Source organism: Mesocricetus auratus, unplaced genomic scaffold (genome assembly GCF_017639785.1).
Source record: "Mesocricetus auratus isolate SY011 unplaced genomic scaffold, BCM_Maur_2.0 Super-Scaffold_4256, whole genome shotgun sequence".
Classification (NCBI taxonomy): domain Eukaryota; kingdom Metazoa; phylum Chordata; class Mammalia; order Rodentia; family Cricetidae; genus Mesocricetus; species Mesocricetus auratus.
The window spans coordinates 117,739,676-117,806,808 of record NW_024429182.1 but is presented as its reverse complement, the minus strand read 5'-3'; the positions used below and the strand labels follow the sequence as shown (position 1 = coordinate 117,806,808).

Genomic DNA, 67,133 nt, shown 5'->3' with positions numbered 1-67,133 from the left:
CACTGCTGGGGCTGGGAGGTTCCGGGTCAAGGTTCTGCCAGGGAAGACCTTGTTGCAGCATTCTGTGGTAGAGGGGGAGGAGCTATGAGAGAGATAAAATAATGCTAGAGACAAGACAGACGTATATACAGAGAGGCAGAAAGGAGGTGCAGAGAAAGGGGAGTGGGGAGGAGAGCGAGAATGAACCTGCAGCCCCGAGCCCTTCCTTAGTCAGCATGAATTTGATCATGAAGATGAAGTCCTAGCGATGTGAGCACACCCACCAGACTCCACCCCCTACGTTTCTGACATGTAATTGGGAGTGACATGTTAAAAATCATAGCAGCATGTAAGCCCCAGTTTCTTTTTTTATGTTATTTTATTATTGTATTTTATGTACGTGAGTGTTTTACATACATGTATAACTGTGCACCACATATGTGTCTGGTACCTGCGAGGCCAGAAGAGGACATCAAGCTACAAATGGTTGTGAGCTACCATGTGGGTTCTGGGACTCAAACCTGGGTCCCCTGGAAAAGCAGTCAGTGCTCTTAACCACTAAGCCATCTTGCCAGCCCCTAAGTCCCAGACTCTAACCACCTGGTATGGTTTAGGAATGGCATGCGTATTTGCCAAGAGGGTAGTACTATTGGAAGGTGGGGCCTTGTGTGAAGTCCTGAGATTCATTTCAGGGTGTGCCCTTGGAAAGGGTGGTATGGGCGTAGATGAACCATCCTAAGGACTAAGTGTATATGATCAAGAGTGACCTTTCTCATTGGGTGTTGGTGGTGCATGCCTTTAATCCCAGCACTGGGGAGGCAGAGGCAGGCGGATCTCAGCGAGTTCCAGGACAGCCTCCAAAGCCACAGAGAAACCCTGTCTCGGAAAAAGAAAGAAAGAGAGAAAGAAAGAAAGAAAGAAAGGAAGGAAGGAAGGAAGGAAGGAAGGAAGGAAGAAAGAAAGAAAGAAAGAAAGAAAGAAAGAAAGAAAGAAAGAAAGAGTGACCTTTCTCTTTTCCTAGATGCAACCCTGCAGTTTCCTGGGAATGTCACAAGACTATAAACTCCATTTATAGTAAAAGGCATATATTAACTCTTTTGTGACCCACAGTTTCACCTTATCAGCTCTAATCTTACCATTTGATGAAAAAAGAGTCCCTTAGAAACCCTTTTAACAACGTGATTTCAAGAGCCATCAAAATCATATAGATATGGCTACCATGAAGACACTTAAACATACCTCCCTTGAGAAGCTTACTCCCACATGTGGGTGTGTAATATCCTCTTCTTTAGAACTTGTGCTGGTTGGTTTTCTGTCAATTTGACGTAAGCTAGAGTCATCTGGGAAGAGAAGCCTACCTGAGGAACTGCCTCCATCCGATTGGCCAGTGGGAAGTCTGTTGGATATTTTCTTGATCAATGATTGATATGAAAAGGCCTAGCTCACTGTGAATCATGGGTGCTGCCACCCCAGGCAGGTGGTCCTGGGTTCTGTAAGAAAGCAGACTGAGCAAGCCATGAGGAGCAAGCCAGTTAGCAGCATTCCTCCATGGCCTCCGCATCAGTTCCTGTCTCCAGATTTCTGCCTTGAGTTCCAACTTGGCTTCCCTCAGTAATGGACGGTGTTGGGAAGGAACGTGTAAGCCAAAGAAACCCTTTCGCCGGGCGTTGGTGGCGCACGCCTTTAATCCCAGCACTCGGGAGGCAGAGGCAGGCGGATCTCTGTGAGTTCGAGACCAGGCTGGACTACCAAGCGAGTTCCAGGACAGCCTCCAAAGCCACAGAGAAACCCTGTCTCGAAAAAACCAAAAAAAAAAAAAAAAAAAAAACCCTTTCTTCCCCTGAAGGGTTAATGACATAAAATGAAGACCCTCAGGTAAGTTAGGCAACTCCTAACAAGGAAGTCAGCATATCTATAAGAACACAGGCCAGCATTTACTGACCAGAAACCTCAGGAAACAGATCTACAGATGCAATGCTCAACACCCCCTCCCAAGTCCCTCATTTACCCTTTAAAACTCTCAAGTCTCCTTTCCCCCAGAGAGACCTCTGTCCTCTACTGTTCTTTTTTTTAATTTAAATTTAAATTTAAATTAGAAACAAGGTTGCTTCACATGTCAATCCCAGGTCCCTCTCCCTTTCCCTCCCCTCCTCCCACGCCCTCCCACCAACACCCCCAATAACCCCTCATTTCCCCAGGGAGGGTGAGGCCCTCCATGGGGGTGTCCATAGTCTGTCATTTCATCCAGGGCAGGGCCTAGACCCTCCCCAAGAGTTCAGGCTGAGAGTGCATCTCTCATTGTTAGATGGCCACCCAAAGTCCATTTGTGTGCCAGGGATAAATACTGATCTACTACCCAAGGCTCAATAGATTACCTAGGTCTCCTCACTGACACACACATTCAGGGAGTCTTGATCAGTCCCATGCTGGATTCCCAGCCATCAGTCTGGGATTCAAGAGCTAACCCTTGTCAGGTCAGCTGTTTCTGGGGGTTAAACCAGTCCAGTCTTAACCCCTTTGCTTATAAGTCCTCCCTCTCTGTCACTGGGTTCCTTGAGTTCAGCTCAGTGTTTAGCTGAGTCTGCCTCTACCTCCATCAGCCACTGGATTAAGGTTCTGTTCCCTAGACTCTCTGGCCATGGGATTGTGGGCTGGCACTCCCCAGATCTATGTCTAAAATCCATATATGAGAGAGTAAATACCATGTTTGTCTTTTTGTGACTGTGTCACCTCACTCAGGATGGTTTCTTCTAGTGCCATCCATTTGCCTGCCAATTTCAGGATTCCATTGTTTTTTTTTCTGCTAAATAGTGCTCCATTGTGTAAATGTACCACATTTTCTCTATTCACTCTTCAGTTGTGGTCTAGGTTGCTTCCAAGTTCTGGCTATTACAAATAATGCTGCTATGAACATAGTGGAACAGACATCCTTGTTGTATGAATGGGCATCTTTTGGATATATGCCTAACAGTGGAATTGCTGGGTCTTGTGGTAGGCTTATTCCCATTTTTCTGAGGAATCTCCATACTGATTTCCAAAGTGGCTGTATGAGTTGGCACTCCCACCAGCAGTGGAGGAATGTTCCCCTTTCTCCACAACCTCTCCAGCATAAACTGTCATTGGTTCCACTGTTCTTATAAAGGACAATCTGCTTCTCTGAGGTCGGTCCCTTCCCTTCTGTTTCTTCCATTTCCATGTCACCTCAGTCAGTCCCAGTCAAACATTTGGTGCTGGAACCCAGGAGAGTTCTTGGGGGTCTTTGAGTTCCCTTTGTTGACTCTCCTCCTCTCTCTGTTTCCACAGAGTCCCATCCAGAGCCCCCAGTCACCTCCTAAACTCGTTGTACAGGCTAAACAGCAGCAAATTGCGACCTGAAAACTTGCGTTTTCCATAGCCTCTGCCTTTGTGAGTGGTACGCATCCCTTTCTGGGATTTTATAGACATACCTCCTCCTCCTTCACCTCCCCTACCTCCTCTGAGACCACTCACGATTCTCCTCAGCAGCACATCCATCCAAGTTAAGGTCCATTTCAGTCGCACCCGAGACAGACACCCGTAGAGCCCCCGCGCTCCGGGATTCTTCAGTTTTCTGCCTTCAGCTTTGCCTGCCGGGTCACTAGCATTGGGGACGCCCATTCCAGTCCCTGGTCTATCACTTCAGGCCAATTTCTAGTTGTAAGTGACAAGTTATCACCAGAAATGAGCCTCACCCTTACATGACCAAAATGGGCTCCCAGATCGCCATTCCTAAAGACACATCTTTGGCTTGCCTTAAAACAAACCTCAAGGAGTTAGCGTGCCGGACACTGAGGGCTGGACCCAGTGAAAATTGGACAACAGTAACACATGTGGTGAACTGGCACTTTTGATTTGCAAAGTCTCACTGACTTGGACAGCTTCCTAAGAGAGGACAGCAAATGGTTCTCCACCATCAAGCTATGCTACCTCCGCTTTGCCTGCCCCTTTATCCCTCCATTCCTGCACACAGGTTTTGTCAGCTCAAACTTCTAAAAACTAGTTCCCTAAATTCTCTTTCAGACACTGATCTGGCTGAGCCCCCACCCCCTTGCCATCAACCCTTTCTCCCATTCCACCCCTCTGCATACAGCTTCCCTTCCTTCCCCCACACCCCATTTCCACAATCTACCCACACTGCCCTCGTTCTCTCCATGGACCCCTGAAAGCTGCCCTCTCTGTGCCTCAAGGATGAACTGATGGCCCCCAGACCTCTTCTTTGACATAAAGGTTCAGTAGTGATCTGGGATGTCTTCCCTCCTGAGGGACCCCCCTCCCTGCCCAGAACAAAAGGACAGATCTGGTCCGTGTACTTGTGGATAGGTTTCACTTACTCCAGATGTGCCACAGTGATATCCTATCTGCTATGGTGCCAAACAGGAGCTTCTAAAGTGAAAGCTGAGGTGGCAGGAATAGAACACCTACTATGTGTAGGGTGTGTTGACCAGTTGTCATTGCAGAACGCCTGCTATGTGTAGGATGTCTTGACCAGTTGTACTTGCTCACAGAGAAGCGGGCTCTGGAGATGGAATTTGGTCCTCCCCCTTCAGACTCAAGCATGTTTGTCTCAAAATGTCCTCCAAACCCCTGTCCAGGGTCAGACTGACCCCCTGACTCTGTGACAGAGAAAAGGAAAAACAGCCCAAGGAGTAAAAACATGTCCTTAAGGACAGGTAATTTGGTAAACTGTTTCCATCACAGGTTACTATTACCTCATAATATAGAGATGTCTGTATTAAAAACAACTACTGGAAGAGGATACAAAGGTGTTACTGTTGAGCTAAGGGCATCCCTCCCACATCCTGGAACAAGGGTAGTAGTTTTATCTTCTTCTTCTCTTTAAAAGAAAGGTCCCCTTAGATACCTTTCCTTCTAACACTAATATACACGTCTGTGTATCGTAGGGAACAAGTTAAACCGTTTGATGACTAGACTTGCAAGCAGATAACTAAACCTGCACTGTTAACCTGAGGACTGGTTAACACAGATGTTACCTCACCCAGGTCAGAGTGAAGACCAGTCCAGGTGCTGGAAGGAGGGACATCCCCTAGGGAGATCTGGCATTCCTTGGGGAGTGACTCTACCTGGAAACAGACAAACTTTGGGATTTTTCAAGGCACTTGTATCTCCCATCCTTCCTTTGTCTCTTTTGCAACCCCAAGAGAAAGAAAGACAGGCCCACTATCGTTTGAACTAAAATTAAAATGATAGTTAAATTCCTTTTCTCTCCCTCAGTATACCCCATCTAAGAGAGATCTCACACAGTTTCTAGCGTCACCATGAGCTGTTTCTTTATTTTTCTATTAGGGCTACCTACCTAAGCCATAGATACCATCTCCTTCTGTATTCTTACTAACCTAATTGAAGTTTCTTTTTAAATAAAAGGGTGTAATGGTGCACATTAAATTAGTGAAATATGTGGATCCCCAGGAATTTGTGCCTGATGGGGGATGGACTCACTTTACAGACTCACCATAAGCAAGAAGCAGTCATGTGATTTAACCGCCATCACTGCTAATGATATTATGAAGAAGGTAAATGCCACGTAACTTTCCCACTGTCTTGGTTAATGCAACCACATGGCATAAACCAAAACGGTGACGCCTATAAAACTTCCTGATCTTACTGAGCCCTCTGGGGATCACCACAGCCCTTTTTATAATAGACTAATAGGGTAACACGGGGTCTCCAAGGTGCTTTTTAAAAAAAAGACTTTCAGCGTTTGTTTAATTTTACCACATTGTTTACATGATATATTTACTGGTTTCTGGAGGGGACCTAAGAGTTTTGCAGCCGGGTTCCTCCAACACTGGCCTCCTGCAAAGGTAACAAACACTGACGTGTGTGGTGACCCAGAGCTGAATATCACTGAAGCACAGATGCCAACAGGGACTCAAAGGAGAAGTGCCAGTTGGTAGACAAGCTTCTGCCAGTGGGCAGCTACTGTGGCCAAGACTGGATCAGCCTGCTGAGCAGGAGAATGGAGACACAGGCTCTGCTGGGACTTAATATCTGATAGTTCTGCCTGGTCCCCCAGGCCCAGTTTCCTACAACTGAGATAGAATGCCGGCCATTAATGGTTGGCCACTCCCATCACTAACCTTTCACCAATTCTCTTTTAAGTAAACTCAATAGGTTCATTGGTTCCCCCAGGGTGAATTCTGATGAAATCAAACTTTAGATTGTCATTGGAACCTAATGAAGAAGGAACAGACACTGTTTAGTCTATCCCTCCATAAACCACACCCAGGAAAAAAGGTTCTCACAACAGATAGTAAATGTGTTTATTACTGATGCTAGTCTTATGGTATTTAAAAATACTAAAAAGATTCATACACGGACTTTCATTTAGTAAAGAAGGATTTATATATAGGAAGATTAAGATGGCTGGGTATTTCCAGAATGGAAAATATGACTACAAAGTTTATGCAAGTTATGAAGTTATGAGTTATTTAAGACATGTAAAGGACAAGACTTTGAGGTGACACATATGGTATTAATGTTTTTAAGGTCAAAGATGAACAATTATAAGAACAGACTAAAATGTACATGTAACCAAAGTTCATTTAAAAGTGTCTGGTTTTTAAAATATTATACTGTGATTAAAAGTGCCAGACTGACTGAGCAGTGGTAATGCACACCTTTAATCCTAGCACTTGAGAGGCAGAGGAAGGCAGATCTCTGAGTTTGAGGTCAGCCTGATCTACAGAGCAAGTTCCAGGACATCCAGGGCTACATAGAGAACCCCTGTCTTGGAAAAAAAAGGCAAACCCAAGAACAACAACATCAAAAAAATCATACTGGTGTTGTAACTAACCTTCTAGGTGTTCAATGAGCATATTTAGAGACCTATGTCATTATGGTCAGAGAGAGTAAAAGAAAGAACATCTTCTCCCTTGCCCTCCAAGATCAACCAGGTCCCAGGGGACTGTGGAATATCCTCTGAAGTATTCTGTAACCATGAGAGTCTCTGTTCTCTTGTTCAGGGAGGCCATGGAGACCCTGTCCCATGGATCCCTGACCAGTATCCAGTGTACAAAGGGAAGGGTCAACACAGGAAACTTTCCTTCCACGTTTCCCAGTTATACAAAGGTCAAGTGAGGCTTTGACTTATCCTTGAGTTGACAGACTGACAAAGAGGAGACAGAGGCTCTTCCCACACCAGATTACCAGTGATATGGAAATGTCAGTCAAATAAACGTTTTCCTCTCCAAGTCACTTTTGGTCATGGTGTTTCATCTCAGCAATAAAAACCTCAACCAAGACAAAGGCCTGTCTTCTTAAATGCCAATATGTCTTTCTTTCTTTCTTTCTTTCTTTCTTTCTTTCTTTCTTTTTTTTTTTTTTTTTTTTTTTTTTTGGTTTTTCGAGACAGGGTTTCTCTGTAGCTTTGGAGGCTGTCCTGGAACTCCTCACTTTGTAGACCAGGCTGGCCTCGAACTCACAGAGATCCGCCTGCCTCTGCCTCCCGAGTGCTGGGATTAAAGGCGTGCGCCACCAGCCAATATGTCTTTCTAGTCAAATTATCCATTTCCCTAATTAAAGGAGACTACCAGATAGCCTGTCATCAAACTCATACATAGGTTTGTGGAAATTATTTGGGATTCCTAAGTGGTGTCCATGGGACATTGCTGGACAATACTATAAAAAGGACCCATTAGGATTCTATTTTTCTTTTAAGTTATCTGTTAGATGCTGAGTTTAGCGGACTTCTCTCACAAAGCTTCTAGCCAATTGTTCCTTATGCAGAAGTCTCATGCAACAAACAGCTGGTTACAGTTACCTTATCCAGCTACACGGCTTTGGTCCATGGCCAGGCAGTTGCACAACTGCGCTTCACCTTACTAAACAAAACATTTTTTCTCATTAACTTAATCTCTTAATGTTCCCTGTCTTAATCAATGTTCTATTACTGTGACGAGACACCATGACCACACAACCCTTATGAAAGAAAGCATTTAACTGGGGCTTGCTTATTGTTTCAGAGGTTTAGTCCATTATCATCATGGCAGGAAGCATGTCAGTACAGGTAGACATGGTGCTGGGGAAGTAACTGTGAATTCTATGAAGTATTTACCTATATTGTTCAGTTATTAATAAAAACTCAGGAGTCAGATATTGGGGTAAAAACCTGATGGAACCAAAGAGTGGGGGGGGGAACAATCAGCTGACTCTAACTCTCCATGCTTCCCAAATTGAAAGGGCTATGAATCTCTCTCAGCATCTCTCTATATCTTCCTGTGCCTCCCTATCTGGGTCCTCCAAAACCTCTATGGCTAATTCCCATCAACCACGTGCTGGCTCCGCCCTCTGATTCAAGGTAAACTTTATTAGCAATCTCTGAGTGTCAGTGAGAACAAATACCCCGCAGCAGTTCTACATCTGGATCCGCAGGCATCAGGAAGAGGAAGACTGGAGCTTGGAATGGACTTTTTGAAACCTCAAAGCCCGCCCCCAGTGACATACTCCCTCCAATAAGGCCACGCCTACTAATCCTTTCAAATAGTACCGCTCCGGGGTGATCAAGTATTCAAATCTATGAGTCTATGGGGGCACCGTTCTCATCCAAACCACCACATTCGCCACGTGGCTGTAATAGGGGAAAACTGATGGCCGATGCTGGACTTACTGGACAGTGAAAAATGTCTGAAGTTCTTTCAACAACGATCTCTTTCCATCTTGTAATGGGCAAGTCTTGCAAACACCTATGGCAAGGCCTGCCTAGAGTTCTTTGGATGTTTTTCCTTGCATGTACTTGTGGGAACACCAGACCTTGAGCAGAGACCCACTTCCCCTTCTGCCTGGGAGTAGGCAGCTGTAAGACAATGTTTACTTAAAAACAATACAATGCCTGGGGGCATTAAGTTCCTGGAAAAGGCCTACCCGCAGAAACCACCCTGAGCTCGACCTTGTCCAGAGACTAACCGCCTCTTCTGCCACACCCAGATCAGTTTCTGGGGTCAGAGAGAGAACCAGCCAGGGTAGGGAAGAGAGCAGAAGCTTCTCTGGTGGGAGCCTTTCTTAGGAAGTTTTCTTGAACCTTTTTGGGGCCTGCTTAAACTTTTCTTTACATCATTGAACAAGTCTCTGTGTTGTCAATCCCCGACACCCTCCGCACGTTCTCGGACACAGGCCGCGCAGCAGACGCGACATGTACTTTTTATCCAGAAAGGGTAAAACAGCCCAGACGATTTTCTTAACTCCATTCCCAGTAAAAATGACAATAGTACTAACAATGTCACTTTTTTTTACAGCTGCTACCTGGCTCACACAATGCTCCCCAAGGATGCGCACCGTCATCACATGGCTGTCGGCCATTGCTTGTTTTATCATAACCCCTTAGACAGACCCTCCTCTGAAGCACCCTGATTTCTGCCCTTTATACGTTGCCTCCATTTGTCAGCTTGAAGCAGTTAAAGCCATCTGCAACCTAAGACCCCTAATAACAGTTCTGTGACCTCTGAGAGAGGGACAGGAGGTAGAGCTCCTGCTAGGCAGACAGATGAGGGAGGGTACAGAAGACTCAGGAATGAGGATGGTAAACTTTCAGAGGCTGGCTTCTTCCTCTCCTGGAACAAAAGCCTTGACAACACCCCACCTCCTACTCCCTGCAGACAGGGCCACCTAATAATGGACTGGCCAGGTGAGTTCAAGGCCAATCAGGATGCAATAGCTGTGCCAACTAATCATCCTGTGCTTGTTCAGGCTAATCAACACGAAATTAAGGGGGAAAGAACCTTAAAAGACTTTTTTTAGGACAGCCTTCACGGAGAGTGGATTTTTCCGGCTCCCAAACTCCCTCTACACTATCTAAAGTCTTTCTCCCCGTGTCTCTGCTGGGCATACCCTCACTTGTCTCAAATTGCTTACCTCACCCCCAGGCTTCCACTTTGTCCAAAGAGACAGTGGGGACCTTTGAGATAGTGGGCAGGACTTTCCCAAAAAGGGTGCACTTTTCCACTTCTGTGAATCCAGCTCCTCCCTGTCTGCCCAGGGGACCTTAGCAGTCCAGAAGAAACCTACTTCACAAGGCCCCCGCCTATGTTCACAGACTCCACTTCCTGTGTGCAACAGGTTCCTACAACCTAACCGCCAACACCTTTGTACCGCAAGATTAGACGGCGCCCTTTTGGCTGTACTCACCTCATTGGCCTTCTCTCTTCCACTTTCCATCTTTTTAATCTTCTAGTTGACAATTTTTCAGGGACCTAACTTCCTTGCTCTAGGTGAATATCTAACCACCCTCCTCATTCAAACCTAAGTCTGCTACCACCTGTTGGTCCCGTTGACACCTGTCTGCTCCGCTGACACCCGTCTGCTCCGGTGACACCTGTGACTTTTGCCTAGAACGTGGGCCATCGAGCTCATCCCTCTTCTTGCCACTCTAAGCTTTCTTTCAGAGCTCAGAACTAGAGCAGCTAGACTGAAGGTTCCTTGGCATCAGTTAACCACTCTGCCCTCCAGCTCTCAGAAAAAGATCTCTCAGGTGAGCCTGATATCCTTCAAGGTCAACTCAACTCTTCGGCTGCCATGGTTCTCCAAAACGAAGAACACTGGATTTCCTGATCGCTGCTAACGGTGGGATCTGAGCCCTCTTCTAGGAATGATACCGCTTCTACACCAACTAATCCAGATTGTTTTGAGATGAGCCCAGGCTAAAAGCTCAATGACCGGCCTCCTCTGGATGGGCTCCTGATTCCCTCCCATCCTCCCCTCCGTCACTTCTTTTCCCCTTATTATTCTTATATTTATGATTTTAACCTGACTTTTAAACTTTTCACAGAAGTTCCTCCTGGACTAGTCACTGCTATTACGAGGTCCACCATACGGGATAAAGACAGTGCTTTGCCTAGAGTCGCTCCAGAAAGAGCCATGCCCGCCTGTAAGGATTCAGGCATTATGCTGGCCTGCCTCTGTCACCTGGCAGAACGCACTCAGGCAGTACCCTGGTCAGCCCAGGGTTCCAGGACCACTAGTCTGCACGCAGGCGCAAAAGAACCCCTTTGAAAGAAAGACCCCTGACCACTTACACGCTCTCTTGCCAGCTCCTCTCTTCTCTGCTGTTTCCCAGGGTCAGAAGGGACTTTTCTGTCTCCCTCTTCTCTTCTATCCTCTCTGTCTGTGCCTCTTTACCTCTTTTCTCTGTCTCTGTTCCCGTCCTGTCCAGTCCCCGTCTGTCATCTTCCCGCCCCCCCCTCACTTAAGATCTGGGTCAACCTCACCCGACGTGGAATCCGCCAAGGTTTGCCACGTGTATTATCATAACACTGCCCACAACACACACACACACACACATACACACACGCCTCTTTATCTATACTCAGGGTCTGGAATAAAAGGATAATGACATAAAACAAAGAGCCTCAGGCAAGTTGAGAAACTGGCAAGAAAGCGAGCCTATCCGTAGGAACAGCTGCCAGGATTTACCATCCTGAAACTGCAGGGAATAAATCTACAGATGGAACTTTCCACCTCCAAAACAAATCCCTTTTCTACCCTTCAAAGCCCTGACTCCCGCTGTGCCTAGCTGCACAGTCTCCCACAGAGAGACCACCGCTCTTCTAATAAAGGACAGCCTGCTCCCATGAGGGCGGCCTCCCCTACCTCACATCACCTCCTGAGCTAAAGCCACAAGGTGCTTTTGGTTGTGTTTTTTTGTTTTTTGTTTTTGTTTTGTTTTTTCGAAACAGGGTGTCTCTGTATTGCCTTGGAGGTTGTCCTGGAACTCGCTCTGTAGACCAGGCTGGCCTTGAACTCACAGAGATCCATCTGCTTCTGCCTCCCAAGTGAGCCACCAATGCCCAGCTTGGTCATGGTACTTTATCACAGCAATAGAAAGCAAACTATACGTCACATATCTATTAATACTAGTCCTTAAGTACATGTTAAAATCATATAATACATTTATCTGGGCTGACGATATAGCTCAGTGGAGAGTGTGTGTCTAGCATTGGTGAAGCCCTAGATTTGATTCTCCAGGAAAGATAAAAAAGAAAAGGGTTGGGGAAGGAAAGTAAAATAAATCTGACTCTGCATCCTGGTGGTGGTGGCACACACCTTTAATCCTAGCACTGGGGAGGCAGAGGCAGGCGGATCTCTGTGAGTTCGAGGCCAGCCTGGTCTACAAAGCAAGTTCAGGACAGCCAGAGCTACACAGAGAAACCCTGTCTCAGAAAAGAAAAAATCTGACGGTGCTTCATACTCACTCATGTTGAAACTCTTGTCTGCAGTGACGTCAGGAACCCTGGCTTTGCATGAGAGGAGGTCTCAGTAAGGAGTCCATGAGGTCACTGTAAGGAGTCCATGAGGTCTCAGTAAGGAGTCCATGAGGATACTGTAGGTGACAGCATGGAGTAGTGTCTTCTTTCCACTCCTGCTGCCACTCAAAACCAGAACCTGAGCTGACTCTGCCACTGTTTAATAAGGCCAGCTGACCACATGTGTGAAAGGAAAATACAAGACTCTTTGTTCAGAAATTATTAAGAATGTCAAGACCACAGCAGAGTATCACACTAGGCAGCTGGTCCTCAGGTGACAGTGACTGACTTGGTGTTGATGGGGCTCGGCACAGGCTGACCCTGGGGCAATCTTTTCCTGTTCCCTCTGACTCACATGTCTCTCACAGAGCAGATACCACAGGAAGTCATAATCTCCGGTCTAGGAACATCAAAAGTGCCAAATCTTATTTTGATCGGTGACCTCTTATTATTCCAGGGGCAATGGCGGCCATTCTCCTCTTGGTGATAACACTGCCTGGCAGACAGTGTGTACTCATGTTTCAGTTCTTGATTAGCCCAGATCAGCCCAAATTAGCTCATTTTAGAGAGTCTGGTTCTTGGTTCATCAAGCCAGGCAAGGCGATGCATGCCTCCCCAGTGCAACCCATCCCCGCACTTGGAAAACTGAGGCAGGGGGACTACTGAAAGTTACAAGTCATCCGGGCTGACTTGGTGAGCCTTTGTATCAAAACAAAGCAAAACTATCCCCAAAAAAGTCCTGTCTAGAAGTCGAATGTCTGCCCCCACTTTTTGGGTCCCTACCTCAAGGAGCATACCATTCACTTCTCTGCTTTGCTTCCAATAACAGATGAGATCTCAGCCATGTGCTTGGCAGCTGAACCTCCTACTCCCAATAGCCAAGAGATATTACATCCTCTCCCCGACTCCTCCCCACTCTTTCCAACTTCTGGAAGCTGTCAGTTAACTTTAAAAAACCAACTGCCTCAAGTCCCATGTGTAAGCAAGAGGACACCGTATCTGTCTTTTGTACCTGAATTTTATATGTGCTCCGTGCTCATTCATATTAGGGCAGTTTGCAGTGTCTCATTGTTTCTAGGGATGAATAGTATTCAATTGTGTATCTGTACCACATTTTCTGTGTCCATTCGTCCATGAATGGACAGACACAGGGCATAGCTGGTAGGAAAATAACTTCTAGTCCTCTACACAATTGAATTCTCATGGCTTCTGACAATTAGTTTAACATTTCAAAATAACTAGAGGAGAGGATTTTGAATGTTCCTAATCCAAAGAATTGAAAAATGTCTGAGGAAATGTTGAACTTTATCAGAGTGGAAATTCCTAAGAGGATGGGGTACTTCTCAAGCCACTGGTGATAATGTTAGGTTCACACACACACACACACACACACACACACACACACACACACACACACACACACACACACGCTCAGTTGGAGGAGCCATGGGGAGGTGTAGGAAGAGAGGGTTACATTAGTTTCAGGGTGTCCATATGTCTAGAAATGAGCTCTAGAGGGATTAGGTGGTTAGACAAGAGTCAGCATTCCTCAGGAACCTGTGAAACTAGCTTCCATCTGCCAAAAAGAGTCATTTCCCTTACCTCTGGCAGAGGGACATTTGGCTACCTAGGACACCCATCCTAGGTGTCCTATCAAAGCCCATGCTGGCCTGTAGGCTCCCTCGGTGCCTGTCATACATTTCAAAAGTCCTTGCTAGCTAGCACCCTGGCCTTCTATTCCCACCCACCCCAGCTACTGGTCCTTATGACCCACCTGATCTGACCCCCACTCTCCTGCTCCCTCTCCTCTTGCTCTCTGTTTTCTATGTCTTGCATCTCTCTATCTCCACCATTCTCTCCGGCTTCTCAAGCCCTGGCCATGTCCAGGCTGCTGTCCTTTCTCTCTGCTCCGGACTCTTCTGGGTGCCTCTGGATATTTCCTCTCTCTTACGCACAATAAAATCCTTCTTCCTAATGATGGAACAGTCATGCCAGCAATCTGTACTGCACCCCCTCACATACAAGTCAGTGTCTCCCTTTCTCTGGGAAGTGGGCCTCCAAACCTGGGAGGCATGGCTGAGACTATCTTAAGTAATGGAACCCTCCTTTGATGGCAGTGCCAAGGAGGAAGCCTCCCTCCAGGGTTCACAACGTGGGGGTCTGAGAATGGAGAGGCATGACGTCAGTCAAACTCATATACACGGACTGTGGATTCATATGGCACCAGTAAGCCAGTGTCACACCCTCCTCAGGACCTGCACAGCGGGTGTGTGTGTGTGTGTGTGTGTGTGTGTGTGTGTGTGTGTGTGTGAGCTGTCAGGGACTGTCCTCCAGGAATGTAGGATTGTGAAGGAGAAGGCTATTAGAGATTCTCACACAGGGTCTTGAGGGGCGGGGGTGGGGGTGTTGTCATTAGCACATGTGAAGGTGAGAGGACAGCTTTAGGAGTTTTCTGCTCCTGAAGGGTTTGTCTCTGTCAGGATTTCCAAAGCAACTTGGGCAGGGACAGGTTATTTCACTCTACAGTTCCCATTCACAGTCCATCACTGAGAGAAGTCAGGGCAGGAGCCCAAACAGAAGCTGAGGCAGAGGCCATGAAGCAGTGATGCTTAGAGCTTGCTCCCCGTGGCTTGCTCAGTCTGCTTTCTTATACAACCAGGGCCACTTACGGGGGTGGCACCACCCACAGTGAGCTTGGCCTCAAACACCAGTCATCATTTAAGAAAATGCCCTACAGGTTTGCTGCAGGCAATCTAGTGTGAGCATTTTTCTCGGTTGAGGTGCCCTCTTTCCAGATGACCCTAGTTTGTGTCGAGTTGACATAAAACCAGTCAGCATAGAGTTCTGGGAAAGGAACTCAAGGCCTCAGGCCTTATCCACTGAGACATCACAATGGCTCTACTCCGGTGTCTTTATAGTGGCTGTATACATGACATTGTGGTTTTCTAAGATACCATAACTTAAAGGGTGATGACATTACAAGGTTTAATGATTAAATTTTAAGTTAAAGATAAAAGTTAGGTAAAAATATCCCAGCTGTTTAGTAGTCTTCCTAATCTTAAGGAATTTCCTATGTTAGCTGGAGTTGTTAGGTGGCTTTATGAGTTACACTGTCTTACTTAGAGATGAAAGAGGAATACTATAACAGGGAGACATCTCAACCTAAGCACAGCTTGTTGCTTTAGCATCTTTGTGATATCTAGGAAAACCATCGTCCTATCTCTGAAGGCAATTGTGGCTTTATCAGCTGTGTTGAAATTTCTTGACTCTCAGTCAGCATGAGAAGGCTTTTTCCCCTTTTCCTGTCCCCTTCATTTCCCGTCTGCTTCTAACCTGCCTCACAGCCCAGGCTGACTGAACTCATTATGTACCTCAGGCTGTGGCGCCTCGACGTGCCACGCCTCAGCCTCTGGAGACCCACACACACTTCCCTCTGTAGCTTCCCTCTTGCAGCCAGATTCTCCCTCAAGATTTGGCTGCAGCCTGCCCCGGCTTCAGCAGGGTACCCTCTCCATCAAATCTCCTCCCTGTGCCCATTTTACAGCTGGCGAAGGAGACCCAGAAACACCTCCTCAAGGCCGAGGACGAACAGAGTTGATCTTGGCTGGAGACCCTGGCATCCCAGGAGAAACACCCTCAGAGTAGTGGGAGGCATCTCCTCCCCCAGCCAAGAGCCTGGGGGCAAGAATCCCGGACCAGCACCGGAAGCCGCCTACAGCCTCTCCTGGAGCTTTCAGAGGTCGCTGTTTCTAAAGAACGAAGCCCTGGGGGCAGGGAGAGGAGGGTGACAGGGAGCTGCGACTGAGGCTCTTTGTAATGGAGCAGGCATAAATACACATTTAGCGGGCCAGCCAGCGCTCCCTGCCACCTGGCCTTAGAGCCGATCTGCGGCAGGCCGGCTGGCGCAGTGCATGGACACTGAGCGTCCCTTCCAGGGTAGCAATGACAACCAGGCTTGGTAGCAGATGTACGTTGCGAAGGAGGCAGGATTCTGAGGCCTTGGCAGGGACTGCCACAGCTGCCCATCGCCAACAAGGCCATCAAAAGGAGGTGAGGCGTGGGAGCCGGGCCCTTGGGGGGCCACCACAGGCCCCAGCCAGGCCGCCATCAGGCCTTGGCAGGAAGAGAAGCCGTTTGTGCTCTTGAAGAGAGTGGAGAGAAAGGCAGCAGGGCCCAGTAGGGCAACTCCTGCCAGTCTTAGGGTGGTGAAGAACAAAACCCTTTTCTTTACAGAGCCTCGATCCCTCTGCCAGGCCCAGCCATTGGCTGGTTCTTTCCCAGCTCTCTTGGCCAGAGAGGAGTGGCAAAGAGAGCCGCCCAGGGCTCATTGATGAGACGCCCTGAATGGATGCATCCATGGGTCCCGGCCAGGGGCTATCCTCTTGCGAGAGTGGGGTACCGGTTTTGCATTCAGAAAGACTAGCATTCACCACCAGCCCTTTAAAAATATTGCCGCGGGGAGGGGGGTCAGCAAAAAATAAATAAATAAAAAACAAACCAGGTGCAGAAAACAAGATACTGCACCACCATTCCTGGAGGGAGGGGGCCACTGTACATATTTGCAGGTGTATGCAAAATTGTCTCTGTTTGGATTTCCTCCACAAAGCCACGGGATCACTGGGCAGCCAAGAAACCGGAGAGACAGAGTCCTAAGCACAGTCCACGCTCAAATCAGTCATACCGAAGTGACGCCATCTTGTCCTGACTCCATTTTGTGTCGGTTTCTGCGTTTTTCAACACTCCACCCCTCTCAACAGCCACTTCTATTTTGGCAACTATATTAGGGGTTTTCCATGACCCTGACCATAGTCAGGCTGTATTAACCGAAATAAGTAATGTTTGTACAAACTGAACAGAAACATAAATAATCGTTAAAGGTGTAAATAGAAATTGTCATGCTGTGTCTGAAAGAAGTTGCAAGGTTACTCTGACCCTCAGCTAAGATTGTATATAGTTGTGTTCTGTATGTTCTTTTGCCTTTGAAAACACTGCACCCCTGACCTTTAGCATCCAGTCTTCTGAGATGCTAGCACACGCTTGGTCACCAACCAGAAGTGAAGGACCCTAATTTTTGGCCTTGTAGTCTTGCGTGCTCTTAGGACAATCATCTTTAGGGTCCACGGGGACTGACTGGCTACAAGCCTTTCTTAGATTCCAAAATCTGGGGATACTTGGATCCCTTATAAAATATGTGGTATTTGTATATAACATATCCACAGCTTCCTGTGTGAAAGAAAATAAATTAATAAACTTGACTGCTCCTAGCTATGGTGGAGGAGAAAGTTTATTGTGAGCATAGTCAGAGGCAGACACATCTGGGAGAGTCCAGAGTGGGCATAACCAAACTGAGCTGGGCCATGTAGGGAGAGGGGGATGGGAAGTGAGAGAAGAGAGAGGGGAACCAGGTGCAGCAGCCAGGAGGCCAAAGATACAAAAGAAGGGGCAGGTAGCCAAAATGTCTGGATTATATAGGGAAGAGCCTGGGGGGGGGGGCTGCAGAGTTCAAGGCATGCCATCCATACCCTACAACAGGTAGGGACTGAGGGGTGCTGGGAGAACCTGGAGGCCAGGTCTGGTCTGGTATGTTAAAAAGGCACCTCAGCTGTTTGTCCAGACTTTGAAATTTAACACTGTGTAGTTGATTTGTGACCCCCAAATACAATGGAAATGCTATGTAAACAGTTGCTGTATTGTATTGCTGAGCAGATAGTGACAAGAAGAAGTCTGCAGGTGTCTGCCAGGAAAGGGAGAATGTTGATAGATTAGTGATGGTCAGGCCATGAATAAACTCATTAAGACAGAAGAAGCCAGAAGTAGAAGATTAATTCAGTGCACCAAGGTGCAGTCACAAGGGGCAAGAGTCAAGAGAAATGGTCCAGATGTGTTCTAGGGGGTGTTTCCAGGGGAGTGGTCCACATGGGCCATCAGCATTCCAGTGTCCCAGCAGTTTAGGTCTTAATGGGTTGTTCACCTGTGGGGCTTCTATCTGGATGGCTCAGCAGATGTTTTACTGAGGAATATATTTTTATCATGTGTGTAGTCTCTTTTAGGGACTGGCCACCTGTGCAATGGAGATATGGGTTTCCAGGGGCCAAAGTTCTGAGGGTCTGAGCCTTCTCATTAGAGAATGGAACTCTCTTACAGTTGTATCAGGATGCCCTAAGATAGAGCGCAGTCAGGGCTTGTAAGGTTAGCTCCTCCTGGCCCTGCTAAGAGACAAGCGGAGCCTTGCTTCTCACCAGCCTGCTTCCTGGCAAAATCAACCTTGCTCTGAGGCAGGAGTAGCCCAGTCATCCATCCCTGAACAGCATCCAGTGTCCACTACAGAAGCAAGGCCTTTTTTTCCAGAGTATTTTCCACCCGTTGTTGGCTGACTCAGAGATCTAGAACCACTGGGCATAGAGTGCCAGCATGTCCCTTTTGAAGTCTTCAATTTTCTTTTCATCTTTTTTGGGTTTTTTGTTTGTTTGTTTTTTGAGACGGGACCTCACACAATAGCCCCAATTGGCGTGAAATTTGCTATCTAGCCCATGCTGGCTTCAGATTCTTGGCCATCTTCCTGTCTCAGCTTCCTGAGTGCTGGGATTACAAGTACGAACTACCATGCCCAGCTTGAAATCCTAAATTATTTTTTAGTTTATTTATTTACTTTGTGGTTTGTGTGGGATGGAAAGTGCGTGTAAGCATCTGGGTGAACATTAGTACCATGGCATGTGTGGAAGTTTGAGGGCAACTGAGAGGGGTTGGTTCCCTCGTTCTACCATGTTGGATTCCAGGGATCAAAATCAGGTCAGCAGGTTTGATAGCAAGTACCTTTAGCCACTGTGTCATTTTCCCAGCCCACAGTTTTTTAATTATTTAAGTTATTACTCATTAAAATATATTTTGAGTTTTGGGAAGATGGCTTGGTGAGCAGAGAGTACTTACCACACACATGTGAGAACCAGAGTTCAAATCCCCAGCACTCATAAAATCTAGGTGGGCATAGTAACCCCTGCCTTTCATCCCAGCACCTGGGAAACAGAAACAGGGACTTCCCAGGGTACACTAACTAACTAGACTAGGCAAACTGGTGAGCATGCGCTGGTGTGTGTGTGTGGGGGGGGGCATGGGATAGTTTCACTGCTGTGAGAATGGAGTTACCACAACGATATGCTTAGAAAGGCACAGCCACCAGGAAGTGCTGTGGGAGCTCTAGGGGTTGGAGACACATGCATGTTGCACACTGCTGGACAGGAAAGGGTATAGAGGAACAGGGTTTCCTGATGGACAGGGTAGACTCTGAGGTCCAGAAGGGTCACTCATCAAGAAGTGATGGGTGCTGGGTCTTGGACTGGAATCCTATTTCTAAGGGCCATTTACAGAAAACAGAAAAACCACCAAGATTTCTGGAGACTCAAGTGCCAAGTGGAAATTAAAAATGGCCTGGCTTTCAAAGTCAGTTTCAAAAGAGCCAGGGCCCGAGTTGCTGGCTGATGACGGCAGGGTCTCTGCACTAGGGTCAGAGGTTAACACGGAGCTTCTGTGTGAGCGCGTGACCTCTTGCCAGAAGCAGGTCAACTCCAAGGGTCCATTTACAGAGAGAATGCTAGTACATCTCTGTGGTCTTGCTGTCAGCTGGAGAGAAAGCCCTTTCACAGTCCCCTGCTCTCCCTCCATTAACACTGCAGATCCACTCTGTGCTAGGCATTCAGCCAGGACTTGGAGCCAACCAGGAGGTCTAGGGCACCTCTCAGAGCTGCAGGCTTGGTCAGAACACAAGTTAGGCACAAGGTACAGGTTCAGAGCTGACATGGAGTCTCTGCTCCACCACTTCCTAGCTGTGTGACCTCAGGTCAGGAGCCTAATTCTGCAGCCAAGAATGGTGACACATGGCAATAAGCCTGTTTGTCCTAGTACAACAATGGTCCCCAAGAAAGTGGAATTTCCCTAGAAACCTTGGGCTGAACCCTGGTGCCAGCCGGAGGAGGAACTTGTCTCCCTAGATGAGGTTCCACACAGTGATAAAACCACTGCCTTCCTGCTGCATGTAAAAGAGAAGGGGAAAGAGGCATTTCAAGCCTGGCCAATGGCTAGATAAACCAAGTCAATGCTGTAGCATCAGTATCCCCAGAAGCAGGCTTGGGAGTGCATCTCAGGAGTAGAGTGCTTGCATAGTATGCATGAAGCCTCTGGGCTCTGTCCCCAGTACCATCACACACACACACACACACACACACACACACACACACACACAGAGAGAGAGAGAGAGAGAGAGAGAGAGAGAGAGAGAGAGAGAGAGAGAGAGAGAGAGAGAGAGAGAGAGAGAGAGAACTGGGGGTTAAAGCTGAGAAAAAAGGAGAAGGCGGTGACAGACAGCAAAGGCAGGAGCTGAGGGTGAGTTCCATGTGTCTAGAATCCTGGCTCTGCTGAACAGAGGGTTTGCATGGGTCATAATGGAAGGAAAGTTGGAAAGGCTGAATGCTAGGTCCTGAGGGCAAGGCGATAGGGAGCCATGGTGGTTTTAGAGCAAGGAAACAAAGTGTGCAAAGCAGTATTAAAGGGAAGGTTTATTGGATGCTTGGGTAAGTGGGCTTGGGAAAGGCCAGAGATGAGGAGCAGGAGATTGGCTCACAAGTTAACCAAGTCATGGTAATGTGGTAGTGAGGGTACCACGCTCACGAATGCTGGGATGCCCCTTTATGCTGGTTCTTAGTACCTACCATGCCCTGCCCTCTCCATGCTGTCACCTTCCCCCCATCTTGCCCTATGTCTGACATCTTCTCTAGTATTGATAGGCACAAAGCCAGAATAAAGTCTGTTCTGCTTGCCACCTCCTCACTCAGTATGAAGCAGCTAGTGGGTCCAGACTGAAGAGCTGTAGCCTGGACTCACACAGTAGGTCCAGCTGAAGATCCTGAGGCAGCAAGCTCCATCTTCTGAGGTTTAGCACCTGATCCCCCAGCGAGAGCACCAGTCTGAACTAGCTTCTGGGTTCCTGCTCTGGACCCAGTGAGTAGGGTGTCATGCCCAAGACTGCCATGAAGGGTTCAAGGCCACAGTTGGATCCACTGCTATCCTGGGTGACGCTAGTGTTATGGACACAGTTGACTGGACCCTGTTTGTGGACTCCATTGATTGTAGGGAACACAGCTGCATGTGGATCAGATATCATAACTACCTTTCACGAGAATACATACTTGTCACTAGAAATTTAGAAATTTGTGTGTGTGTGTGTGTATACAATCCCTTATACATCAAAACCTGGGCACTATGCACATTAGGCAAGCAACTCTGTTGACTAAACTACATTCCCAGCCCTCTAATTCTGTGTACTTGTAATCTGATTTTTTTTATTTTTAGTGTTTAAATTATATGTGTGTGTTGTATGCAGGCCTGTGTGTAGGTATGTGCATGTGGGTGCCAGTGCCCAAGAATGCCAGAGGCGTTGGCTCCCCTGGAGCTGGATTTACAAGCAGTTGTAAGACTCCCAATATAGGTGCTGGGAACTAAACTTGGTCCTCTGCAAAAGCAGCTCACACTACACACTTTAATGGCTGAGCCATTTCTCAAGTCCCATACTGTACTTTCTTTTAATTTGCTTCTTTGTTTGTTTGTTTGTTTTTTCTCTGTGTAGCCCTGGCCATCCTGGAACTCTGTAGACCAGGCTGACCTAGGACTCAGGAATCTGCCTGCCTCTGCCTCCCAAGGGCTGGGATCAAAGGTGTGTACCACCATACGCAGCCACATTTCAACTTTTTGAAGAAGAACAAATCCAATTTTATATATCTTAATGGTGTCATAGATCCCTGACCCTTCCTTAATAAGAGGAACCAGAGGCAAGTACCGCTACTAGACATTTGGGTCCATAACTCACACCCTTAGTTTCCTAATATTCTGAAAGAAATAAAGAAACAAAAATTGGATAAAGGAAAATAGACTCACTGTTTTATTTTTCTTGTTGTTTGAATAATTATTCATTATTTTCTGTTGTGCCCTTCTCCCATGGGGGTCTGTTGACCAGTTGTGACTAGGAGCTTCTAGCAAAACACCTCTTATCCCCTCCTTCCAGTAAGGCCTGCACGCAAGTTCCTGTCTTCTGTCCATCCTTATTGTCTAAATGCTAATTCCTGTTTTTGGCCCACCCTTTGCCAGAGGACCCTGGGAACGTAGGCTTCTGACCTTGGTGGTTTTTTCCACCATGCCTGCCTCTCGTATATAAGGTTCCACTCTTGTTAAAATAAACGCCATTCTCCTTGTAAGAATGAGCCTCTGTCTTTGTCTTCATTTACATTCTTAATTAGCCCTTCACATGGATCGTTGTGAAGTGCTGTTGCCCCGTAACTGCAAACAGCAGCTCACTGCAATTTTTGTTCATGTGCATGTGTGAGTTTATGTGTATTATATGCTCACAGAGGTCAAAGGCATTGGATTCCTTGCAACTGGAATTGAAGGTGGCTGTGAGCTGCCTGATGTGGGTGCTGGGAACCAAACCCAGGTCCTCTGGAAAACCGGTAGATGTTCTTAACCACTGAACCATCTCTCCAGCCAATACCACCCCCATTTTAAAAAACTGGGTCTTATGTAACCAGGCCCTGCCTTTAATTTCTGTCACTACTTCCCAAGAGCCAGGATTAGATGAATGTACCTTTCTGTGTGCTGTGAATATATGTTTCACAGGGATAGAGAAAGGTAGTAAGCAGAGTCAAAGAGACACGATGTAGCTGCCAAGGAAGCAAGGGGCCCAGGCATCACCAGTTAGCCAAGACTATGTAGAGATACACAGACCAATAGAATGTGTTAATAATTAAGAGACAGCTATCCAATAAGAAGCCTGAGCCATTGGCCAAGGAGTTTATAATGAATATAATCCTCTGTGTGTTTATTTGGGACTAAACAGCTGCAGGGCAAGGTGGACAGAAACTTCCATCAACAGAAGTCAGCTTCCAGCTATGAGTCCTGTTAAATACAATGATTTTGCAAGTAAAAGCAATAATCTGATAGCCAAAGGGAGGAGCAGAAGTGTCTCCCCTCAGAGTTTAAAGTATCTTTCCTCTTCTCTCGCAAGGCCCAATCCATTAGTTCAGCTCGGGATCCTGCTACAGCACTATGGATCAGTTAGCTTCTCATCACTGCCATCACTGTGACCAAACTTCCTGACTTGAGAAAGTTCAGTTCTGTGGTCAGCTGGCCACATGTGCTTGGGGAGAATATTGTGGCTGTATGGCCACGTAGTGGAGGATCTTCATCACTTCACAATGGGCAGGAAGAAGAGAAAAGAAAGGGCCATGGACAAGAGATCCCGGCCCCCAACAAAAGATGGACTCTTCCTCTAGCTAAGTCCCAATTCCTAATGTTTCTAGAACCTCACAAAATAACACTAGCAAGATCACGAAGCATCAGTACCCAAGCCTGGGGCGGGGGGGGGGTACATTTCTCCAAACTCCTTCAACTTAGGATAGGAGACAGTCAAGAGGATTAAACAAAGACTGAAGAGACAACACAGTTGATAAAAGTGCCTGCCTTGCCAACATGAGAACCTGTGGTCAACAGCCTGGTGTGGTGGTGCACACTTGTGCTATTAGCATGGGGGGACAGAGACAGGCAGGTCCCTGGGACCCGCTACCCCACCTTGACAAGTTTCAGCCAATGAGAAACAGTTTCAAAAGCAGGGTGGATGGCATTGAGGAACAACACTAGGCTGTCCTATGGCCTCATGCACTCATGCACCCTTAAATGAGATAGTACACTCAAATGACTTTAAATTACTGTCTGATTTATAAAAAGCTACCTCTCTGGTTCTTCCTTTGTACGTACAGCCACTTCAGGAAACTCAACTCACAAAACTGCAAACGTTGGACCTGTACTCACCAGTGTTAGAATTTTGTGCCATACAAGCAGTTGTTGAGTGACTATAAATACTTTCAAGATCCTGACAAGACAATCCTTGTGCAGGAAGAAGTGCACCTTGGGCTTCCTGTACCCCTGCCAAGTTCCAGAAGCCGGAAAAGGCTGCTCCCAGGAGAGCTGAGAGGACCTAGAGTTCCCAGCTAGACATCCTGCCCCAAGGCTCACACTCTTAACTTTAGCCTCCTTTAAGGGAGCCCCTTTCATTTGTAAATTCTCAAAACTTCTCCCTAAAGCTCTCCCAAGGGAGGCCTGAGGAAGCATTTCCTGTGTGCCCTGACTCACAGCCTGGTTGACCTTGCAGAGAAGGAGGATCCTGAATCCCACGGCCTCCAGGCTTTGTATAGGGAAGCTGTACAGCATCTAGATACATTCCTTGGCCCAGGGCATGTAAGCTTCAAGGATCCTGAGGTGGCAGGCAGCCCTGTTCCCAGCCCCTGCTTAGATAGCTCACTGAAGCCAGATATGCTCCACAATGCTGGAGGACAAGGCCTGAGTCTACAAGTCTCCTGAAATACCTCAGATGTCTCTAGGTCTCCAGAGTGAATGTCCACTAGAGCTAGAAGCCCCTTTGACCATATCCTCCCAAAAGTCACAGCGCCCAGAGCTATCTTGAGTCACAGCAGAAGGCCAGAGATGTTCCAGCCCTAGCATTTTGCCTGTAGGTCACCTAGCCTCTGAAACAAGATCCTATCTTCACATACACAGGGAGAGTCCTGCTTCAAGTGTTATGTTAGCTTCTGACTGCCGACATGAGTTATCAGAACCGGAGGGGCTGTCGGCAAGAGACATTTCCATTTCCAGAATTCTTGAAGGCAGACTGGATCGGCCTAGCTTCCAAGGGCTCAGGAGAAGATGCTCTCCCCACCCTTCCCAACGCCTGGTGACTTCAGATGCTCCCTGAGCTGTGGTTGCATTGCTTCAAACTCTATTGTCTTCATATGGCCTCTCCCTTCTCTTCTCCTGTTCCCTATGTATCTTCTTGCCTCTGTTTTGTCTTTGGATTTACCACTCACCTGGGTGACTCAAGCTGACTCCCTCATGCTGAGATTCTTAGTGATATCTCCTTTTCCAAATAAGGTCACACTCACAGATTCTGGGGGTTGCACTACGTGTACAATGGACCATACTAGCTGTCCTCACTATAGACATAAGAAGCAGGGCTCATTTTCATGTATGACAAATTTGACATTTACCATACTTTCTTCCTTATGCTCTCGAGAAGATATCAGACTTTTCCTCATTCCTTTAAGCGGTCTGGGAAAGAGTAAACCAAATTTGCTCATGACCTCTGCTCCATACACTCCCAGGTATTTTTATGAACTAACCACAGTGATATTAAAGTTGACATTGAAGTGGCCATTGTGGTTTGAAGGTTAAGTGCTCCCTCCATTTCCACACTTGGGTCCCTGGTGGTAGCTCAGTTTTGCAAGGTTATGGGACTGTTAGGAGGCAGAACTGCCCTGGAGAAAGTCCATTGCTGTCGCAGACTTGCAGCTTTATATGCAGGTCCCACTTCCTGTCTGCTCTGTGCTTCGTAGCTACGGCTGCATTATGAACTGATTCCCCACAATCCTGAGGCAGGGTCTCCCCCACTACACCACCACAAGGATAACACTTGAAGCGTGAAAAGTATGAGGTGTCCATCAACTGATGGGGCAATAAAGAGAGTTGGGTGCATAGAAAAATATTCAGTCCCCAAAAGGAATTAAGTACTACGTGCTACAATATGGACGGCCCTAATGAACATTATGCCACGTGAGAGGAAACACAAGAGGGCCTTGTGATAATTACTCCATTAATAAGAAATACTGAGGGCAGGTGTGGTGGTTTGAATAAGAATGACTTCCAGCCAGGTGGTGGTGGTGCACGCCTTTAATCCCAGCACTCGGGAGGCAGAGGCAGGCGGATGGATCTCTGTGAGTTCGAGGTCTACAAGAGCTAGTTCCAGGATAGCCTCCAAAGCCACAGATAAACCTTGTCTCAAAAAACCAAAAAAAAAAAAAAAAAAAAAAGAAAGAAAGAAAGAAAAAGAAGAATGACTTCCATAGGCTCACATATTTGGAGGCTTGGTCACCAGGGAGTGGAACAGTTAGCAAGGATTATAATGATTTGAAATGACTATCTTAATTATTCTATTATTTATAAAAACTCTGGAGTCAGATATTAGGGTATGAACCTCGTAGATCCAAAAAGCAACCGAGAAAAGCCCAACTGACCTTCCTCTCTGTTTTTCCAAGACCTAAAATGGCCTGAGAACTCCTAAGGCCTTTCTCCTTCCTCCCCATGTCCCTCTCACCTGATTTGAGTCTGCAAAAATTCTCTATGGTTTATTCTGGTCAGTGAGCATGGACTCTGTTCTCTGAATCAAGGTTCAATTTATTGACAGTTTCAGGGGCACAGAGTGAATAAATCTCCTGCAACATTTCCCCCTTTTTGTCTAAATAAAAAGAAAGTTTTATCTCTAACATAATCAAGCTATATGCAATAAGAAAAATTATCAAATATTGTCAAAATAAAAGGGTACGGTCTTAACTTTAACAAAGTAAAACTATATACAATAAGAACAAATTTCAAGTAAGAATTACATTGACAATATCCAGTCCATTTGTGTTTGGTAAATTCAGAGAAAATACTCCATTATCTATCTCTCTGGGTTAGTTCAGAGGTTTCTACCTAATTTATTTTCTATCATAACTAAAGAAAACTTTAACTATAACTGTCTACTCTTTAACCTCATCAGAGACCCAAGAGGAATATATTACCTGACTAAACAGGAAGTGCAGAGCAAACAATTTCCAAAACTAAAGAAATGGTAGAGACCTCAGACTACCTGAACAGTCACCCCAAGGTTCCTCTGCAATGTTAGGCAGCCACCTTCAGCCTACAGGCCTAGAATATCTGACAGACCTTTTTTTGTGAAGCAGGAAATTTTAAAGGACTATCTTACTTTGTCTTGGCAAAGTTCAGCAGTCACCTTCGTTTGGGTCCTGCTTGTCCAGTTTGGCATTATGTCAGCAGTTGAGGCAAGGGCAGTTTCTTTGCCCAGTAGCTAACTTTGCCACCAATGAAAGCAAACACTATATGAAAGTTCTTCAATGCCCAATCCTTTTTTGAGGTAAATCGATGCTGCCACATACAGATGTGTCTCACTGTGGAAATAATGCCTTATGTTATAAAAGCATCTTAGATGCCATATTCTGTAGATCTCTGAAGTGTTTGAAGACCATTTATATATCTAAAATATATCTGTTTGACCTTGAAAGCATACCTAACATTACTACAAATTTGATTGTTAGATGACTATTAACCTATACTTCTTAATTATCCTATGTAGTTTATAATAACTTTCAAGGACTAGAAATTTACATTAGATTGTTAAATGAGCTGTATAGGTAAAATACCTTAAACAAGAGTAGAAACATATATACAATATAACAAAAATAACCTTAAATTTTTATCAATATGGCCTGGAGAGATGGTTCAGTGGTTAAGAACATTAGCTGTTCTTCTGGAGGATCCAGGTTCGATTCCCAGTACCCACATGGCAGCTCATAGCTATCTATAATTGTAGTTCCAGGAGACCCAACACATATGGCGGAATACCAATGTACATAAAACAAAAATAAATAAATTTTAAAAATTTGTATCGATATACAAACATTCACACCAATGTAAAATATTTGAGGCTACTACTTTCTTTTTTAATTTAAAAGTAGATTCAATAATCTACCCTTTTATCCTGTCAACCCTATATCCCCCTTTTTTCTTTTCAGGATGAGATCCTTGAGTCTAATCTCCTTTCCTTCTTGACCATGACCAATAACAACTGTACCAAACTCCGCTAAATGATGATAAACATCTATAACTTACTGAATGACCAAAAATCACCCACCCACTCTTGGGAATGTGGGCATTGTGTTTTTAAATTACTTCCTCATGTCTGGTGGTGACAGCACCTCCCAGGGACCCTGAGAAACTAAAGATAATGATCAAGTACTGGGCGAGCTAGCTGTTGTCCAGCCTCAGTGTGCTTGGAAAGTGCAAGGCTTATCTGAAGTCCTGAATGGAGTGGTCTGTGAGGCTGGATCATCTTACCTAATGGTTTTGGAACTATCCAGAACAGCTAGTGGTCCAAAGCTGATTTTTGAGTGGCATGTGTCATGATTAGTGAAATTACCACAACCCAGATGGAATTGTTGCTAATGAGGCCTCATCATCCTTTTGAAGACTTCAAAAGTCACTTTTAGAAAAGGTCATGGCTCACTGCAGGAAATCTAAACATTTTAAATGTCATAAGCAACAGATCTCAAAGAGGTCAAAGGACCACAATCTATTAAATACACCCAGGATACATAAGTTTAATCCCTAATTTCTTGCTTAAAACTTAAGCCTGAAATCATATTCAGGAAGATAGATGGAGCCTAAATCTAGAAATAATTAGTACTCTATATGGCTATTAATATCATGACAGAAATATACATATGTGTATATAAATACATATATATATACATGTATATGTATATATACATATTATGATATATATTATAAATTTTGAAATAATATTTATACCTTAAGAAAAGTTTTAAAGAGTCTAAATAAATCCAAGGGATTATCAGATGAATAGCAATATAATAGTCCCTTAATTTTTGGTTTTCTTCTGTCTCACACCAGGTGGTTCTTCTGATAAAGACAAAGACTTGGGAATTTTCTTTAACAAGCATGCTTGGGTTTAGAGAAGGAGAGAGCCACAATTAAACTCCAAAGGCAGCTTTAATTTTTAATTGAGTTAGGACTATAAAAAAAACCTACAACAACAACAACAAAAACATTTACTCTACATGTCTGTAGAGAACATGTGAAAATATTTATGAAATTTTTATCCTGTTGGAAGTATGTTATACCAAGAGGTCAATTTACTGCTTTTCTTGGGACATTTTCTCTGGATGATTCCCCTTCTTCAGTCCCATGGTCTTCAGATTCCTTAGTTGGATGCTTTTATTCTCCTGGAAAGACAAAAACAAAACCCTGCCCCAATCCTAACTTAGAGGAGTTCCTTTTTTGACAGGTTATATCCCTATTAACACAAAATAGTTTTTGACAACAGAAAAAGTATTATCTTTTAATAATAAAAATATTAATATAGGGGCTAGAGAGATGGCTCAGAGGTTAAGAGCACTGACTGCTCTTCCAGAGGTCCTGAGTTCAATTCCCAGCAGCCACATGGTGGCTCACAGCCATCCATAATGAGATCTGGTGCCCTCTTCTGGTGTGCAGACATGCATGGAGGCAAGATGTTATATTCATAATAAATAAATAAATCTTTTAAAAAAATATTAGTATCTTTTCATACCTGATCAAATGAAAGGTATTTGTTAGCCTTATAAGTTAGTTTGAATTGAATGAATGAATAGGTCTCTCCCGTTCAAATCTAATCTTTATCATCTTGATAGTATCCATAGTTTTTCTTCTCCTGCAAGGGGGGGGGCACACAAAACCTCTTCCCCAGTGTAACACACATCCTGGTTTCCATTCTGAAGTAAACACATCTTTAGAGAATATACGATTATTTAATTCAAGAGGTTTTTTTTTCTGTTATCCAGTGTCTCTCTACAGTCATTGCTCCTTTTTCATTAGTATTTTTAAAATTTCAAGTTAATTAAGCACTGTGTAATCTATCTCTGGGGGTCTTTATTACCACTTTCTGTTCATTAAGCTTATCTTTTAAATTATGACTAGGCTTCTCTATAACTGCTTGTCCTATAGGATTGGGAAGTATACCTGCAACATGTTTTATGTTGTAATATGCAAAAAAAAACCCTTAATTTTAGATATGCTGGAGCCTTGTCAGTCTTAATTAGTACAGGTATCTCCATAATGGCCATGATTTCTAATAAATGTGTAATTACAGTATCATTCTTTTTAGAACTTAAAGTGGTTGCCCATTGAAATCCGGAATATGTATCTGTAGTATGGTGTATATATTTTAATTTTCCAATCTCTACAAAATGAAACACATCCATTTGCCAAATTTCATTTCTTTGAGTACCTTTTGGGTTACTTCCTGCAGGTAATGGAGTCTGATTATACAAAGAACAAGTAGGATATTGCCTTATAATTTCCTTGACTTATTGCCAAATGATAGAAAATATTTCTTCAAATCTTTGTTGTTAATGTGGTGTTTATCATGAAACTCTGAGGCTTCTAGAACATTTCCTACTAATAGCTGATCAATTTCATTGTTACCTTGTGTTAGATGGCCTGGTAGACCCATATGGGATCTGATATGTATTATATACAAGGGATGACTTCTATTGCTGATTACTTGCTGTGGATGAATAAATAACAAAGTTAATTCTGAATCATCTGGAATAAGTCCAGCAGTTTTGATATTTAAAACTACTCTTTCTGCATATTGAGAGTTAGTAACTATATTAAATGTTCTGGAAAAATCTAATAATGCCATGAGAATGGCATGTAATTCTGGGTTTTGAACTGAATCATAAGGGCTTTGAGCCATTTTACTTAAATTTCCTGACTTATAACTGCCTTTCCTGATTTATTTGCATCAGTATAGAATGTAGGAATTCCAAAAATGGATGGTCCTTTCACTTTATGAGGATGAATCCAATTAGTTATTTATATAAACTGAATTCCCTTGCTTTGGGGATATTTGTTGCTAATCTCTTCCAAAAAAATCACTGTAAGCTCTTTGACAATATTCATTTTTGCCCATAATGAGGCAATTTCAGCATTCGTAAAAGGTACCATGCATCCTGCTGGGTCTCTTCCTGCTAATTGATGAAGTCTCAATTTTCCTTTCAGAATCAATTCAGAAAACTTTTTCACATAGGTCTTTAATTTTTTACTCTGTTTGTCTGGTAAAATATCTGTTCTAAAATATTATCTCTGCATAAGAATTCCTGTGGGAGAATGTGCAGAAGGTAAAATAACCAGAATACAATCATGCCCTGGATTCAAGTGATTCACATGTGCATCCTGTATTTTCTTTTCTACCAAAACCAATTCTCTCTCAACCTCAGCTGATAATTTTCTTTGACTATTTAAGTCCTTATTACCTTGTAAGGTTTGAAATAAATTACTTAGTTCTTAAATTGCTAATCCAATTGTGGGCTGTAACCAGTTAATATCTCCCAGCAATTTTTGAAAATCATTAAGAGTTTGTAATTGATCTCTCCTGATTTGTACTTCCTGTGGTTGAATTTTTTGTAAACCTATCTTAAATCCTAAATAATTAACAAAATCTCCTCTTTGTATTTTTTAGGAGTAATTTGTAATCCCCACAAAGCAAAATTTGTTTTAGTTCTTCAAATATTTTTTTCTAAGGTATCTGGGTCTGAATCAGCTAGTAAGATATCACTCATATAATGGTAAATTATAGATTGAGGCAACTGTTTGTGAATTATTTCCAATAGCTGTTGTATAAAATATTGACATGAGGTGAGGATGTTTAGCATCCCTAATGGACTCGGTGGCAGAAGCAAGATGACAAGGAACATCATCCTTTTGGAAAGCGTCACAATAAGATACACACTTGTGCTGCCACTGTAGCTCTAAGGCCTACCACCTTCAGAAGTCCACCTGTGGCAAACGTGGCTACCCTACCAAGCGCAAGAGGAAGTATAATTGGAGTGCCAAGGCTAAGAGGCAAAACACTACTGGGACTGGGTGAATGAGGCACCTAAAAATTGTCTATCGAAGATTCAGACATGGATTCTGTGGGGACATCACATAAACCCAAGAGAGCATCTGTTGCTGCATCCAGTTCATCTTGAAGATTTCAGTGAGTCATAAAAGCAAAATGTTCTGGTTTCAGAAAGAAAAAAAAAATCCCTTGTGAAAGAACTTTCCACTGATACTATTTAGCAGGCTGAGAATTATATGTAGGCACTGTAAATGCATTTTTTTTCTCTTTCTTGTTCTTGTAAAGCAGTCTTTCAAATCAATCACTATAATAGACCATACTTTATATAATAAAGAAACCAAGGGGGAATCCAGGCTGTAAAGAGCCCATTGGTTTAATCACCTTATTTATGTCTCTCTCTCTCTCTCTTTTTTTTTTTTTTTTTTTTTTTGGTTTTTGGAGACAGGGTTCTCTGTGGCTTTGGAGAGGGTTCTCTGTAGCTCTTGTAGACCAGGCTGGTCTCAAACTCACAGAGATCGAGTGCTGGGATTAAAGGTGTGTACCACCAACTCCCAGCAATTTATGTCTCTTAAATCTGTTAACATTCTCCAGATTTATTTTTAATGACAAATTCAGGAGAATTCCAAGGATTGGTCGATTCTTCAATATGTTAAGCATCTAACTGCTCCTGTACCAGCTGTCCTAGTGCCTGTAATTTTTCTGATGTCAAAAGCCATGGTTCCACCCACAGTTTTGTCAGTCATTTCAAAGGTAGGACTATTGGTGTCCCTGAAAGACCAACCAGCTACTGTTCCCTGCTTATGTACAACCTGAACAGTCTGTGCCCATTCTTGATAATACCTTTTAATATTTCTCTCAGACGCATTCTTTATTTTATGGTTTGCTTCTGTGATTGGAGGAATGTTAATTTGTTTTTTCCATTGTTGAAACAAATGATTTCCCCATAAATTCACTGCTGTGTTGGCCATATACAGTTTTAATTTTCTTCTCTGTCCTTCTGGCCCTATATACTCTACCCATATTACACTTTGTTTTGTCTTAGATAAAGTTCTGATCTCTAAAAGCTGAACATTTACCTCCTGAAGAGGCCAATATGGATGCCACGATTTTGGTGAAAGTATTGTTACACCTGTGCCTGTGCTACCAAACCCTTAATTTCAATGGCATTTATAAGTATTTTTAGTTTTAGTCTCTGATCATTTATAGCAATTTGCGAAAACACTTTTTTTCTTGGTCTCTCTGAACCTTTTTGTTGTATCTATAGAAGTTGTTCTGTCTTCGGACACATAGAGCAGTGTGGTTTTTTTTGTAGTGCCCAGGCTACAATGATTCTCAAGGATTCCAGCAAGTGTCTGAGGATTGAAATAAGGACAAAAGACAGCGGGTCTTTCTTGCAAGGAGAATGCCATTTATTGCAACAAGAGGGGAGGATTATATATCAGTTAGCAGGAACGGTGGAAAACTACCAAGGTCAGAAGTTCATGTTCCCAGGGCCCTCTGGCAATAAGGATGGGCAGATAGCAGGAACCTGCATTCAGGCTTCATTGGAAGGAGGGGAACAAGAAGTAAGCTAGAAGCTCCTAGTTACAAGCTGATCAGCAGATCCCTATGGGAGAAGGGTCCAACAGTTTTTAGCAAGCATTAAGTCTTTTAATTGCTCTATGGAGCAGTTTATCCAATGCTGTCAGGGAATGATTGACCCAAATTTGTCCCTGGGAGCTGTGAGAAGCCCCATAAGATGTTTCCCGATGGCAAAAAGATGCCTTGCCTGTTCCTTTGTTGATCTGCATTCATTAGTCCAGTGCCAGCCTTTGTCGCACCCTCTACATATTCCAGAAGACTGGAGTCTTCTATTGGATTATCTCTAGAAAAGGCATTGTTTCTTGGAATGCCTTGTCTACAATCCTTTTCCAGACAATTGGTTTACCACAATTAAAACATGAATTTTTGAGCTTTCTTAAATTTTTAGAAATAAATAACTTCTATCAAAGTAGTATCGTAAGCATGGGATACAATATCAGCCTATTTCTGATCCATTCAACTACTGAGACCAATCTTGCCTTTAAAGACCTAATCACCCTTTTGCATTCTGAATTAACATTTTCAAAAGCCAAAGATTCATGTAATATTTGTCTAACTTCTGGATCTGATATCATTCTATTTACAGCTGAAGTCAAGCTTTGTAAAAAAAAAAATCAGTGAAGTTTTCTTTTGGGCCATGTATAATTTTGGCAAACGATTCAGTCCTCTTTCCTGATTCTTCAACCCTGTCCCAAGTATTTAAAGCTGCTATACAGCATAGTACCAAAGTGATCATCAGAACTAAACTGTCTTTGCAAGTCAGCATATTTGCCCTCCCCAGAATGTCTGGTCTTGGTAAATTTCAATACCTCTAGCACTATTTCACTCTTCTATGGCTCTAGCTTCCTCTCTGCATCATTCTTTCCATTGTAACCGAGGACCAGCTTCCAATATTGCTGCAGTTAAATCTTTCCAGTTTTGTGGAATAATTCTGTTCCAAGGTGGCCATGATTTAACATCTGCTTCACAAACAGTGAATGCATACCATATGAAACAGCTGCATCATTAAATATCTTAAAATCTAGCATTTCTACAGGATCCCAGTTAACTTCTGCACAGTCTTAGTTGTACATATCTGGTGGTTGTTCTTGTTTGGTAACTGGATAAATTAAGGAAAAACCTTGGGCTGCTCCTCTTCAGTTTCATAATGCAATGGTGTGGTGGATTCTGCTCAAAATTCCTCTGTCTATAGTGAAGACGGGGAGAGCTGGCAGGCTGACCAACCCTATGACTACCCAGGCCCAGAACCAGGTTAAGTGTTGGCCCACCCCATCCTGTGATCTGCAGGAGCATGGGGGGCGTTAGCTTCAGCTTGGTGGTTCTGCCTTTAGAGTCAAGGATACAAGAAACAGTTGTAAAATCTCTCTCTGTGGCTAAGGAAAGCTGGTTAAGTCAGCAGGGGTGTCCCTGCATGGAGACTTATGGAGGCTACTGTGTGAAGCTGTGAAGGTGAAGCTTGGATTGCCTTGGAGACCCCAAGATGTTGGGGACACCAGAATCATGGGATACCTGTCAAAGAAACCTGCTGAAGAGAGAGAAATATGTTGCAGTCAACTTATTTGAAAGGACTGGAAAATCTGAAGAGCACTTTGACATCAGACATGGAGATGCAGAGTTTGGAGTTTGCCCAGCTGGTTTTTGGACTTGCTTTGGTCCAGTATTTCCTCACTATGATCCCTTTTCTCCCTTTTGGAATGGCAACACGTTTTCTGTGCCTTTTTATGTTGGGAGTGTGTGATTTGCTTTTGATTTTAATTTTACAGGGAATTACAGTTAAGAGATTGCCATGAGTCTCAGACGAGACTTTGAATTTTGGACTTTGAAACAATGTTGGGAATATGCTAGACAATGGAGGCTCTGAAGTAGAACTGAATGCATTTTTACATTATGACACGGCTACAAGCTTATGGGGGACAGGGAGTGGAATGTGGTGGTTTTAATAATAACGGCCCCATAAACTCATATATTTCAATGGTTGGTCACCAAGGAATGGGCTGGTTTGCAAGGAGTTTGCAAGGATTAGGATTAGGAGTTGTCACCTTGTTGGAGGAAGTATATAACTGGGAGGGGTATGAGATTTAAAAGCCCAAGCCAGGCCTAGCCTCTCTCTCTTCCTGCTGCCTATGGATCTGGATGCAGAACTCTCAGCTACCTCTCTAGCACCATGTCTGCTGTGTGCTGTCACGCTCCCCGCCATGCTGGCAGTGGACTAAGCCTCTAAAACTATAATCAAGCCTCCAGTTAAATGCTTTCTTTCAGAACAGTTGACTTGGTCATGGTGTTTCTCCACAGCAATAGAACAATGACCAAGACATCAGGCACACCCATAAAGACAGAAAGAGGTAGATTGGAAGAGATGGAGTGTGGCTTGGTAGTATAGTGTGTGTGAAGGCTTTGATGTGATTCCCTCCCCCCAGTACTGAGAGTACTGAGAGAGAGAGAGAGAGAGAGAGAGAGAGAGAGAGAGAGAGAGAGAGAGAGAGAGAGAGAGCTGATTGCCAGGGTATAGGAGAAAGAGAAAATGAGGATTTCCTATGCCTGTTTCTTAATAGGTAGGAGGGTTTCTATTTGGAGTGATGGAATGTTTTGGAATTGTATAGTAGAAATAGTGGATCAAAATCATGAGTATACTACATGCTATTTCAAAACAATGAAAATTTAAAAATATGCAAAAATGAATAAAAATAACTTCAAGATGCTAAATTTTATTTTATGCATGCTTTATCAAAAGTTACAATCACAAATCATTTTCCGCCATCCTGAAGTTTAACTACTGACTCCCCATTCTAAGTCTAGATGACAGGAGCTTAAGGAAGGAAGGAAGGAAGGAAGGGAGACAGAGAGAGAGAGAGAGAGAGAGAGAGAGAGAGAGAGAGAGAGAGAGAGAGAGAGAGAGAGAGAAAGAAAGAAAGAAAGAAAGGAAAAAAAGAAAGAAAGAAGGAAGGAAAGAAGAAAGTGTTATCAAATTTGTGGGTCACAACCTGTGCCCCAAGCCAAGTTTGATCACCTATCTTCAATAAGCCAATTAAAGAGTCAGCGGGAGAAGGAGATTTAGTCAATGTGGTTACATTGGAAAGAGGGACAAAGAGATACAGTGACCCTCCAAGTTTGTCCTTTAGGTTTTGAAATGAGATTGGGGTTTACATAGCAGGTTAGGCTCATGCATTTCCAGTCAAGGTGTGGTTCCACCTACCACTGACCCATCATTATCAGGGCTTCATTTTGATCGGTAAGGTGGTTTAACAAGTTGTTAGAATGCAAGCGGTGGTGGTGTACGCCTTTAATCCCAGCACTCAGGAGGCAGAGGTAGTCTGATCTTTGTGAGTTCGACGCCAGTCTGGTCTACAGAGCAAGTTCCAGGACAGGCTCCAAAACAATACAGAGAAACCCTGTCTCGAAAAAACAAAAAACAACAAACAAAAAAAAGGAACCCCAAGTTGTTAGAATGCATAAAATCTTTCTGGGAGACAAGAACCCCCTCTGTCTGGCTCCTTTTCCTTCCCCTAGCATGGGATTCCTAGGAAATTCCCATATCTTTGGAGTCCATTGTTCTAATAGTCTGATGTCAGGCTGAGAGTGTCTCTTCATTTCTGCCAAGCCCATTATAGTTCTCCACTGTTTCAGCACCTCAGTCTTGAGGTGGAATGCGTCTACATCTGAAACAAATATAATAAACAGAATGTAAGTAGGAACTAAGGCTAAAATGCATTTAGTTAGGGTCAAGTAGCTGTGCCTACGAACTGTTTTCGATAACTTCTCGGCTCCCCCACTCCCCACCCCGCTCTCTAAGACAAGGTTGCTCTGAAAGCTTAAAGACTTGGTGCCATTTGGGGTTTGCTATCTCTGCTTCCTTCTGCAGTTTGAAATGTGAGCCCCTAGCTCTCAGCTTCCTGCTCCAAGTCTGCTACCTGCTCTGCCCACCATTATGGACCCTCACCCTCTGGAAACATAAGCCCCAAATAAACTCTTTCTCATGTTGTTTTATCACACCAATAGAAATGCTAAGACAGTCAGTGGCAGATGTCAAGGAGTTAGTGGCAATAAACCCTTTAGACCCAATTTAAGCAACCAGGGGATAGAAGTATCCTAGGTCAGATGTACCTGAAATCCATCCTGAGTGCCCTGTTAGTTATATCCTGGCATCTCAAAAGAACAATGCTCAGGTTCTTTTGTCCAGAGCTATACTTCTGCCAAGTGTTAACAACTTAGTTATACAGCTTAACAACAACAACAAAAAAACACAGCCAACAAGAGTAAAAATATCTTGAAAATTAAGTAATTGTGCACAGATTTATGAGCATCTAATACCTATCAACCTCCAGAAGGTTTCCATAGTTTAGAGGCACACATGGTGAGCAATGATCAGTACGATGACAAAGAACTGAACAGAAACTACTTCTGGAGCAAGATTTGGAGTCCTTGGTTAGAAAGAAGAATAAGCCTCGATAGCCAGATTTTTCAAAACTCTTCCAAATTTAGGAAGCGGTGCTAGTTGTTACAAAAAGACCTGTGCAAGTGTGTCTCATGTATACAGTATCAAAACACTTTTCTTCAGAGTAAACAGATATATACCTAGGTTTTCATTAGCCACAGTGTCTATATGACAGTTTTTAGGTGTCTTTTTTTAAGTTGTTAGTACACTAAACGTTTAGCATTATGCATATTGAAAGCTTTTTTACAGAGGTTGAAGGGTGTCCCAAGGCCCATAGTGATCTATTGTAAGCAGATACCAGTTGGAGACTGAAGTAAAAAAAAAAAAAATAGCAAGGTCCATCGTATATAACATGAAAGGTTCCTTCATTTGCATCATGAAAGGTTCCTTCATTTGCATCAGCTGTTCCTCTAGAAGAGCAAAGTTAGGTACTGATTTGCTGATGGAAGAATTTGTTTTGGGGGCAGGGGTGAGGATGGGGAGTTGGAAAGATGACTCAGAGGTTAAGAGCACCTGCTGTTCTTGCACAGGACCTGGGTTTGGTTCCCAGAACCCACACAACAGCTCATGACCATCCATCTGTAGTTCCAGTTCTAAGAGATCCATTCTGGCTGCTGTGGGGACTGCATGCAGGAGATACACATAGGTGCATGTATGTAAAACGTTCATATACATAAAATGAAAATAAATACAAAAATAGAGAGGAATTTTCTTGTCAACCCTCCATAATCTATAATATAAGCTCCATGAGTCGTCTCTCTCATCCGGAGTGCTCTCATGGGGCTTTCTTGTCCTCTTTTTATACTCTGCAGGGTTAGTTTGGGGCTTTCTCGTTGGGATAAACTCGGGTTATTCAACCTGGTTCATGACCTAGGGGAGCAGGGCATGCTCTGGCCTGTCGTGCCCATTGCTTTCATTGGCTCTGGCGGGTTGCAGCCTGCTGTCTCGCTTCAGCCATAGCTGGCTGCTGAGAAGGCGCTGGGCACTTGTTGCATGTATAACCCTTACCCTTACCTTTGTAAACTCTGCAAAAGAGCTAGCTTAGACACAGAGTTAGACATGCTTCTAGTCACAGACACCTAGGGCATCAAAGTAGTAAAACCAATTTGAAATAGAAGAAGTCAGAATAGACAGACATACAAATGAACCCTGACTTCGTTGAGACAATTTCTTTATTTTGGGCGGGGGGATTCTGACACAGGGTTTCTCTGTGTGGCTTTGTAGGCTGTTCAGGAACTCATTCTTGTAGACTAGGCTGGTCTCTAACTCACAGAGATCCGCCTGCCTCTGCCTCCTGAGTGCTGGGATAAAAGGAGTGTGTACCACCACTGCCCTGCCAAAACAATTTCTTAAGGAACCAAAAGTCTGAAACATAAATAGCAGAAAACATAAAGCAAAACACAAAATCTTCAGTTCCTCACAAGAGCAAAACAATGTCATCAAAAACATCCCATTGCTATTATTGCCTTTATATTAGAACATTTACAAGTTGAAATAGATCTTATTAGTTCTCAAACTGAGGGTGAGATGCTAATTTTTCTCATATTCCTTTCTCTCTTTCTTTAGCGTGGTCTGTTTTTCTATTTGAATATGAGGGGTGTTTTAGCTCCTACCTAACTGCTCTTCATCTATTTTATTTAATTTACGATTTCAATTTCGTTTTAAATTATGGGGAGGGGGGAGCATGAGTGAAGTTCCTGCAGAAGCCGGAAGAGGGCGTCAGAGCCCCTCGAGCTGGAGTTTCAGGTGATGGCGAGCCACCTGATGTGGTTGCTGGGGACCTGGCTCAGGTTCTCTGGGACAATGACACATGACACATGCTCCTAACTACTTAGCCATCTCTCCAGCCATCTTGTATCTCTTTCCCCTTGGTCTAAATTTTTGCTAAAAACAGATTAGATTTTTTTTTTTTTTTTTGGTTTTTCGCGACAGGGTTTCTCTGTGGCTTTGGAGGCTGTCCTGGAACTCGCTCTGTAGACCAGGCTGGTCTCGAACTCACAGAGATCCGCCTGCCTCTGCCTCCCAAGTGCTGGGATTAAAGGCATGCGCCACCAACGCCTGGCAACAGATTAGATTTAAAAAAATAAATACAGAAAGATCCAAGAGTAACAATTAAATGATTTAACTTTTTAATTGTCAGAGATGATAGAAAGATGTAGGTATAGATAGAGATAAGGTATCTATCTACATATTGTTAGTATTCAGGCATCTGTACTGGCCTGTCCTTGGGGTTCTGACAGGATACGCCCTCAGCTGCAGCCACTAAGAGCACCACCTGTGCGCATTCACTATGTTCCCGTTTAAAAGGCCCTGACCACCTTCTCTCCCCTCCTCTGCCTGTCCTTCTCTTTCCTCTTGCCCCCCCCTTTCTTCTGCCGCTCTCTTCTCTGCCACCCCTGTTTCCAGAGTCCTGTCTCCTCTCTTCCCTCCCACCTGTTCCCACTCACTTTCCCCAATAAAAACCCCTCCACCCAAGCTCTGTCTCATGGTGAAGGCTGCTTTTTAAAACTACAGCACATATGGCATATATAGATACAGTTCTTGCAACATTACTGTCTTAGAAACCACCCCAAGTTTACAAAGACTAGTTGGCTGCAGGTCTCCCCAGGGGGTGCCACACTAGAAAAGACTTACTATTTTCATGGTTACATGAAAACAGCTGAGATCTCCTCAGCTTCCTTGTCTCTCTCTATTTCAAATGGTTCAACAGAACCCTAACACCCCAAGAGAACCGCAAACCTTTCCAGTCATACAACAGGAAATAATTAGGCAGAGCTCCAGATTTGCTCCAGGGTGCTTCCAAATTGACAAGTCTGTTTTACAAGAGCAACGCTGTCAGATTAATTGACCTTCCCTGTAAGATACTCCGCACTCCCGGAAGTCAGGCCTCACAGCCGGGAGAAACCAAGCCCTGTCCTGTACACCTGACAGGCCCCTTCTGGAAGGATTAAAATATAGATTACAGATGCTTCGACAGGGAAAGGACAAAGGACACCGCACCATGCCACCATGAAGCCTCTGAATGCAGGAACCAAAGAACAATGTCTTCCTGTCTCTGAAGTCCCAGACTTTGAGCTACAGTCAGGTTTTCTTTCTTTCTTTTTTTGTTTTTTGTTTTGTTTTGTTTTGGTTTTTGAAAGAGGGTTTCTCTGCCTAATAGCCTTGGTTGTTCTGGAACTCATTTTGTAGACCACGCTGGCCTTGAACTCACAGACATCTGCCTGCCTCTGTTTCCTGAGTGTTGAGATTAAAGGCATGCACCATTGCACCCTGGTCTATAAGCAGGTTTTCAACATCTTCAAGCACTCTCTCTCTCTCTCTCTCTCTCTCTCTCTCTCTCTCTCTCTCTCTCTCTCTCTCCCACTGTCATGGTCACTGTATTTATTTATTTAATAATAATAGTCCAATATTGTTCAGCAGAAGAATCCCAAATGACAAAGCCAGTCACCAGATGGCAATGACCCCAAAGAGCTCAAAAGCAAACGGGAAGGTGAAGCCCGAGGTGCACTTATTATTAGGGAGGGTCAGATTTCCTCCAGAATCCAAGCGAAGTTCAAAAGACAGTTTTTTCTGCTTCACCAAATAGAGGTTAAAAGGAGGTGATGGACCAGGTGTGGTGGTGTCCCGCGTTAATCTCAGCACTTTGGCGGCAGAGGCAGGTAGATCTCTGTGAGCTCGTGGCCAGTCTGCTCTGTGTGTATATTTTTGAGATCCAGGCTGAAAGGAGGAGGAGGAAAGGAAGGAAAAGGAATAGAAAAGAAAACAGCTGATGGCAGCGGAAATGGAAAGATAGACAAATATTCCCAGAGTAAAATGACTCCAGTAACTGCTACGAACCATCTGAGGTTAGCTCACCACAAGTGGCAGACACCAGGGAAATGTGTCTTTGTCTCTTCATGGTCACCATTTTGTTATCAAGCTTGGCGCGCGGGGGGGGTGTTGTGTCACAGCCAGTGCTCCAAGCCAGGTTTGGCCACCAATTAAAATAGCCAAATTGATAGTGAAAAGCAGAATAAGGAGACTTATCCAATGTGCCCACACTGGGAAGAGGGATGAAGACCCGAGTTGCCTTGAGTCCTGAAATCAGACTAAAGTACAAACAGAGCGCTAAGGATTTGCGCATGTAAGCAGCTCCCTGGCAAGGTGTGGTCCCGCCCACCATTGACCCCTCCTCCTCTGGGCTCCAGGCTCATCCCCCTAAAGTGCTGACAAGATGTTAGAATGCTCGGAATCTCTTCCTTGGAGACAAGTTCTCCCTCTGGTCGCCGCCTTTTCCTTCCCCTAGCTTGAGATTCCTGGGGAATTTCCCATTCCTTTGGTGTCCCTGGTTTTCAAAGTCTGACAGTCATATTGGGAGACACAAGCATCTCGTTAGAATATCTTCATTTCTACTCATTACAGAAGGTGGGCAGGGCGTGGGGGTGGAGAGACGAGGGAGGGAAAAAAGAAAGGACGGGGACTTATGGGGCAAAAAACCAAAGAAGGCAGATTTCATTCCTGGAGATATCCTGGTAATAACTCAAGGCAATAATGAGGATGTTCCAGAACTGTAAATAAAGCCAGAGGTAAATAGCAATCAGCGGAACCGCAGCTGAGGTTGTGTGGGAGGAGGAGACCCGGAGAGGGGCCGTCTGAGTCAGCATGGAAGCTGTGGCGCTCGCCCTAGTGAAGGTACAGCTCATTTCAGGGACAAGCCTCAGGGGATCGGACCCTGAGCCCCAGCCATCTTCTTGGGGGTTGGGGGACTATCAGTTGCCTCCTCTCTGACTCAGAAATGCTGCCCACAGTTTCCTAACCCAGATCTTAAAGAAGGCTGCTGTTCAAGGGCTATCTCTAACCTGGCTGTGTTCACCTGCCTCTCCTAGTGGTTTCCCTCTGCTCAACATGTAACATAATCATGTGACATCAGACACCCCTATGCTTTCAAGACCAGTGTCTTTCCTCCAAAGTAAAGATTTATGGAGTGTGGTAGTGTTAATTAATCCCAACAGGAGAATAAGACCACTACCACAATTTGAATCAAATTGATTTTTATTGGGGTGTACCCAAAAGCTGGCTAGCGACCGCCTCCCGAGTCAGGCTAAACAGAGCAGCCCTGAATCTTGGACCCCTTTTTTTTAAATTTTAAACACATTTTTATTTTTATTTTTAAATTTACATTTAAATTATATAAAAGGTTGCTTCACAAGTCAATCCCAGTCCTCCATTTCCCTCCTCCCACGCCCTCCCACCAATTCCCCCCAATACCACCTCTTTTCCCCAGGGAGGGTGAGGCCCTCCATGGGGGTGCTCTTGGACCCCTTTTAAGGAGTAGAATCACAAGTAGTTTTACAGAAGGGAGACAATGGGGCAATAAAGAAATTTTTAAAAAACTTTTAAAAATCATGTGACCAGTCACCATGTGATTGTAGAGGGGTCAGGAGGGTTAGGGTATTTTCAAAAAAAAAAAAATCAAGATCATGGGTTGGGGAAGGTCAGGTTTCAGGAAACAGAACAAGTCAACTGTCATTCAAAATGGAGTCGGGCAGGTTCCTCAGTAGCACACATCAATAACTGAAGGAGAAAATAGAAGTTAAGCTGATATACAAAGGACTTACCAATAAACTTGCTTATATTAAGTCACGCAGAAGTAAAACTTACCCAAAGGACCTTAGCCTCCACGGGGCGGTTCAGAGATGGTGCTGGCTTCTGGCGGTTCATTAAGTCCTGTGTCTCTTATTAGGAAGCCTGTGATTCTGTCAGGCAGGCAAAATGACCTTGGCTAATGGCTGTCCTAAAGAAAAGTCCTGGCTTGCTTCAGATAACTGTGACAGTATCTTACTTAAATCTCCCATATGTCCAAAGTGTCCAAGCTTGCAATTTCCTGACTCCATAAAATGTGTTTAATTGCCCACAGTGCAATTGCCAACAGCGTAAAAGTGTTTAATTGCCCAAAGTATAGGGTCGTGAGCCCAAACGCAACTCATCTATATAAGCTGTAAGGGGTTTCTGTTCAGGGGCCAGGTTCTCTTTGGATATTAGCCGGAACCAGACATGCACTTTTATTACAGAGTTTTTCATTATTATTATTATTATTATTATTATTATTTCCTGTGTGCTTGGAGTAAATTCTCATTGGGAAGATTGATTTGCCAAACATAATCCTAGCTCTTAGGAGGCTGAGGCAGGAGGATGGAAAGCTGAAGGCCAGTCTGGGCAACCAAGTGTGGTTTTATCTCAAAACCACACAAAACAGTAAAGATTCACCCACTGTTTTCATGGTGCTGGCGCCAAGCCCTCCCCCTGTGACCCTGACTGTGCGACCTTGTCAAGTTATGTAAACAGCATTGTCAAAGGGTGGGTGTGGGCAATGTCCACACAGATGGAGAGAGAGCATGGGGAAGTATTTGAGAAATGAAGTATGCAGCGAATTGGGAGGGACAGTCTCTTAGGTCTGGGGAGTTTCAAGTCCCAGCCTGACTTGGCACACCTCACCTGCCTTCTGCAGTGGCCTGGCAATGCTGCGCACACTCAGTGCCTTTTGCCCCATGAGAAGTCTGCTTCTCCCAGCAGGATCTCAGAGGATTTTGCCGGGTGCCTGTCTGCACCGCACCCGGGGCTGTACAGGCATGTCTCTGTCACTGCATTCTTTCCCTCAGACCCCAGGCTCCCTCTTCAGGCTCTCCTGACTTCCTGCCGCACCCACCCCTAGGACAAGAACCATCAGAAGGCCGCAAAGCGACCAGCTTGCGAAAACACAGAGGTGAGAGACCTCTCGGACAATGGGATTTGTGTTCCCAAGAGTGCCTAAGATTTCCCCTCTCATAACAAACGCTTTGGAGAAGATCAATGGGTTCTACACTTGACAAATGTCTGGGAGATTCTGCTGACCGAAGCCTGAACTTCCCTGTTCTACCCTTTCCCACACGCCCCTCTTCTGATAACCTGAAAAGCTGGGACAGGACAGGAGACAGGGCATTGTCTCTGTTTTGGTTCGGTTTTAAGGTAGTTTCCTAAATTGGACACAAAAACGCTTAGTAAAATAAACTCTTTGGCCTCAGCAAAGATCAGCATTTAAGAATGTGGGGGCAGGGGCTGGAGAGACGGCTCAGCAGTTTAAGAGCACTGGCTGCTCTTCCAGAGTTCAATTCCCAGCACCCACATGATGACTCACAGCCATCTACAATGAGATCTGCTACCCTCTTTTGTCGAAGGTGTACATGAAGATAAAGTACTCAAATACATAAAATAAATAAATAAACCTTAAAAAAAAAAAAACAAAGAACATGGGAGTCACCAGGCTTTAACCCTAGCACTTGGGAGGCAGAGGCAGATGGATCTCTGTGAGTTCAAGGCCAGTAGTCAGGCTCACATAGGAAGTCCCAGGCCAGCCAGAGTTATATAGTACCAACAAACAAAAACAAAAGCAAGGATGGAGGAGAGGAGAGGTTTGAGAGTCAACTGGATATTGAATGCCAGTTATATTGCCAGGAGCATGGGGATGTTTAAGCCCTTTGGACCTGTCCCCACATGCAACAAGTGAGAATGATACCCCAAGCCTGGTAAGTAAATGAGCGAAGGCGGCCCCAACACACTCTAGCCAACACCCAGCCAGGACCAGTGATGTCATTGCTAGAGGCCCTGAGCTGTGAGTCATAGGTGAGTAGCCTGGATTCATCTCCTGTCCCTTGCGTTTGCCCTTATTCTTTCCTTTCCTGCCTTTATTTAGCACAGGCATCAGACCCAGGGATCCATGCATGCTAAACATACCCTTTTCCACTGGCTTATACCCTCCCCCATGGTTCCCCTAATAGCTCCCACCAGGTAGATGCTTTTGTTAGGATTAATAGTTCTGAGCGAGGGATGGAGCCCAGTAGGCCGAGTGTCTACCTAGCACACACAAGACCATAGGTTCAAACCCCAACACCACATAAGGCAGAACAAGTACCTATAATCACAGCTCTCAAGAGGCAGGAGGATCAGAAGTTCAAAGTCATCCTCAGCAAATATCAAGTTTAAGGCCAGCCTGGGGAGGACAAGGGAGGGGGAGTTTGGCAGTTAATGAGGGAGACAGGAATAGTTCTATCTGCCCCAGGGAAACAGCAGGAAAGAGAGCAAAGTGGGCAGGGGTCTGTCTTTTAAAGGGGTCCTTTGCACCTGCATTCAGATTACACAGCCATGGAACCCTGGGCTGACCAGGGTACTGCCTGAGTGCATTCTTCCAGGTGACAGGGGCAGGCCAGCCTGAATCCTTACAGCTGATGCATATATGCATGTGTGTGTGAGTGTGTGAAAGTGCGTGCTCGCGCATACACACACACACACACCCTCACCACCACATACATGCCCCCACATATACACGCTCCCACCACACACACACACACACACACCACACACTAAATGTAATAAAAACTTTTTTTTTAAAAAGAGCATGTTAGCAGCCGGACGGTGGTGGCACACGCCTTTAATCCCAGCACTCGGGAGGCAGAGGCAGGCGGATCTCTGTGAGTTCGAGGCCGGGCTGGACCGACAGCCTCCAAAACAATACAGAGAAACCCTGTCTCGTAAAACCAAAAAAAAAAAAAAAGAGGGTGTTGGGTTTTCTTTACTTTGTCACTCCAAGGGTTCTACTCTCACCCAGAAGCACCCCCCAAGTGGAAACCAAGTGTCTTCAGCATCTCAGAATTAGCTCCCAGCAGTTAGGAACTTCTGGGTTAAAGAAAGGCAGGTGCAGCTTCAGGAGCCCTGCTCTCATTGGTTCATTGGTGATGCTGGCCTTCGGGACCCAGGGCTGCACGACCTGTATGTGGAGGATAAGAGACCTTACAAGCGCTCCAGTCACACCCAAGAGTGTCGCTTTTTAGGTAGAGCTGAAAGAGCTGTGAGTTGCTGGGGACCCAAATCAAGAGCAGCTTCAAGGTCCTCTCCCCTAAGAACACGAAGGAACCCAAATCTGAAGACCTTTCTGTTGTAAAAGACAAGCAGTTCTTTATTATTAAGGGCAAGGGGGGAGAGACCGGGAGGGAGGGAGGAAGGGAGGAGGGAGGGGGGGAGGAGAAGGGGAGGGGGCAGGGCCCTTTTAAAAGGGAACATAGTGAACATGCACAGGTGGTGCTCTTAGTGGCAGCAGCTGAGGGCGTGTCCAGTCAGGACCCCCAGGCAGGCCAGTACAGATGCCTGAATACTAACACTTTCTCTCAGAGGATCAGAAGGACCTGGGGACTCAGGAGGGCTGTGCATAGCCAGCACCACAGGCCCAATGGTGCAGTAGCTCTCCCTATGGCCTGGGGCTGGTCATGAACCTGTCTGGTCCTGTTTATGGAGTACTGACCCATGAATTCACAGCTCCTTCTAGATCATACCTTTGGTTGTAGAATTTCTGTTTTGTTCCTAGAGCTGGGATGACACCCAGGGTCCAACACATGCCTGTCCAGTTGTTCTACTCTCAGCTATATTCCCAAGCCCATGTCACTCCAGTTTTGTTTTTGTTTTTGTTTTTTGTTTTTGTTTTTGTTTTTCGAGACAGGGTTTCTCTGTGGCTTTGGAGGCTGTCCTGGAACTCACTCTGTAGACCAGGCTGGCCTCGAACTCACAGAGATCCGCCTGCCTCTCACTCCTGAGTGCTGGGATTAAAGGTGTGCGCCACCAACACCCAGCGTCACTCCAGTTTTTTTAAAATCCGAAATTCTACAAGTTTAACATCTAAATCTTTTGCTGAGCAACAAATAGGGGAGTGGAGAGAGGTGGAGAGAAGAGAGGTGTCCTGGGGCTTTAGAACAGAGCACATGTCCTCTGCCCACACATCTTCCTGCATCCAGATGTTTACAGCAGTTAGAAGCCACAGCACTTCCACTGGCTTCAGACACCACTCACTCACTCACCCACTCACACACACACAGTCCTGTCAGATCTCTCAGTTTGTTTATTAGGTGAAAGAGTAACATACACACTGAAAATGTTGATCTCCACTAAGGTCGCAGACAGACTGAACCCATGACCCAGGGCAAGAAGTGACCTGGATGCCTCCCAGTCTGTGCCAGAGGGGTACATGGAGGCGGGGTGTTGGAGTAAGGAAAGAGAAGTTGGAGAATTATGTAATTATATTATTATCTTTAAAAATCTTTTTAAAATGACCAAAGGGGAGGGAGAGGGAGGCAGGGAGGGAGGCAGGGAGGGAGACAGGGAGGGAGACAGGGAGGCAGAGAAGGATGAGACAGGCAGACCTGGGAGGCTGTGTGCAGCCGATGTTTTGGTACCCTCTTCCTGTAAGTGAACGGGTAATCTCTGACATCCATGAGACTTGTGTCCCTCAGAGGACACAGCGCATCTTCTCCACCCGCGGTCAGACCTGGCCATGCTATGCAGGGAGGCCGAGAAAGTATGGGTTGAAGTGACCAGGCTAGTTCTGGGCTCCAAATGCCATTTCATGTTCCCTCTGGCTGTCTTGCCATTTCTGTCTGGGAGCACAGTTGTCACTGGGACTTCCCTCTCAGTTTGGGTCCTAGATGAGAGGTCACAGGCAGCAGAGGCACAGCCACTAACATAACGCAAATGGGAAACAAGCCGTCTTTGGTCCAAGCCCCTGAGATTGCTTGTTACTGCATATTAACCTAGTGGGAGCTGACTGACACACCACTGTCACTCCCAAATAATACCACGACTTTCCCATATGCCTGTCCTTTCAGATCCAGGTTAAAATGTAAACATCACAAATAAATTCTGAATCCCCAGTTCTGCCATTTGTCAGATCATGAAATCACCAGACAGAGAGAAATCTGAGCCCAGTTCCAACCAGCGCTCAAACGGCTGCTAAGTCTCAGGAAACAGTTCAAATTCTACCTGCTATTTCCTCTTCTACGGGATTGGCTACTGCCTTGGAATAGAAACAGCACGGAATCGAGACCAAATCCCACACTGGGTTCGTCTGTTCCTTGTTTTCTGTAGTGTGGTGGTCAGTTTCGTGACAGTTTGACTAGACTAGGGAAGTAACGGTACAGTATTATAGCGTTGAATAACACAGTGATTTAATCACTCATGTAAGTGTTGCTTTGGAGATGTGGTTAACAGCTGCAGTCATTCTCAAGGCTTTAACACCTAAAAACTCAAATCTCCTGGGGAGGTCAGAATTCTCCCTTAAGGCTGTAGTGCCAACTCCTGCCTGAGGTTCTAGCCCACTGTCTTGTCTTATACATTACAGCCATGTCAATCATTCCCTAATGAATGTCCCCCTACCTCTGCCACCCCGCACCTCCTCCGACTCTGCAGAAAGAACCCAAGTGTTTGCATTCCCAGGTCTGAACTGTCCTCATACATATGGAACATCCGGGCCAGGGAGGGAACCTTGAGCAGATGGAAGCAGATGGAAGCATTCCACCAGCTGGGCTAAGGAGCCATACCCTGAGTGATCTGATGGCCTCTCCTTCCCCCACCCCTGTACTATCTTCAATGTGCATCCCTGGCTGTGTTTCCTCTTCAAGACCAGCATGGCTATGACTTCCAAATCTGTACACCACTCCCCAAAAGTTAGTTATTGCTTTGAGATAAATAACTCATGTGTCCTAGGCTGGCCCCAAACTCACCATGTAGCCAGAGATGGCCTTGAACTGTTAAACCTCCTGCACCTGCCTCATGAATGCTGCAGCTAAAGGCCTGTGCCATCATGCCAACTCAGTTTTATGCAAGGCTGGAGATAAGACCCAGGAAGGACTTCATGAATGGCAGGCAAACACTCCATTGAGCTGAATCTTCAGCCTACTAACTGGCAGTCTTTTCCCTCTCAAGACCTATCTGTCACCGGGCAGTGGTGGTGCACGCCTTTAATCCCAGCACTCAGGAATGAGAGGCAGGCGGATCTCTGTGAGTTCGAGACCAGCCTGGTCTACAAGAGCTAGTTCCAGGACAGCCTCCAAAGCCACAGAGAAACCCTGTCTCGAAAAACAAAACCAAAAGCAACAAAAAAAGACCTACTTTCTCTTACCTTCTATTCTTTCCATCTTCCCTCTGCCCCCTCCCTCTCCCTCCCTCCCTTTTCACTCACTTCTACCAAGTGAGGGTCACAAAGACACGAGGAGTGCCATAGGGGAGGCCATTGAAGAGTGGGACAGGAAGCTGAAAACCTCTGCTGTGGAACAGGGGCAGGTTCAGGGGTCACTTGGGGTGGGTGGGAGTGGGGTACGGGCTACTAGTGGTACAGTCTTGATGACACCAGGTAGGTGGTGAAGGGAGGCAGAAGTGATTTGGGTTGCATGCTGAATGTATCTTGTGGATCTGCAAGGCGCTGTGTGTTCGAGGAGACAGAAATAGGAATTTGAAGACTATGAAATCTAAAGGAAAGTCATGGAGTCATGCTTTGGAACAATGGGTAGGGGAGAAGCTGGAATTTTAACCCGGTCCCCCAACAGGAAGAGTTGAGTGAGGAGAGTGGTTTCAGGCGGGAGGCTGAGGAAGTTCCGGTACTCAGAGAACTAGCCAGGGAACAGACACCAAAATGAAGAAAATAGCTATTGGGGTAGCTCAGTGGTTAGGGACTTGTAGAGCATGTGCAAAGCCTTGGCTCAGACCCTGTGCTGCAGACACACACAAAGACAAGACCAGCAGTCCATCTGAAAGCTGCAGAGAAAAGAGCAAGAGGAGACCTGGAAGAACAGATCCCCCAGGGGCTGGAGAGAGGGCTCAGTGGCTAAGAGCACTGACTGCTCTTCCAGAGATCCTGAGTTTGATTCCTAGCAACTACATGGTGGCTCACAACCATCTGTAGTGGCATCTGATGCCCTCTTCCGGTGTGCACGGCAACAGAGCACTCATACACATAAAAATATGAATAAATACATCTTTAAAAAATATAAAAAAATGATCCATCTGTGTGTGTGAGGAAGGAAGGGAGGGAGGGAGGGAGGGAGGGAGGGAGGGAGGGAGGGAGGGAGGGAGGGAGGGAGGGAGGGAGGAAGACAAATCATCCCCAAGTAGAGGGAAGGTATGCGTATGCTCCCTTGCTCCCTTCTTATTAGAAGGGTCCCTGTATTAAGCAAGATAAACACAGAAAAAGAAAACTGAAAAAACAAAACTTCTAGGTGGAGATTGCTGATACAGTAACACTCTCTAGATAATTAATTTTTAAAATTCCTTGAAGTAGGGCAGGCAGGTGGGTGTGTTTTAAAAGAAAGCAAACACACTGAAAATTTTTATTTCTGTAAAGAGAACAACAGGCTATCTGCAAAACAATAAAGTCAACTAATTAACATCAAGTTTTTCAACAACGCTGGATTCTGAAAGACACCCCACCGATGCCTTCTAGCATCTCACAGAGTTTTAAAGATAAAATTACATGGCTATGGGGTCAGGACGTGGACAGAACTCAAAGACATGCTCTAACAAATCTAAAAAGGAATTTCTTAAAATGTTTCTTAAAAGGAACAGTGAAATCAACTGAGAGACACAATGAAGGACTGAAGGACACGAACCCAGAAGAATTGTCTACAGATCCACTGTGGGTGGTTCAGCTGCAGCAGGAGGAGGTCAGGAAACTGTGTAAAACATGTCCAAGAAGAAAGCAGATTTTGGCCTAGACCCTACCCTGGATGACATGACAGACTCTGGAGATCCACCATGGAGGGCCTCACTCTACCTGGGGATCGGAGTGGAGAATGGGTGGGCGGTTGGGGGGGCCTGGTGGGGAGGGATGGGGAGGAGGTGGCTGGATTGACATGTGAAACAAACTTGTTTCTAACTTAAACTAAAAAAAAAAAAGATTCTACAGACTACCCCACAGCAAGCCACTAAGTAGGAAGAAAGGGTTTCTTGCAAACAGAAAAGGATATACAAGGTCATAGAAGTAAAAGAGGTACATTGTATTTGTAGAAAACAAGATCAGTGTGATCAGAATAATAGGAATAGTAATAAAAAATAGTCTGAGTTATGAAAAAGAGAAAGCAGATTTTAGTCAGTAGATAATGTCTGTGAAAGACGATGATGGTTGATTTAAAAACTGATGGCAATCAAAAAATCTAGGAAAAGCAAAAGGTCACATAAGGAAGTTGTATCCCAGTGGGCAGTGGTGGTACACACCCTTAGTCCCAAGCATTCAGGAGGCAGAGGCAGGTGGATCTTTGTGAGTTTGAGGACACCCTGGTCTACAAAGCTACACAGAAAAATCCTGTCAGGGGAAAAAAAAAGTTAAATTTCACATACAAAGCAAGCTATTCTGGAAACTACATATATATTTAAGGTGTAACATACACATGAAAAAATAGGAATTAAGAGTACTGACAATTTTTCACAAGCACACCTACTAAGCATCCACTACGATCAAGGCAAATAGAACTACTCCACTCCAGAAAGCTTCTTCGTGTCCCTTCTTAGCCAGTCTCCCTTACCCAAAAGGAGCCGCTGCTCTGAAACAAGCTGAATTTGAGAAACAGATGATGTGGAACAAATGAGAGCCCGCTGCCAGTGGCTTTTCTCTGGTGCTGAGTATTGAACCCAAGACCCCCAGCTCTAGGCAAGCGCTCTACCACTGAGCTACATCCCCAGCCCCCAACGGATCCATTCAGTCACCCTGCCGGTGAGCAAATGTAAAGTAAGTCATTATATTTAATTCTTTATGGATCCATCACATTTATTTTGCCTTTTCTATTTTTTTTCACTTGTTGTAGTGCGTGTTGCATGTGTGTACACCACAGAACGTGTGGAGAGGCTAAAGGGCAACCTTTGGGAGTCAATTGTCTCCTTGACCTGTGCGTCCTGGGGATCCAGCTCAGGTCACCAGGCTACTGAACGATGTTTGGTCTAAGATGTGGATGTCTTACCCAGATAACAGAATACTTGATCTAAGGTCAGCTAGCAAGAGGTTTGATCTGAGGTGTGGTTACTAAATGTTTTGAGAATTAAGGAAGTAATCACGTCTGTGTGTTCCTCATATCATAGTGAAGAAGTCTTTTGCCTCCCCCCCACTTTTGTTTGGGGTATGTAAGAACTCTGAGCAATAAACTTAGGGCTGATCCTAGTATTCACTGGGTGCCCTCCCGACCCCATCTTCTGTCTCTAGTCTGCTTCTTTCCTCAGTCCCCCTCTCAGGTATGGACAGGACAGGTCAGCTGGACCTGACACTCCACCCCACCCCCATTGTTTTAGACAAAAGTCTCACTTTATAGCCCTGGCTGTCCTGGAATCCACTTTGTACTGTTGGGGTACCCCGAATTGAGGAGGGGTCCCCAAGCTGGATTTGTCACCCCAAGAATCAAGAGTCCACGCGCCAATTGATGCAACACGCAAGAGGCTTTAATTAGGCATCTGCAGATGGGCCTCTCGGTCAGCTTTTAGACCGATTGGCCCCGAGGTTCAGTTACAATCAGCTTTTAAAGACAAAAACCACAAGCTTTTGGGAGGGGTCCCTATCTCGTGACGGGGGGAGGGGGTACGTAACTCCCGACCCAGGGAAGTAGATGTCTTCCTGACCTACAATGTTGTAAATTCCTTAAACCTTGGCATGAGTTAATTATCTCTCCCTAAGTAAATAGTGTTATCTCCTTGTTTCCCACTAGTCTTGTTTGCCCATCTCTGACGCCCTGGTCAGTTCTTCACAGTACAACAGGTTGGCTTTGGACTCACAGAGATTGACCTGCCTCTACTGCCCAAGTGCTGGAACTAAGGTATATGCCACCACACTCAGCAGAAATTACTTTTCTTTCTTTCTTTTTTTTTTTTTTTTTTTTTTTTTGATTTTTCGAGACAGGGTTTCTCTGTATTGCTTTGGAGGCTGTCCTGGAACTTGCTTGGCAGACCAGGCTGGTTTTAAACTCACAGAGATCCACTTGCCTCTGCCTTCTGAGTGCTGGGATTAAAGGTGTGCACCACCAACGCCCCGCTCAGAAATTACTTTTTTAAAAAACTTTATCGATGCTTTGAGGATTTCCTATTATGCATCTTGATCCCACTCATCTCCCTGTCCTTTTGCATCCGCACTCTGCCCTTGCGACCTCCCCCACCAAATAAAACACAATAAAATTTAAGAGAAAAGAAAAATCTTGTCATGGAAGTTGTGGTGTAACACAATGAGTCACACAGTGTGCCCTTTGGTCCATACATCTTTGCAAGTGTTCATTGCAATGAGTCATTGTCTGGTTTGAGGTCTCTGGTTTCTGTTACACTATAAACACCGGGCCCTCACTGGGACTCCTCTGGGACATCTGTTTTTTGGTTTTGGTTTTGTTGTTGTTTGTTTGTTTGTTTTTCAAGACAGGGTTTCTCTGTGGCTTTAGAGGCTGTCCTAGAACTAGCTCTGTAGACCAGGCTGGTCTCAAACTCACACAGATCCTCCTGCCTGCCACTGTCTCTGAAGTGCTGGGATTAAAGGCCTGTGCCACCACTGCCCAGCTCCTCTTGGACATCTGTTGTCCAGTGTCAGATTCAGCAGCTTTGGGTCTGCAGGACAGGCTCCTTCACAGGCCCTAGCACATCACAGATGGGGTGGATGTTGGATAGGCCAACTCATGGCCCTGGTTCTGAGCCTTGGTGATCACTGAGTTGGTCAGCTCTCCCTCATCTGCAACACTAGGGTGAGCTCCCTAGTACCTCCCAGGCTGGCTCACCCTATACAGTAAGCAGCAAGGGGAAAGATCGGGTCTCCTGCTCCCACACCCTCAGGGCCAATTCACCTGTACCACCAGGGCCAAGGTGGTAGGGCAGGGACAGTCTACTGAGTGCTGCTGCTGGCTCTCCCAACTACCAAAGGCAGTGGGGGGGTGGGGTTGGGGGGGTCTCCCCCCTCACTCACACCAGTATGCCACACGAGGTGCAGGGTCAGATCGTTCACCCTTACATTCTCAGGGTTGGCTCACCCACACCCCTATTCACAGGTCAGCTCTACCTTGCTGCCCAGGCAAGGTGCAGGGCCTGCCCTCCCTAGCGGTGCCCCTGGTAAGGGGCGGAGTCAGTTCTCTCACCTGCAGCTGCTGGCTACGGGTGAGGCGGAGGGAGAACTTCTTTCCCTCACCCTTACTACCACACAGCAGTCAAGGGGAGGGGGACGAGTTTTCTTGCCTGCCCACAGGGTAAGCTCTGTCGTGCTGCCCAGGCGGAGTGCAGGACTCGCTCTCCATAGTGTTGCAGCCAGTAAGGTGCAGGGCCAGCTCTGTGCAGCCGTACTCTCTCAGTTTCAGTGGTAACAGGAGCCACGGACATGAACGCGGTTGCAGCGGGGCCACAGCTGCAGACATGGCCCTTGGCAGCAGCCCAGGGCCGGACATCACCATGGCCCTGGGTGGCAAGCAGGCCACCCACCTCAGTTTTCTCCTCACCATCTCCACCTCTCCAGATCTGCGTCTCTCCGCGGGAGATGAACCAGTCAGTCAGTCAGTCAGTCAGTCAGTCAGTCAGTCAGTCAGTCAGTCTCTCCCTCTCCCTCTCCCTCTCCCTCTCCCTCTCCCTCTCCCTCTCCCTCTCCCTCTCCCTCTCCCTCTCCCTCTCCCTCTCCCTCTCCCTCTCCCTCTCCCTCTCCCTCTCCCTCTCTCTCTCTCCCTCTCTCTCTCTCTCTCTCTCTCTCTCTCTCTCTCTCTCTCTCTCTCTCTCTCGTGTCCCACCCTACATTTGCTCTGGATGGGACTGTGTTGTGTTGTCTCCTTCAGCCTGGGTCCAAGAGTCCCAGAATGGCATGTGGATCTTTGTCTCCCACTTAGCCTCAATCCAGAAATTACTTCTAACCAAAAAAATGTAAAATGATTTAGGGGCCAGGACGTAGATCAGTGAGCAAGTGTGTCTGCTGCCGAGCTTAATGACCTGAATGCAATGCCTGGAATTTACATAAACAAACACTTTTTTCAATATGCTGTAAAAAAAAAAAACCAAGTATATGGAAAGATGCCCTCTGTTTGTAGATTGGAAGACTTCTCTAGGGAGTTTGTTTTTGCTGTGGTGATGATGGTGGTGGTGGTAAGGGGCTTGTTGTTGCTGCTGTTTTGTTTTGTTTTTTGTTTTGGAACTTGCTCATATATGGCCAGGAGAGCCTTGAACTCCTTGCATAGCTGAGGATGGATGACCTTGAATTTCTAATCCTCCTGTCTCCATCTCTGGACCATTGGAATTACAGGAGCATGCCGCCATGACCAGCTTTATGTCAGCATGCTGAATAAGTACTTCTCTACCAACAGAGCTGTACCCCAACCCAAAGGCTTGCATTGTGAAGATGCCAATGCTACTCAAACGAATGTTCAAGTTCAGTACAGCATTCCTTAGCTATGACAAAATACCTGTGTCTAGGCACTTTATAAGTCAAGATGTTTATTTTTCTTATAACTATGGTGTTGAAAGGTCTAAAGACCCGGTAAGTCAACCCTGGTTGCATCACAAGATGGGAAAGAAGGAGAATGGAAGAGACCAAACCTGCAGAGTGGCCTCACTTACCTCAGCCTGAGCTTAAGAGGACTGAAGCCCAGTCTGCTTCACAAGACCATTACGGTAAAGCCCCGTGGGGGCTCTTAGAAGTCCCCACTGAACACCAAATTGGAGAAAAGCTTCCAGCACATGACTGCTTTGTGGGCACAGTCAGACCTTACACCTACCAGGACTCCAGCCTCCTGCTTTATAAAACTTGACAAACAGACCTAAAAATTCGCATGCCCTTGCAAAGAAACTGAAATAACTGAAACAATTTTGGAAAAGAGGAATAAAGTGGGAGGATACACATTTTCTGATTTTTTTAAAAAACAGTTTTTAGATTTATTTAGTATACAGCATCTATCCGTATGCCCGATAGCCAGAAGAGGGCGCCAGATCTCATTACAGACGGTCGCTAGCCACCATGTGGTTGCTGGGAATTGAACTCAGATCCTTGGGAAAAACAGCCAATGCTGTTAACCTCTGAGCCATCTCTCCAGGCCCCGTTTTCTGATTTTAAAAATACATTACAAATCTATGGGGTGGCCAGATGGCTCAGCGGGTACAGGCATTTGTCTCCAAATTTGATGACTGGAGTTCCATTGGGAAGCAGCAAGCCAACTCTCATAAATTGTCTTCTGACCTCACATGGGTACGGTGAGATGCATGCCTCCATATCATACTGTATTTCTTAAAAAGTGGTGCTATATAAAAAGAACAACAGAAAAGACAAACCACAGAATAGGAAAAATATTTTAACACTGTATATCTGAAAATAATCTAATATATAGATTGTATAAAGAAAAAGAACTCACCATTTGTCAGGGAGTGGTGGCTCATGCCTTTAATGAAGGCAGAGGTAAGGTGGATCTTTTTGAGGTCAAGGCCAGCCTGGTCTATAGAGCGAGTTCCTGGATAGCCAGGGCTGCACAGGGGAACCCTGTCTTGAAAAACGAAGCAAAACAAAAAGAACTCAACTCGTCGTTCAACAACAACAAAGCAAAACCAAAACCAAACCAAAACAAAACTAAAGCTCTGTGTAAAAATGGACAGCATGGGGCTAAAGAGATGACTTGATGGATAAGAGCACTAGCTGATCTTACAGAGAACCAAGGTTCCCTTCCCAGCACCTGCATGTATCTCAGAACTATCGCAATTCCAGTTCTAGGGGATCCAATACCTTCCGGCCCCTGTGGGTACCAAGTACACATACAAATGTGTAGGCAAAACACATGCACAAAATAAAGTCATATTTTTCAATTTTTTTTTTTTTTTTGGTTTTTCGAGACAGGGTTTCTCTGTGGCTTTGGAGGCTGTCCTGGAACTCACTTTGTAGACCAGGCTGGTCTCGAACTCACAGAGATCCGCCTGCCTCTGCCTCCCGAGTGCTGCGATTAAAGGCGTGTGCCACCAACGCCTGGCCATATTTTTCAATTTTAAAATGAACACTATTTTTGAAAAGGTGATGCTCACAAAACACTTTTTTGTTGTTTTTATTTTTTTATTGTTTGCTTTTGAGGTCAGGATTTCTTCGTACAACTCTGACTGTCCTGGAACTCACTCTGTAGATCAGGCTGGCCTCGAACCCAGTGATGCGCCTGTGTCTGCCTCCATAGTGCACTGCCACTGCCAGTCTCTCACAAAACAACATACACAGACAATGACGACGTCCCACATCAATCACAGGGGACATGAAAGTTGGCGACACACCCTCTAAGTGTCTCTAAGCAAAGGACGCTATCTTGTTAGGGTTTCTATGGCTGTGATAAAACACTAGGGCCAAAAGCAACTTGGGCAGGAAAGGGTTTCCACATCACAGCTCATCACTGAGGGAAGCCAAGGAAGGACTCTGCAAGCAAGAGCAGAGGCTGTAGAGAAACACTGGTTACTGGCTTGCTCCTCATGGCTTGCTCAGCATGCTTCCTTACCCACAGCCCAGGGGTGGTACCACTCACGGTGGGCTGGGCCCTCCCTCGTTGATCATCGGTCAAGAAAGTAACCCACAGGCCTAACTGGTGGGGCCGTTTTCTCAATCGAGGTCCCTCTTTAAAAATGACTCTAGCCTGTGTCAAGTAGACATAAAAACTAGTCAGTGCAACAGCTCATAAGAGCCCAGTGGCAGAGTGCCTGCCTAGATGCCCAAGCCCGGGGTTCAGTCTTTAGCACCACTGCGCTCCCCACAAAAAAATGTATTGGTGAGGATATGAGGGACTGGAGATATCATGTGCTGCTGCCAGTGTAAACCAGTACAGCGGCATCGGAAAACAGTGTGGCAGTTTCTGGAAAGATGAAGCATAGAATTACCACACAGCTAGCAATTTCACTCGAGTATAATTTCACCTAGCATTATGTATATAGTTGGAATAGAGACTGTTCCCCCCACAAGTTCATGTGTTGATGACTTCTTGGTCCCCAGTTGGTGACACTGTGTTGGGAGCTGGTAGAAACTTTATGACAAGGGGTGTGGTTGGGGGAAGTGCCCTTGAAGGTGATCCTTGGATCCCAGGTCCCTTCCTGTCCAACACAAAGGGAGCTTCTTTACCCTGTCTCCCCTTGCTGCTCTGCCTCACCACAAGCCCACAACAACAGAGCTGTGGTCTAAAGCCTCTGAAAGCATGAGCCAAAATAAATGACCCTCACCTTTTAGTTTTTTCTCCCCTGTCTTGGTCACGGCCACGAGGAAGTTGACACAGTGCCCCTGGGAAACAAAAATGTATGTCTACATAAAAAGTTGTACAAATGTTACACAACACTCGTAAGGGGAGAGTTCACACTTTGGGCTGGTGCACTGATTAAATGTGGCACATCCACACCGTGGAATGCTATGCACACAGCAAGGGATAGAGTACCAACAGGCTACAGCTTCCAAGTCACAAAATGTCACGTTACCAATAGATGGCACAGAGGTTAAGGGCACTGGCTGCTCTTCCTGAGGTCCTGAGTTCAAGTACCAGCACCCACATGATGGCTCACAACCATCTACAATGAGATTTGGTGCCCTTGTCTGGTGTGTGGGCAGGAACAATATATACACAGTAAATAAATACAATTAAAAAGAAGGAATACATAGAGATAGAAAGTAGATTATTCTCAAAGAGGAAGGGAGGGAGGGAGGAAGGAAGGGAGGAAGGAAGGAAGGAAGGAAGGAAGGAAGGAAGGAAGGAGGGAAGGAAGGGAGAGGAGGAGGGAGGAAGGGAGGGGGAGAAAGATTAGTGCTTCCCAGGGGCTATGAGGAAAAGGAATGAGTGCTTGTGGATACAGGATCTCTTTGGGTGAGTGATGAAAAAGATCTGGAATTAGATAGCAGTTAGCATTGCATGACTATACATTTTACATACATGTGACTACTGGACTGCACACTTTAAAATGAAGGGTTCTGTGATATATGAGAAGAGGAAGAGGAAGGCAAGAGGAAATAATGGAAAGTCTGGAGCGTGAAGAAAAAGATTAAAGAATTGACGGGTTCTGTATTTTCCCAGTGAAACAATTGTTTGTGCCACAGACCCAGAGCCCCGTTACACGAGGAGCAGTCCATGCTTCTTGACCTGGAGAAAGGCCAACAGCTGCCCACGTAGTAAACGGCAAAGGTTTTTGCTGATTTTGATGGAGGTAGAGTTGAGGGGGAGAAAGCTGTGGCTTGGCAAAATGGCTCCGTAGGTAAGGGCACTTACCACCAAGCCTGAGTTCAATTCCCAGCTCCCACATGTTTAAAGAAGAAAACTGACCCCTGCAGGCTGTCCTCTGACCTCCCTCTACTGTGCACTATGGGATATCCATGTCCACTGCCCACCACCCCCCATGCCCACTGCCCACCCCCCAAATAAAGAAGTGTAAGCATTTTAGCAAGTTAATGTATTAAAAGAAAGTTTCCCTTGGTCGTCTAAGCTGCTAAGATCCATGAGTCATCTGTGTGTGCCCCCCCCCGCCATGATTTGCAGTCCAAAGACCTGAGAGGAGGGAATCCTTTTCTTGGCTGCTAGAGTTCGTCCGCATGCCAGTGACATGCTTTCAGTTCCTAGGTAAAGCATCCCCGTGGTCTTGGCAAGTAACTTCTCAGTAAATGATTCGTTCTCCCAGAGGTCCCTCCATGGGCAAACACTGAGGCCGGTGTTGTCCCAGGGGGCACCCTGCTGTGGGCAGACTGGCCATGCTGCTGTCCCAAATGGCACAGGCGCTCACTAGCTGTGGAGTCATACCGTGGAGTAGGACGGGCCTGCCAGGGGTTGGGGTGGGGGAAGATTAGGGAACTGCAGGGCAAACGTACAAAATTTCAGTTAGGCTACTGAATCAAGAGGACCGTGGGTGTGACATAGGATGCTACCAAACTAGGGGTCACAACCTGTGCCCCAAAAGGCCAGTTCGGCTACCCCTCCTCAATAGAGCCAAATACGGCAGCCACATTAACAATGAGAAGCAGAAGAGGAGATTCAGTTAATGAGGCCACATCGGGAAGGGGAACAAAAGAGTCAGCAATGTCCCCTTCACCCCAGGCCATCTTGGATGTCCTGAGGTGAGGTTCAAGCTTACATAGAAGGCAGGCATATACACAGGCAAGCTTACATAGAAGGCAGGGATACACAGACAAGCTTACATAGAAGGCAGGCATATACACAGACAAGCCTACATAGAAGGCAGGGATACACAGACAAGCTTACATAGAAGGCAGGCATATACACAGACAAGCTTACATAGAAGGCAGGCATATACACAGACAAGCTTACATAGAAGGCAGGGATACACAGACAAGCTTACATAGAAGGCAGGCGTATACACAGACAAGCTTACATAGAAGGCAGGGGTGTACACAGGCAAGCTTACATAGAAGGCAGGCGTATACACAGACAAGCTTACATAGAAGGCAGGGGTATACACAGGCAAGCTTACATATAAGGCAGGCGTATACACAGACAAGACTACATAGAAGGCAGGCATATACACAGACAAGCTTACATAGAAGCCAGGGATACACAGACAAGCTTACATAGAAGGCAGGGATGGACACAGACAAGCAGTCCAGGTCAAGGTGTGTACTGCCCCCTCCCCATGGACCCATCATTGTCTGCAGCTTACAAATCCCCTCTGGCTGCCCCCTTTTCTTCCTCAGCATGAAATTCCCAGGGAAATTCCATTTATTTGAAGTTCATCGAGTCTGACAGAGAGGTAGTAGTGTCTCTTTGGAGTCTCTTCTTTCCTGCCAGCCCAGGAACAAGTCCAAAGAAAATTTATCTTACCCTTGAAAATTGCTGATAGAATTTCAAAGTTCTCAAACAAACAAATAAATATGTGAGGTAATTCACTCATTAATTAGCTTGCTTTAGTCACTCCACTATGCCTTGTACACAAATTTTACTTGTGAATTAATACAACACACACACACACACACACACACACACACACACACACACACACGGCTTAAAGAAACAAAGAAATGGCTGTCTTTTTTTCTCCTTTCCTGCCTTCACTTAATCCCCTCATTGCCAGGATACCCTTCCTCAGTTCAGAAGAAAACGGATCTATCTCAGTGGCTGGAGAACCAGCCAGGACAGTCGTCCAATTTGGAATAGTTATTAAGCCGAGTGTTCCTTAGACTGCCACAGAAAGGAACTTCCCTGGTCTTTCCTAGAAGCGGAAGTCAAGGAATGCCCAGAGTGCAACGCAGGATGGTGCACTCTGGGTCCCCTTTAAACAGTATTGGCCAATTGCCTTGGTCTCCATCTGTAAAAGGGAAGACAATGTGTGGCTCTCTCCCAACCGTGAGATTTCCTGCTCCACAGCTCCCTCTAGTGGTCAGCTATACCCAGGTTCTCGGACCTCTCTTTCCCTGTATCTGTGGGTACCAACCATCCTTGGTTGAGCAGAGGAACCAGCCCTCTATTGCCAAACTGCCGATGATCCACCCAAGAGGCTCATTTAATTGGCCCAGACTTAATCTGGGAGTGGTGGTCTACCGAGTGCCCCAAGTTGGGCAGCTGTCTTTTTTTTTATAGCAGAGTTCACCAGACTCTACTCTGCTTCCTGGTATGAAGGGCCTTTGGGGAAGTTGTGGCACAAATTCACACATCTATCCCCTTCTCCTGAAAAGTTCCTGGTAGTAGATGTGCCTTTAATACACAAAGCTTGAGAAAACAGTTTTTGAAATGTTGCATAGATAAAGCCTGTTGTCTTTGCAGTGTGCTGACAACACCCTGGGGTGCACGTGTGTGCAAGTGTGTGCTTGTCTGTATGCCTGACTTCTTCACAAGACCTCCCAAGGGTCTTTAGTGTGAGCTCCTCCAGCCAGGCCAGGCCACCTGGGCCCTAATGTTGAACAAGTCACAGCTTTGAACACTTCTGTCTGTATCCATGCTCAGTTTCCAGAGCTCCATTCTGCTGTCCTATACTCGGGAACTCACTGAATCCCCCAGGATAAGGCTCACGAGGAGTCACATGTCGTGATGGAAATCCTCCTGGCAGAAGAATTTGTCAGTCTCTAATTGGCACCCCATCTACAGCATGTGCAAGAATGTCACAGTGAACCTGCCTGGTTGGCACAGGCAGGTCTATAATCCTAGTGTTTAGGGAGCTAAAGACAGGAAGACAGGGAATTGTCCGAATGCATAGCACAGTGACAGAGACATTGCCTAGCATGTGCTAGACCCTGGGTTCAATACCCAGCATTGTAATACATAGTCATACATGAGGTTGCTGGTCTCCTCTCAAGGACACAGACATTATCGATACTGCAATCACCAATACTTTTTTTTAGTTCTGTCTGTGTGCAAAGAGCTTTTCAGGAAACCTTGAACAGTATATAACAGTGTCAGCACACCATGGACACATGACCACATTGCTACACCAGTCACAACGGTTAGGAAATGGAACCTGCCTGGATGTCCATCAACAGGTGAACAGAACAGATAAATAGAAGGTAGGTGCACACAGTGGAGTTCCATTCAGCCATAAAGAAAAATGAACTATTGACAGTTACAGGAAAGAAGGTGAAACTGGAAATCATTATGTTAAGAGAAAAAAAAAACAAACTCAGAAAAATAAATGTGTTTTATCTCAAAAGTGGAACTCACATTTAAGTGTGTGTGCATAAGGACACAGTCAACAAGACAAAAAGGCAGCCCCCAGAATGGGAAAAGATCTTCACCAACCCCATATCTGCCAGAGGGCTGATTTCCAAAATACACAAAGAACTCAAGAAGCTAGTCACCAAAACACCAAATAATCCAATTAAAATGTGGGATACATAACTAAATAGAGAATTCTCAATAGAGGAGTCTAAAATGGCTGAAAGACATTTAAGAAATTGCTCAACATCCCTAGACATCAGGGAAATGCAAATCAAAACAACTCTGAGATACCATCTTACTCCTGTCAGAATGGCTAAAATCAAAAACACCGATGACAGTTTATGCTGGAGAGGATGTGGAGAAAGGGGAACACTGCTCTACTGCTGGTGGGAGTGCCAACTCATACAGCCACTTTGGAAGTCAGTATGGAGATTCCTCAGTGAAATGTGAATCACTCTACCTCAATATCCAGCAATTCCACTCTTAGGCATATACCCAAAAGATGCCCATTCATACAACAAGGATGTCTGTTCCATTGTGTTCATAGCAGCAGTTGTAATAGCCAGAACCTGGAAGCAACCTAGATTCCCCTCAACTGAAGAGTGGATAGAGAAAATGTGGTACATTTACACAATGGAGTACTACTCATCGGAAAAAAACAATGAAAATTTGAAATTCCCAGGCAAACAGATGGAACTAAAAGAAACCAGCCTGAGTGATGTACTCACTCATATATGGATATTAGACATAGAGCAAAGGAGTACCAAGCCTACAATCCACACCTCCAGAGAAGCTAGGAAACAAGGAGGACCCTAAGAGAGACATACATGATCCCCTGGAGAAGGAGAAAGGGACAAGAGCTCTGAACAAATTGGGAGCATGGGGGCAGAGAGGGAGGGAGGGGGATGAGAACATGAGGGATCAGGAAGATTGAGTCAGGGGAAGAATACAGGAGAGCAAGAAAAGAGATACCTTAATTAAGGGAGCCATTATAGATTTAAAGAGAAATCTGGCACTAGGGAAATCCAGAGATCTACAAGGATGACCCCAACTAAGAATCTAGGCAGTAGTGGAGAGGCTGCCTTAAATGCCCTTCCCCTATAATGAGATTGATGACTACCTTGAATGCCATCCTAGAGCCTTCATCCAGTGGCTGATGGAAGCAGATGCAGAGACCCTCAACTGGGCGCTGAGCCAAACTCCCGGAGTCCAGTGGTGAAGAGGGAGGGATGAGCAGGGGGGTGGGGACCATGCTGAAGAAGCCCACAGAAACAGCTGACCTGAGCAAGTGCGAGCTCACAGACCCCAATCTCACAGCTGGGGAACCCACATGGGACCCCCTGAACGTGGGTGTCATTTGGGAAAGGTCTCTGGCAGTAGAACCAGTAGGGCTACTCTCTCAGCCTAGATACACCGGAAGGGCCTAGGCCCTCCCCCAGTGACGTGACAGACTTTGATGATCTGCCAAGGAAGGCCTCATCCTCCCTGGGGAGTGGATGGGGGTGGAATGGGGGGGGTCGGTTGTGGATGTAGGAGGATGGGAGGGAGAGGGAACTGGGATTGATATGTAAAATAAGATTGTTTCTAATTTAAATAAAAATTTATATAAAAAGTGTGTGTGCATGCATGTGTGTATGTCTATATGCATGTGAATATGTGTATATGCACACGTGAATGTGTGTGTGTGTGTGTGTGTGTGTGTGTGTGTGTGTTGTGAGAATACTAGCACAGGGATCATGACAGAGGAGGAAGGGATCTTAGGTGTTGAGGACCAGGTCACTGTAAATCTCTATTTCTTGCCCCAAGGCACTTCCCCCCCCCCAAAAAAAACCCACAGGCGCCTTCCCACAGATGGCCTGGCACCATAGAGATAACCCATCGCTTGAGGCACCACAGAGATAACTCATCGCTTGACAATGCTTCCTTAACACCTGCACTCCCTGGTGAGATCTCCTGCCCATTGCATATCAAACGCTCCGCTCCTAGCTCCTAACAGCCCCCTACCTCATTTCCCTATTTAAGCCTGTGCAGAATTCTCATTAAACACAGCTTGATTGGAAGGTCTGTCTTGCTGTCAGTCTCTCTCGTGTCCCTAGTCTCATTCATTCCAGGTTCCCGGTGGGCTCCAACCCGGGTGTGCCCTGCTGGTCAGGGCACTTAGGGGACTGTGAGAAGAAGGCATGTGTCATGACAGCAGAAGGAAGAGCGATTGGGGAAGCAAGCAAACCAGAGAGGACACGTGACACAAGGGTCAGCAGCTAGGGAAGGGGGTGAGCCAGAACACAACATGATGTCAGACATACAAAAATCCCACAATGAAACCCATTGCTTTACATGCTAACTTGAAAACACGATCTATCTATCTATCTGTCTGTCTGTCTGTCTGTCTGTCTGTCTATCTATCTATTTATTGTTTTCTGAGACAGGGTTCCTCTGTAGCCCTGGCTGCTTACTCTGTAGTCCAGGCTGGCTCCGAACTCACAGAGATCCTCCTGCCTCTGCTTCCTGAGTACTGGATTAAAGGCGTGTACTACTGCCACCCAGCAAAAACGTATAATTTTTTTGAAATAGAGGGTTCTTATTGAAAATCCAATAGTCCAGTGGGAGAGAGAATGATAACACCATTACACACGAGAAAACAAAATTCTATCTGGTGGCATTAAATCTAATTGAGTGGGATGACTGAGTTGAGGTGAGTGAGACATTTTAAAGACGCCTCAAAAGTCCTTAGAATCTTGTGAGGACACTAAGAAACAAGGACAAGGAAGGAGACAGTAGCAAGGCTTAGAGATCCGAAGTTCAGGGCTGGGAGATGGCTCTGTGTGTGAAGAGCTCACCCTGTGTCTGTGTTAGCCAGGGTTTCTATTCCTGTGATGAGACCCTGTGAACAAAGCAATTTGGGGAGGAAAGGGTGTGTTCATCCGGCTCACACCTCCACACCTCTGCTCTTCACTGAAGAAGTCAGGACAGGAAAGGGTGTGTTCATTCGGCTCACACTTCCACACCTCTGCTCTTCACTGAAGAAGTCAGGACAGGAAAGGGTGTGTTCATTCGGCTCACACTTCCACACCTCTGCTCTTCACTGAAGAAGTCAGGACAGGAAAGGGTGTGTTCATTCGGCTCACACCTCCACACCTCTGCTCTTCACTGAAGGAGGAAGTCAGGACAGGAACTCAAACAGGGCTGGAGGCAGGAGCTGGTGCAGACGCCACTACCGGGTGCTACTTACTGGCTTTCTCCTTATAACTTGCTCAGTCTTCAGCCACCGGCCCAGGGATGGCCCCACTCACATGCTGGGCTCTCCCCCATCAATCACTAATTAAGAAAATACCCTCCAGGCTTGCCTACAAGCTGATCTTATGGAGACATTTTCTTAATTGAGGCTCCCTCCTCACAGATAATTTTAGCTGGGTCAAGTTGACATAAATTCAGCCAACACAATGTTTCAGTTACTTATTAATTGCTGTGAAGAGACATCATGAACAAACCGTCTCTTATGAAAGAAAGCACTCAACTGGGGGATTGATTACAGATTCAGCAGTTTAGTCCATTATGGTCATGGTGGGAGCATGGCAGCAGGCAGGCATGGAGCTAGAGAGGTAGTTAGTTGAGAGCTACATCCTGATCATAGGCAGAAAGAAAGGGCCTGGGCGTGGCATGGGCTTTTGAAACCTGCTCTTCCAACACGGCCAGACCTCCTAATCCTTTCACACAATCTCACTCCCTGGTAAACATGTGGCCATTCTCACTCACACCACCACACAGCAGGCTGAGGACCCGAGTTCTGATCCCCAGAACCCATGTAAAAACTGGGTTTCATAGTTCAGTATCTGTAACCCTAGCGTTAGAGAGTGGATCTCCAGGGCTCATTGGTCAGCCAGCATAACTCATCAGTGAGCTCCACATTCTTT

General features: G+C 45.5%; 2 long non-coding RNA genes across 3 annotated transcripts in view; both read right to left on the bottom strand.

Moving 5' to 3' along the window:
- LOC121135379 overlaps positions 1 to 11,161 on the bottom strand; it is a 17,161-nt gene extending 6,000 nt beyond the window's left edge. The window contains exon 1 of the long non-coding RNA XR_005872521.1: positions 11,025 to 11,161. This is a non-coding gene — a long non-coding RNA (uncharacterized LOC121135379). The remainder of the gene's footprint in view (positions 1 to 11,024) is intronic.
- Positions 11,162 to 56,481: 45,320 nt separating this feature from the next.
- Positions 56,482 to 64,583, bottom strand: LOC121135376. Of its 2 annotated transcripts, XR_005872520.1 has the most exons (3): positions 64,343 to 64,583; positions 58,805 to 58,862; positions 56,482 to 56,868 (listed from the first exon to the last, which is right to left on the bottom strand). It is a non-coding gene; the product is annotated as an uncharacterized LOC121135376 (long non-coding RNA). The 2 variants fall into 2 exon arrangements; XR_005872519.1 differs by lacking the exons at positions 58,805 to 58,862; positions 64,343 to 64,583 and adding an exon at positions 56,980 to 57,121.
- Positions 64,584 to 67,133: the final 2,550 nt, after the last annotated feature.